This window comes from Bufo gargarizans, chromosome 2, assembly GCF_014858855.1.
Source record: "Bufo gargarizans isolate SCDJY-AF-19 chromosome 2, ASM1485885v1, whole genome shotgun sequence".
NCBI lineage: Eukaryota > Metazoa > Chordata > Amphibia > Anura > Bufonidae > Bufo > Bufo gargarizans.
Window position 1 is genome coordinate 523,037,685 of NC_058081.1, and position 72,089 is coordinate 523,109,773.

At 45.7% G+C, this 72,089-nt stretch overlaps 2 protein-coding genes across 5 annotated transcripts; both read right to left on the reverse strand.

The window, feature by feature from the left end:
• Positions 1–17,151: 17,151 nt before the first annotated feature.
• ERGIC2 (ERGIC and golgi 2) lies at positions 17,152–30,952 on the reverse strand. 2 transcript variants are annotated; one of them, XM_044281412.1, is made up of 14 exons: positions 30,797–30,952; positions 29,758–29,914; positions 27,779–27,887; positions 25,031–25,077; positions 24,882–24,952; positions 23,927–23,967; positions 23,744–23,845; positions 22,774–22,869; positions 22,549–22,604; positions 21,868–21,966; positions 21,229–21,326; positions 20,506–20,668; positions 20,331–20,410; positions 17,152–17,269 (listed from the first exon to the last, which is right to left on the reverse strand). In XM_044281412.1, the coding sequence occupies exons 2-14, from the start codon at positions 29,861–29,863 to the stop codon at positions 17,201–17,203; spliced, it is 1,137 nt and encodes a 378-aa protein (XP_044137347.1). In that variant the 5' UTR covers positions 29,864–29,914; positions 30,797–30,952; the 3' UTR covers positions 17,152–17,200. The 2 variants fall into 2 exon arrangements, with proteins under 2 accessions (XP_044137347.1, XP_044137348.1); XM_044281413.1 differs by lacking the exon at positions 30,797–30,952 and adding an exon at positions 30,629–30,732.
• Positions 30,953–35,118: 4,166 nt separating this feature from the next.
• On the reverse strand, positions 35,119–44,754 carry LOC122926592 (zinc finger MYM-type protein 1-like). Of its 3 annotated transcripts, XR_006387685.1 has the most exons (5): positions 44,655–44,754; positions 35,767–35,894; positions 35,557–35,684; positions 35,346–35,473; positions 35,119–35,250 (listed from the first exon to the last, which is right to left on the reverse strand). XR_006387685.1 is itself a non-coding variant. In XM_044278012.1 (4 exons), the coding sequence occupies exon 1, from the start codon at positions 37,473–37,475 to the stop codon at positions 36,231–36,233; it is 1,245 nt and encodes a 414-aa protein (XP_044133947.1). In that variant the 5' UTR covers positions 37,476–37,495; the 3' UTR covers positions 35,119–35,250; positions 35,346–35,473; positions 35,557–35,684; positions 35,767–36,230. The 3 variants fall into 3 exon arrangements, 2 of the variants coding, with proteins under 2 accessions (XP_044133947.1, XP_044133948.1); XM_044278012.1 differs by lacking the exon at positions 44,655–44,754 and having other exon boundaries at positions 35,767–37,495; XM_044278013.1 differs by lacking the exons at positions 35,557–35,684; positions 44,655–44,754 and having other exon boundaries at positions 35,767–37,495.
• Positions 44,755–72,089: the final 27,335 nt, after the last annotated feature.

The following is a 72,089-nucleotide window of genomic DNA, read 5'->3' on the forward strand; positions in this document are numbered from 1 at the left end:
AGGCAGCAGGGGGCAGTCATGTACACAATTTGTAGTATATTCTAACTAGAAGCGTCCCCATCACCATGGGAACGCCTCTGTGTTAGAATATACTGTCGGATATGAGTTTTCACAATGTAACTCAAATCCGATGGTATATTCTGACATAGAGGCGTTCCCATGGTGATGGGGACGCTTCAAGTTAAAATATATCATCGGATTGGAGAAAACTCCGATCCGATGGTATAAAAGGGACTCCTGACTTTACATTGAAAGTCAATGGGGGACGGATCCGTTTGCAATTGCACCATATTGTGTCAACGTCAAACGGATCCGTCCCCATTGACTTGCATTGTAATTCAGGACGGATCCGTTTGGCTCCGCACGGCCAGGCGGACACCAAAACGACTTTTTTTCATGTCCGTGGATCCTCCAAAAATCAAGGAAGACCCACGGACAAAACAACGGTCACGGATCACGGACCAACGGAACCCCGTTTTGCGGACCGTGAAAAAATACTGTCGTGTGCATGAGGCCTTATAGAGCAAGTAAACGTGACGCCAGCTGCAGTTTAGCAACAAGGACATGGAGTCCCCTTTATAGATGGTAATGTTGGTACCCAGGGTAGGATTGCCTACAATCTCTGTAGATGTTGTATCCTTGGAACCCAGACGTGATGTAGTCCGAAGCAAGTGCAAAAAGGATAGTTGAACTTGGATGATGAGGAAGTACAATAAATGGAGTCCAGACTTGTAGTAACGTTGAACACAGCTTTATTTGCTATAAACGGTAATCCAAACAGTTTTCAAACTTTATCTTGGTCATCGGCAGGAATTGACATAATCAATCAGGCAAACGTTTCTCTGCCGCAATCTCAGCTCTGCTATGCTAGCTGGAGTAAATAGGACGTTTCTCTTCTGCTGGAACTTAGTTTAGCTGTAGTCTGTCTCTTACTTTAATTCTAGGAACTTCTTGTCCTGGCTTTGGAGTACCTCAAGCTCTAGCTTCAACTTGGATGAAGGCAATGCAAGCCCAAGAGGGGACAAGCAACCGTGTAGATATCACAGGCAGGGCCTGCAGGCCTAGCAGAGCAGGCAGTGCTCTCCTAGCCAACACACAACCTCTCCCTAAGGAGGGTGGACTAGACACTGACTAACGAAACTCCTCCCTCTCTAAAGAGGGCTGGAAGGAACCTAGAAGGTTCCTCTCCAGAGAAACTAATAGGCTAGGTCTACACGACGACATAAGTCGCGTGACACATAGGGCACAACTACACTGTGACATTTTGTTGCACCAATGTCGCGCAACAATTTTTATAATGATAGTCTGTAGGGTTGCACTGCGACATGCTGCGACTGCGACTCGACAGTCGCAGAAAAATCCATTTCAAATGTCGCAGGTCGCAGTGCGACACCATAGACTATCATTATAAAAATTGTCGCGCAACATTGGTGTGAGTGGCGTGTAGACCTAGCCATACTCTGCCAATGTTGCGGCCACCCACTGGTGAACCAGGCACATTACATGTAACATTACATTATCAAAGGAATAAATACACACATTGCAGGAAATTACATTAAATATATATACAGGTCCTTCTAAAAAAATTAGCATATTGTGATAAAGTTCATTATTTTCTGTAATGTACTGATAAACATTAGACTTTCATATATTTTAGATTCATTACACACCAACTGAAGTAGTTCAAGCCTTTTATTGTTTTAATATTGATGATTTTGGCATACAGCTCATGAAAACCCAAAATTCCTATCTCAAAAAATTAGCATATCATGAAAAGGTTCTCTAAATGAGTTATTAACCTAATCATCTGAATCAACTAATTAACTCTAAACACCTGCAAAAGATTCCTGACTCTTTTAAAAACTCCCAGCCTGGTTCATTACTCAAAACCGCAATCATGGGTAAGACTGCCGACCTGACTGCTGTCCAGAAGGCCATCATTGACACCCTCAAGCAAGAGGGTAAGACACAGAAAGAAATTTCTGAACGAATAGGCTGTTCCCAGAGTGCTGTATCAAGGCACCTCAGTGGGAAGTCTGTGGGAAGGAAAAAGTGTGGCAGAAAACGCTGCACAACGAGAAGAGGTGACCGGACCCTGAGGAAGATTGTGGAGAAGGACCGATTCCAGACCTTGGGGGACCTGCGGAAGCAGTGGACTGAGCCTGGAGTAGAAACATCCAGAGCCACCGTGTACAGGCGTGTGCAGGAAATGGGCTACAGGTGCCGCATTCCCCAGGTCAAGCCACTTTTGAACCAGAAACAGCGGCAGAAGCGCTTGACCTGGGCTACAGAGAAGCAACACTGGACTGTTGCATGTCATTCGGAAATCAAGGTGCCAGAGTCTGGAGGAAGACTGGGGAGAAGGAAATGCAAAAATGCCTGAAGTCCAGTGTCAAGTACCCACAGTCAGTGATGGTCTGGGGTGCCATGTCAGCTGCTGGTGTTGGTCCACTGTGTTTTATCAAGGGCAGGGTCAATGCAGCTAGCTATCAGGAGATTTTGGAGCACTTCATGCTTCCATCTGCTAAAAAGCTTTATGGAGATGAAGATTTCATTTTTCAGCACGACCTGGCACCTGCTAACAGTGCCAAAACCACTGGTAAATGGTTTACTGACCATGGTATTACTGTGCTCAATTGGCCTGCCAACTCTCCTGACCCGAACCCCATAGAGAATCTGTGGGATATTGGGAAGAGAAAGTTGAGAGACGCAAGACCCAACACTCTGGATGAGCTTAAGGCCGCTATCGAAGCATCCTGGGCCTCCATAACACCTCAGCAGTGCCACAGGCTGATTGCCTCCATGCCACGCCGCATTGAAGCAGTCATTTCTGCAAAAGGATTCCCGACCAAGTATTGAGTGCATAACTGAACATAATTATTTGAAGGTTGACTTTTTTTGTATTAAAAACACTTTTCTTTTATTGGTTGGATGAAATATGCTAATTTTTTTAGATAGGAAATTTGGGCTTTCATGAGCTGTATGCCAAAATCATCAATATTAAAACAATAAAAGGCTTGAACTACTTCAGTTGTGTGTAATGAATCTAAAATATATGAAAGTCTAATGTTTATCAGTACATTACAGAAAATAATGAACTTTATCACAATATGCTAATTTTTTTAGAAGGACCTGTATACAGGGTGGGCCATTTATATGGATACACCTTAATAAAATGGGAATGGTTGGTGATATTAACTTCCTGTTTGTGGCACATTAGTATATGTGAGGGGGGAAATTTTTCAAGATGGGTGGTGACCATGGCGGCCATTTTGAATCCAACTTTTGTTTTTTCAATAGGAAGAGGATCATGTGACACATCAAACTTATTGGGAATTTCACAAGAAAAACAATGGTGTGCTTGGTTTTAACGTAACTTTATTCTTTCATGAGTTATTTACAAGTTTCTGACCACTTATAAAATGTGTTCAATGTGCGGCCCATTGTGTTGGATTGTCAATGCAACCCTCTTCTCCCACTCTTCACACACTGATAGCAACACCGCAGGAGAAATGCTAGCACAGGCTTCCAGTATCCGTAGCTTCAGGTGCTGCACATCTCGTATCTTCACAGCATATGCATATTTTGCGGATCCGCAATTTGCAGACTGCAGAACGGATATGGTTGTGTGCATGAGGCCTAATTAAGCAATAGAAGGTAGAAAAATGTGTGGTTTATATTCAGGTGAACCCCCAGCCCTTTCTCTGCCATCAAGTTCTGAGTAGTCAGGCAGATATGGTTGCTATGGACTCACTGTGGTTGTTAGGTGGTTCCTAGCAATCAACTAGGGCTGTCATCCTCAGCCATCACGTGAGAGGCAGCCTGACGTCCACTGCTTCTAAAGCCAATACTCCCTTTCAGAGGTTGATGACAAAAGATAGGTTAGATTTTGCATCTGTTTCTTGTGCATGCAAATTTCGATAATATCCATGCTCTTGTTGTGGCAGTCTATTTTACAACGATGCATTGGTAATAATTTTATCCATATTTATCAGTGATCTTCAGAGTACAAGGATATTTGTGGAATTTGTGTCAGGTTGCTTCCTCAGGGACTTAGTAGGGACGTAGGCAGGGAGTCAGCCATATTGTTTCCCTTGCCTATAGAGCCCTAATCAGAGGATCAATGAAGTCAGCTTCTTGTTGCACCTTGATGAGGTAAAAATCTAATGGACCCCTTCAACCCCCGATATTACACTTAAAGCAATCAATCCGATTCTAGCTTTCTTGCAACTTCTCCACAGTCCGTAATAGGGACTGTCAACCATAACTAATAAAAGCACAACTCCTTTATCTTGGTTACAAGCAGCAGATTATGAAGTGGAGGTAGCAACGTGGAGAGAACACAGTAGATGAACGTATATGTGCACAGGGCACCATTCTCCTGTCCCTGGAGTCCCCTGGGTATCTGAGGTGGAGGCAGCTGCTGACCACGTACCACAAGTGGTTATGAAGGAGAGAGGAAGAAATCCACAAGTATCCGCTGTTCTCACTAGAGCCTGAGAAACCCAAACACAGAGCGACCGCAGCAAGCGCCATTCACTAAGTGTGTGTGCAAAAGACACAGGCTGAGCCAGTGCAAGCGCTATCACACACATCACCAACAGGAGGTGCAGGGATCTCTCATATCATTAATGCGTCATTAAGGCACTTATTCACTAACCATTACTGATCATGGACTGAATCTTGAGAAAATATTAGGGAATGGCTTAAAGTGAAAGTTTGCATACATTTTCTAAATAAGTTAACGGGACACCTTATGGCATGTAACCATGCTAGGGCTAGCAATTTTGTCACATAGATCCTTCAAATTAAAGTTCCAAGGAGCTCTATACCAGAGGCAATAATAACTGCTGCTGCCTGTTACTGGGCTGTACAGCAGAACTTGCCATAACCACACCCCTTCTGTGACATCACTCAATGATCTGCACATCACTAGCTTCCAGCTTTACACTCCCTTCATACATGAAATGTAAAGTTCCCTGCTCCATTTTAGCTGCTTTATCCTGCATTTTGGACAAGAAATCTCATAAATAGCTGCATGAGTGGGCAGGAAGGCTGCAGCTTTAGCCAATAGCAGCAGAGTACAAGTGATGTCATAGAAGGGGTGTGGTTTTGGCATCTTCTGTTGCACAGCTCAGTTACACGCATTAGTAATTGTTATTACCTGGTTATATGTTATATGACCTGAAAATGTCTGTTTTATTAATTATGAAAAGCTGCATTCCTGTAGAGGATGGACAGCCATTTTGTGATTTCCATCAAATTACCAAATCTGCACAATTACTATGAAAGCTGAATTACTCATGGAAATTGTGCCCTCTAGCGCCAGTCAGGGTAGGCAGAAGTAAACCTCATCCACCTCACTACTTAGGGCACTTGTGTGACTGAGGGCTTGAAGGCAGTATCATATGACCCGCGAGACTTCAGTGCATTACTACTGTATTCATATCGGAGTATTTAAAAACATTTTAAAATAGGAATCCGAAGGAGGCTTTGATACCGAGGTACCAGCCAGTACCAAAGCCCACTTTGGATTCCTATTTTAAATTGTTTTTAAATATGCAGATATGAATACAGTAGTAATTTACCGAAGTCTTGGCCAACTTTGGAATAGACGAAGTTTGGCTCCACGGAGCCAATACATTTTAATGCTATACGGAAACAGTATTAAAAACTAAGTTTTTGAATGAATCAATTTCGGATCTATAATCTGAAGGTCGATTTGCTCAAGCCTAGTAGCCAAACACATCTTACCCTGAAGATGTCTTCAATGGAGCTGAGCTTTTTGTTATATATCTAGAGATTTTCTAGTCTCCAGGCCCCTCCTAGTCCCACCTTAAGGTCAGTACGCATGTACAGTTACTTCATTCTTCAGGAAGGAAGTCAGGTATCAGACATCACTAACCAACCACATTACAAGGAATTAAAGGGGAAGGACCACTTAAAATACTTTGTTATACAGGTGTGGGTAGTGGATCTGGCCATTGCTGAGTCTAGAGAGCTCTCTCCTGGAGTTAGCTAGTAGAGGATGAGTTAGGAAGCAACTCCATTTACTCCATTCTTCACAGGACTGGACTAAAGCTACAGAGAGTCATCGATCTGTGGATGATCTGCAGAAAGGAAGAAAGAGAGAAAGAAAAAAGAAGGTTCAGAAATCTGTATGGGTGAACATTGGAGTCAGAAAGGTATCCTGCACACAACATGGCCTCAGTTGCGAATTACAGGCCTAATTGCAAAAGTGATATTGCCAGCTATAGATTCTACGGGAAGAGGCAGGAGAAATAGAGGAAACGGTAAGATAATTTCCATCCTTGCTCAAATCCCTATAAAACTATCTGGGGAGATTTGCACTGTATATTGAGGAAACTGTCTTTTTGCTATTGTTGAATGTACTACAACTCCTATTTTGCACTACAGTTAAGAGAGACATTTGGCCTGGTCACTGACTCTTGCACCATATGCTGGGCATTCCATACTAAATGCTCTGTCTTTCACCTATACAAACAACATCACGGGCACCCAAACTACCATCAGGTAGGGGCACCAGAACCAGGGTGTGCTCCGGGAGAAGAATGGGTGCACCCTCCTTTCACTGCACGGCACTAGGGAGCAACTGTAACTGGAGCATTCCTTTCAGTTCCATTTTGTCCCAATTGACAATGAATGGGGACAAAACTAAAGCATTTTGGGGACTAAAACGCTAGTGTGAAAGTAGCCTAATGCTGTTGTTCTACACTGAGTGGCACTGCCACTCTGATGCTGTACTGCTGTCTTTGATGGGAGTAAGAGAAGGAAAGATAATGCCAGCTTCAATGTGTTGTCGCAACAGAGACACTACACAGTTTCATGGAGAGAGCAGTGCAAAGAAGATGGTGCAGGTCTGGAATGATGAGCGGTGATGTGGCTAAAGTGTCACCTGCTCATAGCGTACAATAGGTGGGCATCATGGTATCACTGTGGCCTTGGACTGCGTGGCAGGCATACACACACCCACACATTTCCCCATCCACCACTGTGGGTGAGTGACAGGCAAAGCTTGCTGCAGAAGCATGCACATCTCCCAGCCAGGAGTTTAATGAAGTTGTGACTAATGAGTACCTGAAGAGACCACAAATATGATCAATGGCACAAAAGTGTGAAAGGACAGCGAGTCTGCCTGCCCACAGGTCTGCCACCAAAGGTGTGAAGTCCTGCAGGAGATGACTGAAGACGAGATGACCTACTGGTGAGATGGCACAGCAGATGAAAGAAGAGGCGCCAACACAGTCAACTGGCGGAGCAGTAGGAGTAATGCCCTACGAGACCTCCGATCTTCGTAGTGGGCTGACGTGATTTAATGACATCACCGGCCCTGTGTGCCATAGACTACAGAGACCTAAAGTGTCTTGTAGCCTAGGAGACTGCCAGCTCCCAGCGCCGTCATTGGGGTTAATTGTATTTGCATCCTTTGGATGCAGATGAATGTGGTCCTTAGCGATGCCCCTAACCCACAGAAGTGGAAGCTCACTTAAACGGAATGTTTGCACCTGGGTAGTGATGCGCCTGTAATAGCAGCACATTGTCTGCGCTTCCATACTTGGCTCCCTGAGATGAGCAGGATGTGAATGTCATATTAAAAGGCCTTTAAAACCACTCGTGATCCTGTAAATCTCACTCAGTGTGTTTATGCAGGAGCAGGCGGCATGTATTGAACGAGTATCACGCACCAGCACAGGAAGCATTCAGCATAATCCAAAGCTTGTCATATCGAGGGAGGAAAAAGATAGATTTATGTCTGTAAAAAAACAATCTCCAGCCACACAGTCGATCCATGGCTGTCAGCCTCAGCTATGCCTTGGGTTGGAGCTGGCACATCTTGACATACTCCTTCAGATAGAGCTAAAGCTATACTAGACACCTGTAGCCACCCATGTGGAGAAGATCAAACAACTGTTGGAAAAAGTAACAAATCCTTCTGAGAAAAAAACACATGTTTTCAGTCTTGCAAGTGTCTTGGGTGTCCACCCATTGGAACTCTAGGTTTAGAGATACCTTCTAGAGACATGGATTGTAAGCAGCCTGTCCTGGTGTCTCATTCCTCATAAATGTCTGTGTGATGCCTCATACATATGTTGCATTGTATGTAGTACAAGTATATTACCCAGCATACGCAGCTGTTCCTGTAGCAAGAAGAAAGGACAGGGAGGGGGTTAACAAGTAGTACTAGGAAAACAGAAAACTCGGATTCCTTTGCAACAGTTGGAGTGCCATTTCCATTTAGATGATAACATTCTGGATGCCTGCAGTCACCACTAGAGGGAGCTTGGGTGTTTCCTGTAGTTTATGCAATTAACTCAATAAAAACACAATATGCAGTAAGCTCCCTCTACTGGTGGCAGCAGTCAGATAGAATTGTAATCATTTATCATTATGGTTATCCACAGTCATAGATTATCAAAGTTTTCTCACAAATTTAAAACTTTTTTGAGTTACTTACCCTGAGATCCTTCTTCCCTTTCTCTGAGTGGGGAGCAGCTTACATGGGATAATCAGAAACCTGCATCTCCCCAGATATACTGAAATCAGATCTTGTCAACCCCTTCTTGCCCTACATACAAAATATTCCATCACATATACCCCCAGAGATACATGTGGGAAATAATGCCCCCACAATTTCTGTCTCCGCTGTCTAGAGAAAGATATAGCTGGATATTTTTATGAAATTAGAAGTAGAGACGCATGAATGAAGGATGTCTGGACTGCTTCACCTGCTCTTCTATGAGATCATTATGGCAGTGCTGAAGGTAGGGGAATGGAACAGGGAGGCTAATGAGTGTGTTAGTACACCACTCCACTGAATGCAGGCGGTTGACCAGAAGGACAAACAGCAGGGGGCACTACCAGAGGAAAACATAAAAACAAAATATTTTTTATTGCATGTATATTGCTTTAATACGTCATTTGTAGTGCCCTATTAATTGCACAACAGGGCTATGTTCACATCACATTCTGGCAGAGAAAAGACTACCAGAGTTTTCCATAGCTGGACAAAGCCACACTGTCACGAACGTACAGAGACATACGGATGTTCCCGTGACAGGAGATCTGTGAGACTGGCAACACATGGTTTGATCTGACATGTTTTCCTTTTGGATCAAATGACGTCTGTGTTGCTTCTGGTGCTTGCCACTCCTTTATTCCCCAGGTGTGGCTAGTGTGGTCATTTAACCTTCTCTATTTATTGTTGTTTCTCCCATTATGCTATGCGGTTTATAGCTTCTGTTTGGTCCTCGGCTGAGTTCCTGGTGCTACCAAAGCTTCATTGAAGATAAGTGTTTCCTTTCTCGTGTGTGTGTGTGTGTGTGTATATATATATATATATATATATATATATATATATAGAGAAAGAAAGTGTGGGCAGCACCACTATCTGTAAGGTATATGCGGAGTGCCAGCGGCTGGGTAGGCGATCCACCTCCAAATGTATAAAAATAAGAAATTCCGCAGCACATCCAGGTTGTAAGAAAGTAAAAAAAGGCTTTATTCACCAAGCATGCGACGTTTCAATCCTCTCAATGGGATTTTCCTCAAGCAGTGACATAGTAGGCAGTGCAATGTGCATATTTAAACGCTTTCACATCATTAAACAATCAATAATCCAAGTACATCCATTTAAAGAAAATACATTTAAAAATAGTGATACAGACAGTATTATCAATATCCTGATACATTCACATTGTATCCCCGAATTAAATTCAATGATGCAGTGTTAATCATTCCCATAGCCAATTCGGCATATCATATACAACATAAAATATTTTAATTATGACAATTATCAATCCAGGTGCATGTCTTCCATGAAAATTAAATGTGCAGGTGTACCTTCAGAAGGGTGATGAGTCCGCTCACAGGAGTGTGCGATGGGGCCGATGCACATGGGTCCCGGCGTCCCGGGTATGCCACTGCGCATGTCGCAGGACCTTCCTAGGAGCTCCGATCACATGACCATCACAATGTGCTGATGGTTAAAGTGCGCATGTCCAAGGACCTTCCGACATGTGACCGCAGTCCGCACTAACCCCTCCGGTCACGTGATTAGATATATCACATGATATGGGCTAGATGATGTTGCTTAGGTGTATCACGTGATCGGAACTCCATGGTAAGGCAATACAAGAGTATGATAATGTTCAGGACACACAATGTAAATGTAATTGTGTCTTGAAAAATCTACATCTCAGAGATATGGCTATATCTAAATCATTATTTAAGTCCTAAAAGGCATTAAATAATCAAACAGTATAAAATAAACATACAGACATAGACATAAGCATGCGGCTGATCCACTACACGTACTATCACTGGTCCTAGTGGAGTCTTACTGTGTATCACATGATCACCTTCCACACATGTCAATATCGATGGGTCAGTGATCAATCAGAGGGGTAAAGGTGATTGTATATCGATGGGAGTACCATCATTATACAAAAAGAAATAATATGTGTTATGCGTAAATACCGCCGTTTCTCTTTTGAAGTACTGAAATCAGTATATTTCATTACAAGATAGTCCCCTAGTCTACTCGAGGAGTTCAGTGCAAGTGGCCCATGTTGTCACCATAGAGCCCCAAGCTGAGATGTCCCGCCTGTCAGATGGATACCATCCCTGGAAATCCAACATGTCAGGTTCGGGATCATCCTCTAGATTCCGGGGATAAGCCTGTACAATTCCATTTGTAATGTCACCAGTCCCCAATGAGATCGATGGCTCCAAAGATTAATTCATATGTTGGATCAGAACATGCAGATAGGACAATCAAGACATCCCAAGTGTCCAATAGCTTTATCGTGTGTGGTCATATTCATGCATAACGTAAAGTATTTAATAAGTATAGTTATTCGTGTGTCCATGAAAAAATCGTGAGAAAATTTTGCATTCCGTCATAATTTGGTAGATCGACCTCCCATCGCTCACTCCTAATGTGAACAAGTGTTCACCACAATCCTGAGGATAATAAAAACAAAACAAAATATAAGATCACCTTGTTATATAAACAAGGGGCACTACCACTTAAAACTCAACTAAAGAACAGGCGAGCAGAATCCTAGGCACAACAATCAGGACAATAACCAGGGTCTGTAATCCACATTTAGTCCCAGTGGTTTCAATGTATTTAGTTTAGCAATCCATTGCATCTCACATTTTTTCAGTAAAGTGTGTCTGTTACCACCCCTGCGTGGAGTGGGAATATGGTCAACCAGCATGCATTTAAGGTCCCTCTCCTTGTGGCCCATGTCAGTAAAATGTTTTGGGACTGGGAGGTCCATGCGTTTTTTGCGAATCGTATATCGATGTTGATTAATTCGACTTTTGAAATCACATGTAGTCTCACCAATATATAATAACTGACATGGGCACCAAAGGATATATATGACGAATGACGATTCACATGTTAAGAAATGCTTGATGTAATATTTTTTCTGTGTCAAAGGATGTAAGAAAAAACTACCCTTTTGCATATATCGGCAATTGATACAATTTAAGCATGGAAAACTTCCTAATTTAGGAGTATGCAAAAAAGTCTGGCCAGACTCTTTTTGTGTACCTATGTCCGTGTGGACTAATTTATCTTTGAGATTCCTGGCTCTCTTGTATGACATGAGGGGAGGAAGCAGAAACTCTTCAATCCCCCCATGTCCACTTTTCAAGACTGACCAGTGTTTCAAAACAATTTGTCGAATGTATGAGCTATCCTCTGTATACACAGTAACTAGAGGAATTCTCTTCATTTCTTTATTAGTATTCTCCTTCCTCTTAGTAAGAAGATCTCTTCGTGATTTTTCTTGAATAGTAGTAAGATGTTGATCCAATAGGGCTATGGGGTAATCTCTGTCTACAAAAGACTGTGTCATACGCTTTAGAGTCCCCTCCAATTCATCGTTATTGCTGACTATGCGTTTTGCACGGTAAAATTGGCTCAGGGGAAGGGATTTCACCATAGCCCTAGGATGTGCACTGTGGTAACTTAACAATGTGTTGCGATCGGTGGGCTTAGAATATAGGCCCGTCGATAGCTTGTGATTGTCCAAAGTCACCACAGTGTCCAAAAAATGTATTTGGTTACGTGAGTGTTCCAACGTGAATTTAATATCAGAGTCAATGGTGTTCAAAAATTGGAAGAACTCCATAAGCGTGTCCTCTGAGTCCACCCAAATCAAAAAAATATCATCTATGTATCGCCACCACCTCAGAACATGTCGGAAGTGGGGCGATACATAGATGTAATTCTCCTCGAGGAAGGAGACCGCCATGTTGGCATAAGTGGGGGCCACATTGGACCCCATGGCGGTCCCCTTCCTCTGGAGATAAAAATGATCTCCAAACAAAAAATAATTGCATGTCAGTACCAAATGTAACAGCTGTAAAATGAAGTCCTGACATTCAGCTGTATAAGTGGATTGAGACAAGGCCTTAGTTACCACCTCTATCCCAAAATCATGTCTAATTGAGGTGTATAGGCTAGCAATATCTAGCGATGCTAGAATTACATCACCTGATAAAGTAACTTCTTCTAGTTTATTTAAAAAATCTGAAGTATCCTGAATGTAGGACTGAGCTGACAATGCATACTGTCAAAATACTCTATCAAGAAAAATAGAAATATTGGACAATGTGAATGTATCAGGATATTGATAATACTGTCTGTATCACTATTTTTAAATGTATTTTCTTTAAATGGATGTACTTGGATTATTGATTGTTTAATGATGTGAAAGCGTTTAAATATGCACATTGCACTGCCTACTATGTCACTGCTTGAGGAAAATCCCATTGAGAGGATTGAAACGTCGCATGCTTGGTGAATAAAGCCTTTTTTTACTTTCTTACAACCTGGATGTGCTGCGGAATTTCTTATTTTTATATATATATATATATATATATATATATGTATATATGTATGTATATTTATTGTCATTAGGCCTGAGGGAGACTCCCGTTCGTCCTTCCCTTTGGAGGAACAAGTAGACTCAGTCCTGACATTAGTACCAGGGTCCTATAGGGGAGATAGGATTCTAGGTATCCGGTGTATGAACGTGCCTACCTTTGGGGCCTGTTCATACTGGTAGTCTGTCAGGACTGGAGTTAGGGTTTTCTCTAGGAGGTGTCCATCTTCCTTCCCTAGTTTCCAGGCCTTATTTCGGTATCCCCTTTCCCTCCAATGCTCGGTGTGGTGTTTTCCTCCCACACACGAGCGAGACACACACACCACGGGATGAACATTGGCATAAATGCCAACTCTCGGCTAGACAAAAAGTATTGCATGCAGGAAGTAAAGACTTTATTTCATCCAGTTAAACACCACAGCTAGTCATACAGATTACGCATTTCGGCTTGAAATCTAGCCCTTAATAATAGCAAAGTGTGAACAAGACCAACTCACATATGTACAGGCAGTCTAATCTAATTAGGCATACCCAAGTCATACTGTATGGTGCAGATCAGTACAGGTAAACCAAAAACCCAGCACTAACTCCACAGCGAGGACTAAAAGGTGTTACATTTAAAACAAATGAATAGACATGACTATACATGTATACACAATCACAAGATATAAAAAGATTAAATATGTCTCATGTAAATACATATGTTGAATGGGGAACTGCACCCCATATGAGAATAATATATAATGCTTCAGTAGTGCAGAATGAGGTCATACAGTATTTCTAATTCAGACCTTATCCAGGGAGAACATCCAAAGGGTTTCTCAATTTAATAATATATTTCTATGGTCACCGCCTCTTAAAGAGGCTGTGACTACTCTATGACTTGTAGCCTAAATGAACTTACGTCCCCAATGGGCAGGTGGCAAAATGGAGAGAAACCAGAGAGACATTTCTAGTGGCTGTATAAGGAACACCAGACAGATGCTTGTTGATACGTGTTTTTGCTAGAAAGCAGACAGATTTCCCCCCCCCCCCCCCCCTGGATCCCATTAAAGCCAATAGGGATCCGGTTTTGTGTGGCCATGTCCAGCTATGCCGGATACCGTAAAATCTAGTAGTCTGTTCTGTGACAGAACAGACGTAGATGTGAACGTATCCTTACTATACGAGTAAAATAAAGAGGGACATGTGAACATAGCCTAATACATTTCGTGAGAAGAGACCTGTGCCCAGTCCTCTGAGCATTGGGGTCATTTACAAAGACCGGCTTTGGGGGTTATTTACAAAGACAAGGTGTGCGCCTTGGCATAAATTAGGGGCACCTACCACAGTCCATGCACCTGGAGCAAAATTTACTCCAGCCCCTGAAAGAAGAAGTAGTGTTTACTCCTCTTTCGTGCCTTTTTTTCAGCTATAAGGGTATGGCTACACGGCGACACTGGTTGCGCAATATCGGTCACAGCCAGGATAGCAGAGTAGTGGTGATCCTATGGAAACTAGCCGTACCCTAAAAGATAGTAAACTTGCCAAAACCAAAGTCCCAGCTACTGCCTCTCTACTACCCCCCCTTCCCCCCAGAACCGTAAAATGCATCAGATTTTCACACAAGTCCCAAATGTAGATAAAGTTACCTAAATCAAAGGAGTCAACAATATTAAATACCTGGTCATTTATTGAGGAAAATGATCCTATACTACATGTCTGAGATGCAAAATTATGTGAATCTGTAGGATTAACAGATAATTTGAAGAGGAGCCAAGTTTTTGCAGTCAATGGGATGACAATCAGCTGAGTGGGCAACCTCTTTTATTCAAAGAACAGTGATCTATCAAAGTCTGATCTTCACTGCACTTCTGCGGAAGTGGATCATGCCACAAACAAATTTATGAGGACCTCAGAAGAAGAGTTGTTGATGCTTATGAGGCTGGAGGAAAAGGTTACAAAACCATCTCTAAAGATAGAATCCATAGTCACACAGACTGTGTACAAATGGAGGAAATTCAAGACCATTATCATCCTCACCAGAGTGGTCGACCCACAAAGATCACGACAAGAGCCAGGTGAATAATAATCCTCAGGGTCACAAATGAAACCAAAGGTAACCTCTAAGTAACTAAAAGCTTTATTACATTAGCGAATGTTAATGTTCAGGAGTACTCTGAACAATAATGGTGTGCATGGCAGGATTGCAAGGAGAAAGCAACTACCCAGCAAAAAAAAAAACATTTCGCCCATCTGCGGTTTGCTAAAGATCTCTTGGAATAATGTGTTGTGGGCGGATGAGACCCATATAAAACTTTTTGGTTTAAACGAGAAGTGTTCTGTTTGAAGTAAAACACTACATTCCGGAATAAAAACCTCATCCCATCTGTGAAACAGTGGTGGTTCTATTATGGTTTGGGCATGTTTGCTGCATCTAGGCCAGGATGGCTAACCATCATTATAAAACAATGAATTCCGAACAATACCAGCAAATTCGAGAGAAAATGGTCAAGGTGTCAAGAGAACGTGGGTCATGCAGCAAGCCAACCGCCCTAAACACCGGTTGTTCTACCAAAGAATTCTTAAAAGGGGTTATCAATGACACAAACTACTCCCATGTGCCGGGCCCCTCACAGGGAATATACTTACCCCACTCCGCGCACCGCTGCTTCTCCCCGTGCCCCGATGAAAACATCCGGTGTCGGGAGGAGCAGCCAATGGCAGACGGGGACGAGCCTCCCTACCATTACGGGTGACACTAAGGAGGCTTGTCCCTGTCTGGCACTGGCTGCCCCACCCCCACACGATGGGATATTTTCATCGGCAGACGGTGAGAAGCAGCGGCGGTGCGGGCACCAGGAGCTGCGCAAGTATATTACCTGTGAGGGGCCCGGCACATGGGGGGGCAGTTTATGGTATTGGATAACCCCTTTACAGAAATATAAAGTTAAAAGTTTGAAATGGTCGAATCACAGTCCTGACCTTAAGCTAATAGAAATGTTGTGGAAGGACCTGGAGTGAGCAGTTAATGGAAGGAAACCCAACATCACAGAGTTGAAGCCGTTTTGTATGGAGGAATGAGCTAACATTCCTAGAAGCCGATGTGCAAGATCAGTCAATTACAAAAAAATATTTAGTTGCAGTCATTGCTGCACAAAAGGGTCACACCAGATACTGAAACCAAAGGTTCACTTACCTTTGTGACTCTCAGACATGTGATATTGGATCATTGTCCTCATTAAATAAGTCTAATATTTTTTGACTCATTTGTTTGAGTTTGATATCTTTATCTACTTTTACGACTTCTGGTGTAGTTTTAGGCCAAATTCTGAAAGGTTCAAAAACTGTCAAGCACCACTGTATTTAAACTTGGCCCTTGTCTAAGTCACTCAAATCCACTTGCCCATTTTTCTGCCTTCAACACATTGACTTAAAAAAAAAAAACTGGCTATTTACTTGTTATCTAATATATCCCACCCCTTGACAGATGACACAGTTATTAGATAATGAAGGTTATTCACTTCACTTGTCTATAACGTACCCTTAAACAGCCATAACATTAACATCACTAAATGTTCCTAGAGTCGGTCTGGAGTGTAAATGTAGGTGAACACTGCCATCTAGTGCACAAAGGTTTTGTAGAGACACGAGGATAGTATTTTCATATAGTATTTTTAGTATTGTATTAAAAGGGTTGTGCAGAGATTTATATCGGATGACCCATTGTCAGGATACCCGGGACCCCCACCGATCAGCTACTTTATGAGAAGGCGGCGCTCCATGCGAGAATAGTCTCCTGCGTAGTGTCTGTGTAGTGTAATTACAAGTACTAGTTCCATTCAAGTAAATGGAGCAAGTACATGTATTACACTTCTGAGACGAAGTGCAGTGTAATGCAGAAGAAGCAGCGCTTGCATGGAGCACCGGGTCCTGCTAATACGATATTGATGATCTATCCTGACAATAGGTCATCAATATAAGTCAATGCACAACCCCTTCAAGACTCATGTCACACAGATTTCTATTATTACCCGGCTTTTCCAGTCTTTGGAATGTCATCTTCCCGTTTCCTATTGCTGTGTAAGAAAATACAATTTGTTGCTCAGGAAAACTAAATGAAAATCTATGTGGAGCTGTAATAGTATCCATATTGGTTGTCAACCAGCTTTCAGTAGCTCCAGATCGGCCACCTTAATGCAAAAAAATGCTAGAAGGAACCTCAAACACAAGACAACATAGGCCGATGTGTAAAACTAGGATGATACGTTTATTCTGATCATAAAAGTCTTGGTCACTCATATAGGGTCCGGGGGAGAAGTCTCTGTACTGTGATTGGAGGAGAGGAGGCTCTGTACGTGGTTCTCCTACAACAAAGGAAGAAACATTTAGGATGTTTAAAAGGGAATGACACCTTTAGCCAATTATTTAGAACAGTTCTGTAGCTCTCTCTCTCTCATATATATATATATATATATATATGCACATATCTATCTACACATTATAGGCACCTTGATGAGCTGTACCGACACTGGGTCGTTTCAATCATCACAGATTCCAAACTGGTCCCAAAAGGGGTTTTGGGAACCCGTGGCTCTCCAGCTGTTGTAAAACTACAACTCACACGGCAGTGTAATTTTACAACTGAAGAGTCAGACACACACTTTTTTTTTTTTTACCCGATCTAAAAAAATAAAATAAAAACTCAGCAAATGCTTTATTCTGATCCATTTCTGTCGCTCAGACTCACCTATTCAATGTAAGGCAGTGAGAAAAACATGGAACACACAAAGAAGCCCTCTGTGTGCTATCCTTTTTTCACTGATACATTTCTTTGCAGACAGAAAAATCTGACATTAATGTGTGAATAAGCCCTTAGACTAGGGATCAGCAACCTCTGACACTCCAGCTGTACTGAAACTACAACTCCCAGAATCCTCCTTTTACTTCTAAGGCTACTTTCACACTTGCGCTAGGTGCGGATCCGTCTGGTATCTGCACAGACGGATCCGCACCTATAAATGCAAACCATGGAATCCGTTCAGTGCGGATCCGTCTGCATAACAGCTTTTTCAGATCTGAGTTATCACGATCGTGAAAACTCAGATCCTGATCGGGTGCTGCCAGACCCCTCTCCTTCCCCAGTATTAAAAGCATTGGTGGCCAGTGAGGTCCCCCCTCCCTCATCATTGGTGGCAGCGGAGCGGCATTTCCGATCGGAGTCCCAGTTTAATCGCTGGGGCTCCGATCGGTTACCATGGCAGTCAGGACGCTACTGCAGTCCTGGCTGCCATGGTTACTTAGCTTATACTTACCTGCGCTGTCTGTGGCCGGCCTGCGCCCCTCCTACTGGTAAGTGAAGTGACAGGTATGTGCGATGCGCCGCAGACCTGTCACTTACCAGTAGGAGGAGCGCCGGCCGGCCACAGACAGCGCAGGTAAGTATAAGCTAAGTAACCATGGCAGCCAGGACTGCAGTAGCGTCCTGGCTGCCATGGTAACCGATCAGAGCCCCAGCGATTAAACTGGGACTCCGATCGGAAATGCCGCTCCACTGCCACCAATGATGGGGGGGGGTTGTTAGCCTGTGGCCACTGCCACCAATGCTTTTAATACTGGGGAGGGAGGGAGGGGCCGCACTGGCCACCAATGCTTTTAATACTGGGGAGGGATCTCACAAGCGGAACCCCAAACGCAAATGTGAAAGTAGCCTAAGAGAGTTACAAGAACTTCTCAGTAAGGGCTCTTTCACACGAGCGGATGCCATGCAGTTAAGCCGCTGCGTGAAAGAGACAAGCCGCGCTCTGGACAGCAGAGACATGGAGCAGTGACATGATTGATAATGCTCCGTGCCTCTCTGTGACCTTTAGATTACAAAATCGCAGCGAGATAAAGTTGTCACCGTGATTTTGTAGTAAAAAGATCACAGAGAGGCACGGAGCATTATCAATCATGTAAATGCTCAGTGTCTCTGCTGTCCGGAGCGGGGCTTGGCTCTCTTTCACGCAGCGTATTACTCGCACAGCATCCGCTCGTGTGAAAGAGCCCTAAGTGTGCATGATGGGAGTTGAAGTTTCACAGCAGCTGAATTGCCAAAGGTTGCGGATCCCTGCCTTAGGCCCCTTTCACACAAGCGAGTCCCACGCATCAGACTCCCAGCGTGTGTCAGGGAGAGCACGTCCTGAACTCCAGAGCCCTGCCAGGGTCGCATAGCATTATATTGATTTATGGTGCTATGTAACCCTTACAGTTCTGGAATGTATTGGATAATACTGACAGCCTTATGTCAGTGTTATCCAATACATTCCAGAACTGTAAGGGTTACATAGCATCATAAATCAATATAATGCTATGTGACCCCGTCCGTGCTGGGAGGTCACGACGGGAGCTGTGCTGCGAGTCTGGAGCGTGACACTCGCTCGTCTAAAAAGGGGCCTTAGACTCATTAGTTGTAAGAGGGCAGCAGGAGGAGGGAATATCATTAGTCTCTCTCACCAATAACACATGTCCTTAGGTGTTTGGGAGGGGGGGGGGGTGTCCTGCAGAGTAATGCGTTACAGTCACTTTTATATAACACTCAGGGTGATTATATTACAGTCTCCCCAGAATGCTGTGAGAGTGGAGGAGCAGAATCATATTACACAGTCCCCAGAATGCTATGAGAGTGGAGGAGCAGAATCATATTACAGTCTCCTCAGAATGCTATGAGAGTGGAGGAGCAGGATCATATTACAGTCTCCCCAGAATGCTGTGAGAGGGGAGGAGCAGGATCATATTACACACTGCCCTTAATGCTGTGAGAGGGGAGGAGCGGGATCATATTACAGTCTCTCCAAAAGGCTACGAGAGGAAAGGAGCAGGATCATATTACAGTCTCCCCAAAAGGCTATGAGAGGAGAGGAGCAGGCTCATATTACAGTCTCCCCAAAAGGCTACGAGAGGAAAGGAGCAGGATCATATTACAGTCTCTCCAAAAGGCTACGAGAGGAAAGGAGCAGGATCATATTACAGTCTCCCCAAAAGGCTATGAGAGGAGAGGAGCAGGCTCATATTACAGTCTCCCCAAAAGGCTACGAGAGGAAAGGAGCAGGATCATATTACAGTCTCTCCAAAAGGCTACGAGAGGAAAGGAGCAGGATCATATTACAGTCTCCCCAAAAGGCTATGAGAGGAGAGGAGCAGGCTCATATTACAGTCTCCCCAAAAGGCTACGAGAGGAAAGGAGCAGGATCATATTACAGTCTCCCCAAAAGGCTACGAGAGGAAAGGAGCAGGATCATATTACAGTTCCCCCACAATGCTGTGAGAGGGGAGAAGCAGGATCATATTACAGTCTCTATGAAAATTATAGTCCCACCCATCCTGTGTTTAATAATGTGCTGTGAGAGAAGAGCAATGGGTGCATGCAGGATCAGAGAACACACTCACTTCAGGATGTCTGTAAACTCCAAGCTTGAAACGGCAGCAAATAACATCCACAAAAACTTCTGCCAGTCCATGGATCATCCCTAAAATTGAAAAAAATATTACCACTAAAAACGGCAAATTCAAAACCTGAACAAGTAAAGTGAACCAGGCAAGGCAAAAAAAAAAAAACACTCACCGGTAGTGGTGAATATCCCCCCAATAATGCCACAGAGTCGCACAAGAAACTTCCACAGGGGCATGTGGTCCTCCGTCACGGTCACCATTAATGAACTGATGTCATATTTCATAAATATCCCCGACACTCCATGACTGCCGATTGCATGGTTTATCGCACGCTCCTATAACAGTACAATTAAGACTAAGTGGAGAGTTTATTAAAGGGCATCTGTCAGCAGATTCGTAACTATGAAACTGGCAGACCTAAGACATGTGCTTGGCAGCTGAAGGCATCTGTGTGGGTCCCATGTTCATATGTGCCGATATGGCTCGGAAAAGTATACAAATATATGTAAAAGTGCCTTTAGGGGCAATGGGGGCGTTGCTGTTACATCTAGATGCTCTGCTCTCTATGCAACTGCCAAACCATCTCCACTTTGATTGACAGGACCAGGTGTGATGACATTTTTACTGCATGGCCCTGTCAATAAAAAAGGAGAGGGCGTAATAAATCCAGAGAGAACAGAGCCACTAGGGGTAACGGCAACGCCCCCATTGCAGCTAGAGGCTAATTGGCATATATTAAAACATGATTTTTATCAGTAATGCGGGCACATAGGAACATGGCACCAACACAGATGCCTTCAACTGCCAATTGCACATCTCCAGTCAACCAGTTTCATGGATACAAATCTACCGACAGATGCCCTTTAAATGCTGTCATGTCAGTAAAGGATCTCACCCTCTCAGTCACTGAGAACTGGTGTGTGTCTCCATACACCTTGTGTGTGTTGAGTTTGGTTGGGACAATGGTGATAAAATACTGGTACATCTGATTACCTACAAAAAAAAAAAAAAAAAAGTTAAAGGTTTCATGAAGAGGCTGGCTGTATAATGGTCTCCTACAGTGACAAATAGCTGCAGCATACATATAAGCCAAAACTACGGGCAACTTCAAACCCCAAAATCCATAAACCTACAGCAATGACAACTACTGGAATACATGGTAAAGTTCTAAAAATCTACCACCATTTTGTGTCTACAGCTCTTATGCAGATGTATGTGTCTCCATGGTCAAGGACTACAAACAAACCATGAATTTTCTGATACTGCAATGATACGCTCTTCCATGTGTCCTCATGCATTTGGTAGATGGACATGGTGCAGCGAGAAAACAGAAGAGTATAACTGCAGAACCCGACTTCACAGCTTTTGTTTGTAGTCTGACCATAGAGACATATAGATCTGAATAGGAGCTATAGCCACAAAACAGCAGTGCTATACAGAATCTTTAGTGTACGAATGAGGCATAATAGGAGTTACAGTTCTGACACTAGCTGGTGAGCATCATATAACATACAGCACAGAGGGGAGCACTTACTTTCCTCCGCTATTTTTTCCGTTCCATCTAAGGGGTTGATAATCCCTGGTAATATCTCTCCAAAGGACAAGTGATCAATGCGATGAGAGAAATTATAGCCTGACAAACAAAAAATAATAATTGTGCACTGTAGCCAAAAGCTGTTGAGTATAGTTAATGTCTTGCCCTCTTCTATGAAGATACTAAAAATCATTCTTATTCATCGTTTTGCAAGTGTTTTGACAACCTATATGTACAGCACCACAGTTTCTTTGGGCTTTGCTAGTCCTGAACAGGTGTCTATGGTTAAAGGGGTTCTGCACTTTGTTTAAACTGATAATCTATCCTCTGGATAGATCATCAGCATCTGACCGGCGGGGGTCCGACACACGGGACCCCCGCCGATCAGCTCTTTGAGAAGGCAGCGGCGCTGCCTTCTCACTGTTTACCGACAGCCCAGTGACGTCACGACTAGTATCAACTGGCCTGGGCGGGGCTAAGCTCTGTTCATTTGAATGGAGCTTAGCCCCACTCAGACAAGTTGATACTAGTCGTGACGTCACTGGGCCGGTGGTAAACAGTGAGAAGGCCCCCCGCCGGTCAGATGCTGATGATCTATCCAGAGGATAGATTATCAGTTTAAACAAAGTGCAGAACCCCTTTAAGGTTTCCAGCTATAGGCATTTTAATGAATATACTCACTGTCGTGGCTCACAAGAGCTGCCAAATGTGCGTGGCCTCTGGGATGTGGAATGGCTCTAAAAAATAATAATAATAAAAAAAAATAATAGATATATAATTCATCAAAATCGTATAAAATGTGTCCTTAGAACCTCCAAACCACCATCATATGGAGGGCACTGAACCCGGTCAATACAGCTCTACAATACACTCCCCGTGAATCACACTCTTGACAGAACAACATACTTGCCCACAGTAATGTGGAAGTTTCCAGCCACTTTATTGATATCGAGATGACCGTGGATCCGGCAGGCGCTGGGTGGCTCAGAAGGGGAATCTTCCCTAAAAAGCAGAGACAACAAGAGTTAGGCATACTGCCCCCTTCCCATCATCTACACGACTTCACGTATATACAATGCAGCCATTATGTAACAGTGCCATAATGCTTCCCAAAATATAGCTCACAGGCTAGAGCCATAAGAAGCCTAAATAATCCCACTATACAGAGCACACACACAATGTTACTATACTGTAGACGCATGGTGGTGCCATAAGAAACCTAAATAATCCCACTATACAGAGCGCACACAATGTTACTATACTGTAAAGACATAGTGGCGCCATATGAAGCCTAAATGATCCTACTATACAGAGCACACCTAATGTTACTATACTGTAAACACATGGTGGCGCCATAGGAAGCCTATATGATCCCACTATACAGAGCACGCATAATGTCACTATACTATAAACACATTGTGGCGCCATATCAAACCTAAATAATCCCACTATACAGAGCACACACAATGTTACTATACTGTAAACACATGGTGGCGCCATAAGAAGCCTATATGATCCCACTATACAGAGCATGCATAATGTGACCATACTGTAAACACATGATAGTGCCATAAAAAGCCTAAATAATCCTACTATACAGTGCACACAGAATCCTGTCATACTGTAGACTTCTAATAGTGCCATCATTAGAATAAATAATCCCAATATACGGTGCCAAATAACAGTACTATAAAGTGTGGCGGGCAAGTGCCCCTTTCTACACAGAGGAGGTGCCAGTGCCATCTGTTGTATCCAATATGAGGCAGGACTCAATGCTTATCAGCGAGTAGCAGCACTGCAATACACCCAAAACAGCACTAAGACACCGTGAAGTTGACACCATCCAGTATCTATGAGGGGTATACAAGCTTTTTACCTGGGCGGCAAGGCAGTGACTGAACTCCGCAGCGCACTCTTGAACAGAAGGTCCTGTAAGGATGCCTCTTCCTGTAACCTGTTCTGAATCTGCTGCAGCATCCTACAACACAATGAAATGCTTATGAGACAGAACCTTGGGGACCCGGGACCAGCTGCTTCCCTCCACTGTCCACCGTCTCACCTCTGCCACTGCCTTTGCTGTGGAGACAACTCAAAAATAACCTGAAAGACATAAGACAGTCTTGTGTTTCACACTACAGTACACTACATGATGTCTTATTAGAATGGCACTGTCCAGAGGTATGCTATATGGCAGGGATGCCCAACCTGTGGGCCTCCAGCTGTTGTAAAATTACAACTCCCACCAAGCCCTGGCATAGGCTGTCTGGGCATGCTGGGAGCTGTAGTTTTGCAACAGCTGGAGGGACGCAGGTTGGGCATCCCTGCTATAAAGTAAAAGCTGTGGACAACTTTGGGGGCAATTTTTTTTATTTATTATTATTGCAGTGTACTCATTTTGAGCTAAATAATTTTTTTTAACTCGTCTTTATTAACAATGTTGAGCCCTTCACTCTGTACAGACTTGAGATTCTCTAGTAGCAGGCTCTGTATTTTTACCATTTCCAGTCAGGCAGCTCAACTGAAAGCTCCTGATCTGTGACCTCCTAAACACTCACCATAGCTCAATTCTTGTCTTACTGATAAGAATGTGGCTTAAATAAGAGTTTATGACCTTTTAATAAATTAGAAACAAGGTTTATTAGATGACCGGCACAAAGTAAAAAGTACGGTCCACAGCTAGTTAACCCTTTGAGACAGAACAGCTGAATATTTTCAATGAAGACCAATTGAAAAAAAATGTATTTTAGCCAAAATGAGTAAAATGCAATCATAAAATAAAAATAAATTTTAAAAAAATGACTCCAAAGTTGTACATTGCCTTTAAAGCTTAGCGGACCAAGCCTTCAGATATGAAGGAAGGGTTGGACTTCTAGCTCCGTAATAACTGCCCAGCCACAGGTTGGGGAACACTTGCTTTAAAAGGAACCAGTTCCTTTAAACATACAAATGTACTTTTTTTTTTTTTTTTACATCAAAGGTTTCCTATAATTTCAACAGATCGTGGTCCTGCTCACCGGCTCATATACCAGTCCTTCTGCAGATGTCACCATGGTCTCAGCCAGATCCAGGACATCGGCACCAATATCTGGAAAGCACACAATACATATGAGGCAAAGGCAGGAAAAACACAACATTGCCACCTGCTGCCCAAGATCATACTTACACTGGCATTTCATGGCCACAGTGATGTCGATGTTCAATCTTAATTTACTGAAATAGTAAAAGAAAAAAAAAATGGAAAAAATTATAATGAAAAAACTCCACCACATGTAGTGTTGTATCTACAAGGGTTGATTACTAACACAGCAGGCAATTACCAGGAACAACTATTCTCTCCCGATAATTGCCTGCTCAGTATGGTGACCCGTCTCCCCATAGAGAATCACTGCTTTTTCCTGATTACACAGCACAATCTGCTGCCCAGATGACATGCGGCACAATTAAACAGGGCAATTATAGCAGAAGAGCGTTCCTAGGTACACTGTCTCATGATAATTTCCCCGATCACTGGCCCTGGCATCTGTCAGCAGATTTGTACCTACGACACTGAATGACCTGTTACATGTGCGCTTGGCAGCTGAAGGCATCTGTGCTGGTCCCATGTTCATTTGTGCCCGCATTGCTGAGAATAATTATGTTTTAATATATGGAACTGAGCCTCTAGAAGCAACGGGGGCGTTACCATTACACCTAAACTATCTACTCTCTCTGCAACTTCCGCTCCCTCTGCATTTTGATAGACAGAGTGAGGTAGTGGAAACGTTATCACACCTGGCCCTGTCGAACAAAGTGCGGCGTAGGGTTGTCACAATACCAAAATTTTGATTCGATTTCGATACCATAAAAAAGTATTGCGATACTCGACACCACGCGAAAAAATAGAACACCAAAAAGCAGCGTGCATTTTTTGAAACGTCCGGCCCATAATCGAACAGTCCTATCCTATTTTTTGGGGAGATAAGACGACTAAATAAAAATGGCAAATCGAGCGTTTTTTTTATGTTACAGCATTCACCGCATAGGAGATTTTTTTTATATTTTAATAGTTTGGACTTTTCGGACATGGCGATATGCAATATGTTTGTTTATTGTTTACATATTTTATATGTAAAATTGGGAAAGGGGGTGATTTATACTTAATATTTTGGTGTTTTTTAATTATTTTTTTTAACTTTTTATTTAATAACCATTTCCCCTTAGGGGCTAGAACCTGGGATCTTTTAATCCCTTATTCTATTCACCCTGATAGAGCTCTATTAGGGTGACTAGGACTTTACACTCTCCCTGCTGTCCCGGGCTTTGTGCACACAGCAGCAGGGAGATTACCATGGCAGCCAGGGCTTCAGTAATGTCCTGGCTGCCATGGTAACCTACCGGAGCCCCAGGATTACACTGCTGGGACTCCGATCACAACTGCCGCTGCACCATCAATGAGGAGGAGAGGAGGGGACCCTGTGGCCACTGCCACCAATGATTTAATAATGGGGGGTTTGTGGGGGGAAGGGGGTGCAAGCTGCACTGCCTCACCAATGTTTTTAAACCATTAATACAAATACTATGTGATTCTGCCGCCGGCACCCGCCTCCTTTATTTGTATTAATGGTTTAAAAACATTGGTGGCGCAGTGCAGCTTGCCCCCCCAACCCCCCAGTATTAAATCATTGGTGGCAGTGGCCACTGGGTTCCCTCCCCTCCTTCTCATTGGCAGTTGTGATCGTAGCCCCCAACGGAATATGAGGGGTTTAACTACTGCTGATTGCAGCTCCCTGTCATAGAGGTCGAGTGTCGGCTATGCGATTCTGCCGCCGGCACCTGCCTCCTGTCTTTGTATTAATGGATTACTTATCATTGGTGGCGCAGTGGCCACAGTCCCTCCCCTCCTTCGCCCCTCTCTCTCCTCTTTAATGGCAGCAGCACAGGGGGAGGGAGAGACTGCTTTCTTCTCCCCTGTGCTGCTGAGGGAACATGAGCGCGCTGACAGCAGCACGCTCATGTTCTGTGATACTAGGCTGCGCAGTAGCGGAGCCTAATATCGGTAAATGGCAAATCCCGGTATCAAATCGATACCGGTACAAAAGTATGGTTTGGGTATCGATAATTCGATACCCGCTGCAACCCTAGTGAGGCGCAGCAGTTTCAGACAGAGCACAGCCTCTAGGTGTAACGGTAACGCCCCTGTTGCACCTAGAGACTCATCTGCATATATTACAACATCATTTTTCTCAGCAATGCAGGCACATATGAAGATAAGACCAACACAGATGTCTTCAGCTGCCAAGCGCACATATGACACTGGCTGACCTGTTACAGGTACAAATCTGCCGACAGATGCCCTTTATGGGAGAGTTTACATTACGTTTAAATACTAGGCTTGACATATACTCTGGTAATATATCAGAGGGTCCATTGACCCCATTACACCAGACTGTAAGCCTCAGCATATCATTATTCACTCAATGGAAAAAAAAAATAAAAATGTAGTATATAGTTCAAAAAAGTATGCTGGTTGGTACCTATGGCCGATATATAGAGTCTTCTGTCAGAGGTATGACGGGAAATACTGACTGCTATATACTGTACCTCAGACCTAGACAGGCCTGTATTTCCTGAGTGGTGGCTTAAAGGGAGCCTACTATGGAGACACATGAGACAGAATAGTAAGTACAGTCTGGTGACATCTGCACTGTAGTTTCTGGTTTGCAGGATCCCATACACACCAGCCTCCAACAAACCCCACCGACATAATAGTGCCCCCTACTTTTGCCATAAAAACAATATGTGATGTAGTTTCACAACGGACGTTGCCGATCTCTGCTCTAGAACATGGCCTGTACCCCTAGGGTACACGTACCACAGGTTGAAAACCTAGGTTCTATAGGGACATCATCCAGTGACAAGGACTGACAATAACCTGGTGAAATCCTTGTCCACTTCGTAATCGTATCTCATCCACGTGTCACGATAGACCAGGAACTCCAGGACTGTGAGGATGGCCATGACGGAGAACGCCAGCAGGGACACTAGGGAGACACACAGAACCCAGGATGAAATGAATACTCGAGTATTATGGGGGTGCTGGTAGGGAAGATGCCTTCAAAGAGTTAGGAAAAAGAGGTGTAAGAAAGCTGTTACGGCGTATACTGTAGTCCAGAAACAGTCAGCAAGCCTGTTCTCTGACAGAGGGCTATGTGATACAAAACATGACTCCTACTGAAAATAGACGGTACAAAGTAAAAATCCTCAATATATAGACTATTCCTGTGGGTTCCTATACAATGATTAACCATTTACCCTCCCTAGGGTGACGACCTGTAGCTCGGCCTCCTCTGGCTGGTCCAGCACGTTGTATAGCTCCTACAGGAGGAACTAATGTGAGAGGCTCGGCAGTGAGGGAACACAACACGAGGTGCACAAGAGGAGCGAGCAGTCATGGGAAATGTAGTCTACAGTATGTCACACATGGGCGGCTGCACCGATGAGGAGCACATGGGGAACAGCCGGGTGACAAAAAGGTAATTATACATGAGATAGCATTACTGTGTAATGACCCTGAAACCTGCCTTTGTGTTTCTCCTCCACACACTGGAACAGCCCTTTAAAGGGGTTGTCCGGGTTCAGAGCTGAACCCGGACATATCCATATTTCCACCCAGACAGCCCCTCTCATATCATGTTCCTATGTGCTCCCTTGTCCTGCGTTAGATTGCGCAGGGCAAGGGCTTTTTATTTACAATAACACACTGCCGAGTGGAGGCTTCCGCCCAGCAGTGTGTTCGGTGACATCACCGACTCTGATGGGCAGTGCTAAAGCCCGCCCATCAGTGCCGGCGACGTCACCGGTCCCACTGCTGGGCTGAAGCCTCCGCCTGGCAGCCCTAAGGAGAGCCCAGTACATCACTGGATCTCCTGAAAATGCTTTTGCTCTGCACGATTCAGCACAGGGCAAAGGAGAGCATCGGAGCTTCAGCCCAGAAATGCTTCAATGCCTGGGTAAAAATATGGGCTCTGAACCCGGACAACCCCTTTAAGGATCGGCCTGTCTCCTCTCCTGTAGGTCTGTTGTAGTAACTACTTGCATTCCCCATGTAATAACAATTCTGGAGCCTCTATTCTTATGACTATGTTGTGCTGTTCCTTTTGTTATTCCTGTGAGCAGTTATTAATGAATTACTAGCATTTTGCAATGAAGGTCCAGATGGGTGTGACCAGTTTGGAAGTGAAGGGGGGGGGGGGGGGGGTGCCCCTGCACAATATGACACTGACAACACTGATTGGATAATGACACTGTTCAGGGACGCACCCTCAACTGGTAACACCCAACTAGAGCTTTATTGCAAAATGCTGTAATTCATTAATAACTTCTAGAAGGAATAACAGAGGAATGGTACAACATAGAGTCATAAGAACTGATGCTCCAGAATGCCTATTACATGAAGAATACAAGTACTAACTACAACAGACATGTCAGGAGCGGTGACAGGTCCTCTTTACCTGAGCTCCTATAATGCAGATTGTTATACTGAGCCTGGTATAAAGAGAACACTACCCAGAATGCAAATCACCAGCTGGAACTCTGTGCAGACACTGAACAAGAAGGGAATGCTGGGAGATTTCAGCGTAGAAGCTTGCAGTGAATTACTTCCTGCCTGTAGAAGCTGACTGTTGTGTACCTCAGTGAAATAAGTGACATGAGATGCAGTAACCCCCCCATCAACACCACTTTATGTTGCACATCTCCAGTGCAGAGACCCTCTAGAGACATTTACATTGTATATGGGATATCAGCCGCTTCCTATTATAAGTTGCGATCTTTAAGGTAACTGGCCCTTTAAATCTATCTCCACAGGCAAAGATTGGAAAAGCCTCCAGTGAAGCAGAGTCCCTCACGTACCAGTCCCCCTGCTTGCTGATGTTTCCACGTAGCTGTCAGGTACTTTGGGGAAAGCATCGAGCTCCTTCACTAGGTTCAGGGTCTTCCTGCGGTTCAGCCGCCTCATCCTTAAGCTTCAACCCGCAGAACGGATGCCAGGTGCCCACCGATGATGAACCTGCAGAACAGCACCAACCAGAGCCCAACACTGTGAAATCTAGACTAGAACTTAATCGTAGGTCGTACAAGGGTCGGGGGCGGTAGTGTCAGGAGGGCACGGTGGTCCAGGGGGGCGGTAGTGTCAGGAGGGCACGGTGGTCCAGGGGGGCGGTAGTGTCAGGAGGGCACGGTGGTCCAGGGGGGCGGTAGTGTCAGGAGGGCACGGTGGTCCAGGGGGGCGGTAGTGTCAGGAGGGCACGGTGGTCCAGGGGGGCGGTAGTGTCAGGAGGGCACGGTGGTCCAGGGGGGCGGTAGTGTCAGGAGGGCACGGTGGTCCAGGGGGGCGGTAGTGTCAGGAGGGCACGGTGGTCCAGGGGGGCGGTAGTGTCAGGAGGGCACGGTGGTCCAGGGGGGCGGTAGTGTCAGGAGGGCACGGTGGTCCAGGGGGAAGTAGTGTCAGGAGAGCACGGTGGTACAGGGGGGGGTAGTGTCAGGAGGGCACGGTACAGGTGGGGGTAGTGTCAGGAGGGCACGGTACAGGTGGGGGTAGTGTCAGGAGGGCACGGTGGTACAGGGGGGGTAGTGTCAGGAGGGCACGGTACAGGTGGGGGTAGTGTCAGGAGGGCACGGTACAGGGGGGGTAGTGTCAGGAGGGCACGGTACAGGGGGGGGTAGTGTCAGGAGGGCACGGTACAGATATAACACAGATATTAGTGATAACCAATATCACCACCATTACTGCCCATAGGAACTCTCATTCATCTTCCCCAGGCTCTTGAACAGTGGCTGTCCAGGGACTGAGCTCAGTGTATTCAAAAGCGGCACATCACGTGCTCTCTCTCACACCGACACAGCCCTGCTGTCTACACCAGTTTCACGTACATAGAGGCGCGACACTCACCGGCTACAGGGGACAGAGGATCCAGCACTCTCGTCCTGGCTCATCACAAGAACAAGTGCATCATCGTCACTTCCGTCCTCGTCAGCGCTGTTTATTCCCAGCTTAAAATCGTCCCTTTCTCTAGTCGCATTATAGCAGCTGACGGTATAAACATAAAAGCCGTATGGTCTACAACAAAATGGCGGCCGCTGAGAATCGTCTCACCGCGTCATGTGACTGGTAAAAAGTTCATTGGTCAAGCGACAAGCTTCGGACCCCATGATTAGTAAGGGCAAATACATGTATTCCGGACAATTGCTTTGCCCATTCCTGTATCATGTATTTGGTTTAGTTTCAGTACAAGATGCTCCTCACAGTATCAGTATGTTGTTAACCACTTCCTGACCAAGCCTAATTTTGTGAATCTGGCATGTCATTATGCAGTAATAACTTTGAAAAAAAATAAAAATTGTGTGACACATTGTACCTTATGTTAATGGTAAATTTAAATCACTATGTTTTACCTTTATTTATTTATTTATAAAAAAAATCTAAAATTTACCCAAAATTTGAACAAAATTATATTTTCTAAATTTTAATCTCTTTTTAAGATGGATAGTGATTCCTCATAAACATTTTAACTCCTTAAAGAGAACCTTTCACCAGAAAAAAGTATCTATAGTTAGGCTCCACCCAGGGGAACCTGCCGGCGTCTCTTTCTCCTATGCTGTAGCGCTGGCCAATCGCAGCGCTCAGCTCATAGCCTGGCTATGAGCTGAGCGCTGCGATTGGCCAGCGCTACAGCATAGGAGAAGGAGACTGCGGCAGGTTCCCCTGGGTGGAGCCTAACTATGAACATACCGGAGGCTATACCGGGAGAACGGAGCGGCGCCCGGGGATAACAGTAGGTGCAGGGGGATCCCTGGGCGCCGCTCTACACGTCTGTATAGTCAGTTTAGATACTTAATTCTGGTGAAAGGTCCTCTTTAAGGACAAAGCCCTATTTCACCTTAAGGACCAGGCCATTTTTTGCAAATCTGACTAGAGTGACTTTAAGTGGTGATAACTTTAAAACGATTTGGCTTATCCAGGCCATTCTGAGACTGTTTTTTTTTTTTGTAACATATTGTACTTCATGACACTGGTAAAATGAAGTAAAAAAAAAAATTATAATAATTTTTATTTATAAAAAAAATACCAATTTACCAAAATTTGGGAAAAATTAGCAAATTTCCAAGTTTCAATATCTCTACTTCTATAATACATAGTAATACCTCCAAAAATAGTTATTACTTTACATTCCCCATATGTCTACTTCATGTTTGGATCATTTTGGGAATCACACTTTAGTTTTTGGGGATGTTACAAGACTTAGAAGTTTTTTTCAGAAATTTTCAAAAACCCAATTTTTAGAAACCAGTTCAGGTCTGAAGTCACTTTGTGAGGCTTGCATAATAGAAACCACCCAAAAATGACCCTATTCTTGAAACTACACCCCTCAAGGTATTCAAAACTGATTTTACAAACGTCTTTAACCCTTTAGGTGTTCCACAAGAGTTAATGGCAAATGGAGATAACATTTCAGAATGTAGATTTTTCGGCAATATTTCCATTTTAATCAATTTTTTTCAGTAACAAAGCAAGGGTTAGCAGCCAAAGAAAATGCTATATTTATTGTCCTGATTCTGTAGTTTGCAGAAACACCCCATATGTGTCCGTAAACTACTGTACGGCCACACAGCGGGGCGTAGAGGGAAAGGTGTGCCGTGTGGTTTTTGGAAGGCAGATTTTGCTGGACTGTTTTATTTACACCATGTCCCATTTGAAGCCCCCTGATGCACCCCTAGAGTAGAAACTCCATAAAAGTGACCCCATCTAAGAAACTACACCCCTCAAGGTATTCAAATCTGATTTTACAAACTTTGTTAACCCTTTAGGTATTGCACAAGAGTTATTGGCAAATGGAGATGAAATTTGAGAATTTAAATTTTTTGGCAAACTTTCCATTTGAATCCATTTTTTCCAGTAACAAAGCAAGGGTTAACAGCCAAACAAAACTCTATATTTATTGCCCAGATTCTGTAGTTTGCAGAAACACCCCATATGTAGTCGTACACTACTGTACAGGCACACGGTAGGGCGTAGAGGGAAAGGTGCGCTGTTTGGTTTTTGGAAGGCAGATGTTGCTGGACTGGTTTATTCAAATTCAAATTACTGCAGCGCTCCTCTCCTCCTCCTTTTGTGTCCGGGAGCCGAGGTGAGAGGAGCACTGCAGTCATTTGAATGGCCCGCCCGCCCAGCCGACCAATGAGAGCCAATCCTGAGAGGTGATGTCACCATCACCTCTCAGGATCGCAGGATGGTGATTGGTGGTGAATTATCACACCACCGATCACCATCCTGTTCCAGGTTATCGGGTCCCCAGAGCAGGGCTGCCATCAGAAATTTTGGGGCCCCTTACACAGCTCAAGGCCTGGCTTGGCGAAAGCTAATTTTGCCGCCCCCCTTGACTCAGCCCATTGACCACACCCTTTAACATGCCCCTTTTTGTCGGCCACCTATTTAATGATTGTTTCATGCAACATTTTACTTGACCAGCTAATTTTAGATATTCTTGGTGGTCACCTGTGCCATTTTGACCTGAAAACATTACATGACCCCCTACACTACATTACATTATTGACAACTGTAAGTTTTTACCTTGACTGGTGGTGGCCTAGGTGTGTTTATCAGCAGGTCTGCTCCAGTCACTGTTATGGGGGGATCTGTGGATGGCACTGTTATGGGGGGGGATCTGTGGATGACACTGTTATGGGGGATCTGTAGATGACACTGTTATGGGGGATCTGTGGATGACACACTGTTATGGGGGATCTGTGGATGACACTGTTATGGGGATCTGTGGATGACACACTGTTATGGGGGATCTGTCGATGACACTGTTATGAGGATCTGTGGATGACACACTGTTATGGGGATCTGTGGATGACACACTGTTATGGGGGATCTGTGGATGACACACTGTTATGGGGGATCTGTGGATGACACTGTTATGGGGGATATGTGGATGGCACTGTTATGGGGGATCTGTGGATGAGACTGTTATGAAGGGGGATCTGTGGATGGCACTGTTATGGAGGGGGATCTGTGGATGGCACCGTTATGGAGGGGGATCTGTGGATGGCACTGTTATGGAGGGGGATCTGTGGATGGCACCGTTATGGAGGGGGATCTGTGGATGGCACTGTTATGGAGGGGGATCTGTGGATGGCACCGTTATGGAGGGGGATCTGTGGATGGCACTGTTATGGAGGGGGATCTGTGGATGATACATACCGTATATAGCATCTTATACTATATGTGTCATCCACAGATCCACCCCACGACAATGGCATCCACAGATCCCCCTACATAACAGTGTTCTGTGGATGACACTATTATGGGGGATAGCGTGACCACGTGTCCCGGTTTGCCCGGGATCGTCCCGTAATTTACGTTTTTGTCCCGTGTCCCGGGAGCCTTCAAACCGGGACAATAGAGAGTCCCGGAATCAACTGCCTGCCTGCCAGTCTGCACTCTGCAACATTCACTGCCGCTGCCTGCCGGCCCGGGGCCCGCCGCCCAGTGTTGCGTTTCTGCGCTGCGCTTCAGTGCCAGCCAGGCCAGCCCTACCCTCCATTAAGTCTCCTCCCCCTGAGTCTCCTCCCCGGGCGGCCGCACCGAACATGAGGTTTCCCTAGGCTGCGCAGGCGCACAACTACGCCGAGACGCAGCAGGGAGAAGGCGCCAGAAAAGATTTGTAGGAGCGCGAGCGCTGCGCGAAGAAGCCGATGCCGGAAGAAGATAAGATTTGTAAAAAAAAAAAAGGTCTTCATAATAGCTCACCATAATTGGTGAGTAAGTTCAGAACTTCAGAGTAGACTCAGAGTAGGGTCTGATGGGGGCTGGCTAGTGGCTCTATCTCTGCTATATTTCTGTAGCCTGGTGCCTGGAACCTCTGACTGCCCAGTTAGTTGAGCTGAAACTACTACACCCAACATGTTCTGGCAGTAATAGTAAATGGATATTGGTGCAATTCTGAGCTACTAGTCTATATAATACATAGACTAGTAGCTCAGAATTGCACCAATATCCATTTACTATTACTGCCAGAACATGTTGGGTGTAGTAGTTTCAGCCAGTGGCGTAACTAGAGTTCTATGGGCCCCAGGGCAAACTTTAAATTGGGGCCCCCCCACCAAGACTCCACCCCCGCCAAGACTCCACCCCCGCCAAGACTCCACCCCCGCCAAGACTCCACCCCCTCCCGGTTTGAAAGTGTTGTAGTTGAATATTAAATAGAAGGAGATAGGGGTTTTAATTTTTTTTTTTTAATGTTACCATATAAAATATAGAAAAAAATGTTAAAAGCGTTCCAGAACAAAGATTCTCCACATAAGGCATAAAGCTTCTTGACCCATATCTTGGTAAATCACCTACAATTAAAAAATATAATAATCACAGAATATTGGCTGTCAGTTTGGTGCCTAATTAGATAAGAATTTCAAATATAATACATTTTTTTACTTACTGAAATTTGATTGTGAATAAGTACGAGTTGTGCTTCTTAACAAGAACAGAAATCCAAATAAAACATCAAAATTAACCAGCCAGGTCCAACGAGGAGGCATCAAGTAGAAAGGAACCAATTTGTTCTCACTGTAAGAAAGGAGATGGTAGCATTTATTAAGTGACATAATTAGATATGTTAAATATAAAATTATATACATTTTTTTACTTACCAAAATTTGAATGTGAAAAGGAACGAGTCATGCTTCTTAACCAGAACAGAAATCCAAATGAAACATCAAAATTAACCAGCCAGGTCCAACGAGGAGGCATCAAGTAGAAAGGAACCAATTTGTTCTCACTGTAGGAAAGGAGATGGTAGCATTTATTAAGTTGCATAATTAGATATGTTAAATATAAAATTATATAAATTTTTTACTTACCAAAATTTGATTGTGAATAAGCACGAGTTGTGCTTCTCAACCAGAACAGAAATCCAAATGAAACATCAAAATTAACCAGCCAGGTCCAACGAGGAGGCATCAAGTAGAAAGGAACCAATTTGTTCTCACTGTAGGAAAGGAGATGGTAGCATTTAGTAATTATGTTAAGTATTTTTGATGTTGGTAACATCTGCCTTCTTTTTGATATTAAGCTTTTGTTGTGCAGAAACCAGTGCTGTATTCAAATAGTTCAAAGGCGGTCGTTGTGTTTTAGAGTGTAACAACATCAGAATTGTTTATTAATCTGCATCATTGTTACCAAAAAGAAGGCAGCTAAAATAGAACCAAACTAGTTAACTGTTTAGTACAACCAAAGTTGAATAAATTGAACTGGGTTAGTATGAACTTTGATAATATAACTCCCTGTACCCAACAAACTGCTCACTTACGCAAAATACATATTACTAGAAGTTGCGCCGTCTCGCTTTAGACTCAGCAAATTTGTCAACAATAGCTGGAATGTCCAGTTTTCTTGCTCTTTCATTCTCAATGCTTAGAAGGGCAAGGCCAGAAAGCCGTTGTTGTGACATGCTGTTTCTCAAGTAATTTTTAATCAGAGATAATTTGGAAAATGATCTTTCTGCAGATGCCACCGTCACTGGTAATGTGAGGAAAAGTATTAAAGCTGTACATACATCCGGTAGGGTAGATGACAAAGCAGCATTGTCAATTATAAGCAGGTGTGCCAAATCTTTAACTGTGTGGAGCTCAGAGATCTCATTTTGCAGTGCGCTCCGAAAACTAACCAATTGCCCTGCGAAATCGGAAGATATGTCATCTTGGTAATAATGCTGAAATTGCAGTGCAGCTTGAAACAAGTTATCCTCTGATTCAGTCGCCAGCACACGTGGCTGAATGATCCGAAATCTTTCAACTACAGTGTTCATGCTACCAAATCTGCTTGATAACTGGGATGTTATTACATCTAAAGTAGCATAAAAAATAGTAGTTTTAAATCTCTTCTCTGGGTCTTGCAGTCTTTCGTCCAAACATAGCTCCCCACTATGGCGCTTTACTTTGGGCACTCTTTTAATTACAAACATTGCAGGAATTCCCCACTTCTCAGCAAGTTTGATAGCTGTTGTTTTAGCATCTTCAAATTGCTTCCTGTAGCTGCTAAGAGCTTCAATGGCATTATGAATTAAATGGGCTGCATTGCACAGATCCATATGTTCTGACTGCAGAACCTTTGATATTGCATTTATATGCTCCAGAACTTTACTCTGTAGAACAAGTAGGAAGACAAACTCAAAAGATTCAATTTTATTCCTAAGGACCCTGGCCTCTTCCCTCTCTTTACTTTTGGTCGAAGTCAATATTAATTTAGACAGTGCTTTAAGGACATCAACAAACCGAAAGCGTAGGGCAAGCAGCGAGTCATAACGGGATGACCATCGTGTTGGGCACAGTCTTTTTAGGGTCACAGAGGATTCAGTGGTTAGTGACTGAAGAACAGACCATCGGGTGATACTTTCTCCAAAAAAAACATACAAACTCTGTATCACCTCAAAAAATCTTGACACCTCAGGTACGTGGCTCACGGCATCTTGTAGAACTAAATTAAGGTTGTGGGCTGCACAGTGAATGTACAAGGCATTTCTTTCTTTCTTTTGAATGCGAGTTTGAACACCCGAGTATACTCCACTCATGGTGGCAGCACCATCATAACCCTGCCCCCGACATTTTGATAGCTGTAAACCTCTACTTTCTATACATTTTATAATGTCATTTTCAAGTCCTGCAGCACTAGGGTCTTCTACGACATGAAAACCTAAAAATGCTTCTTGTATAGCTATAGCAGTTGCCCTTTGGGTTTTGTCTCTGCTTACAGTCACATATCGGAATATTTGACTTAATTGGTCAACTTTAGAAACATCTTGTGTTGTGTCCATAATTATTGAATAAAAATTGGAGGCTTTAATTTCACTCACAATGCCTTCTTCTACTTTTTTTGAAAGGATATCTATTATTTCATTTTGTATTTTGGGGCTTAGGTATTTAGCTGTCCCCTGCGGTAACTGGAGTAGCTCCTTCAAAACATGGTCATATTCTGCGAGCAGCTCTACAATAGAGAGAAAGTTGCCATTATTACTCTCGCCTATTTTTTCGACATGACCACGGAAAGCTAGATTAGACATTGCCATGGTTAAGGTCACATTGGTTATTCGATGAAGGACTTGTCGCCAAAAGTTTTTCTCTTTTAAAATTTGTCTTTCAGTCTCTGCATCTATGTTTTTTTTTCTCCTCCATTGATCATACACAATACAAGCGTCCATGTGAGCTTGGGAAGCTTCATGAATCTGTATTTTTGCTGAGAGCCTTTGCCATTTTTTTATTCCTTTAGCCCATGCAGGTTCAAAGCCTAATCTTTTACGATCACCAAATAACCAGCATGGCTCGCAATAAGCAACGTTTAGCTTTGGAGAGTAGCATAACCACATGACAGGAATCTTATGGCCTGCTTTTGTAATTCTGTCATAGTACTTCTCAGAGAAACACCTGTTATCGTTATCTCTGGGAAATGGCCCGTTAGGTCTGCAGGGGCCATTAGAAAGAATAAATTTTTTTATGTTGGGGTCTTTTATTGTAATGGGAAAATGTCCCCTATCTGTAACATACTTTTCTCCAAGTAAAGTACGTTCTATACAGACAGTGCCAGCATCTTCACTTTCTAAACTTTCTTGTACTTCAGATATACTGGCACTTGTATGCGGCTCCACTTCTTCAATGCTAGGACTGAAGCTACATGTTTCACTGTGGATACTATCCTCCTCCATCAACGATTGAGAGCTTTCAATAACTGTACTAGTAGAAGGTCTCTCACTTATGTCCTCACACTGACCAGTTATGGTCTCAGTAGTTGCAGAACCACCAGAAGCACCAGCAGCCTGTGAAAAATAGCTGCTTATTTTTGGGAGTTTCTGAGTTTTTTTCTCATCTTCCCTTTTTCTTTTGCGTTTTTGTGAGCCACTCATATGATGGTAAGACGACATTATGGTGGATTAGGTTAGTTGCTGCGACACAAATTTATTTAATCTGCAAATTAAATATGAAAATTGCCTGAGTTTTAAAGACTTTGAGATTGAAAAAACGGCAACAATGGCATAAAACAGTTCTTTTCCAACTGAAATACAGAACTCACTAGTGAGGCACACCCCAATTGTTGGGGAGACACTACTCCATTATTGGTACAGAAGAACGAAAAGGACAGATTTGTTACAAACCTGAGCCGAACTGAGCCTACAGACCCGTCACATGCCGGAGACCTAAGCGCACCTTTGTGACATCAGGCATAAAGAAAACAGGCGAAATGGATCAAGGGCCAGGGAATTTTAATACAAGGTAACAGACGTACAAGACAATAACAGGAGTGCCTCAGTTACTGTTACAGATCAGCGGGTGTGGACCCACTGCGCCACTGACTGGCTATACTCTGGAGGGGCGTGACTAAGCAACTACCTGGTCTTCACTAGAGCCTCTGATGGTGAGGATAGGCTTGGCTGCAGGTAGTTGCCAGGTGCCACTCCAGAGCAGTCCCCGAGTCAGTGGCAGCATTCATACAGTATAACGTGTCTCCTTGTGGCCTCAAGTGTCAAAATACCCATTTCTTTTAAATGGGTATTTTTCATGATATACAGTGGGTACGGATAATATTCAGACCCCTTAAAATTTTCACTCTGTTATATTGCAGCCATTTGCTAAAATCATTTAAGTTCATTTTTTTTCCTCATTAATGTACACACAGCGCCCCATATTGTACACACAGCGCCCCATATTGTAGACACAGCACCCCATATTGTAGACACAGCACCCCATATTGACAGAAAAACACAGAATTGTTGACATTTTTGCAGATTGATTAAAAAAGAAAAACTGAAATATCACATGGTCCTAAGTATTCAGACCTTTTGCTCAGTATTTAGTAGAAGCACCTTTTGATCTAATACAGCCATGAGTCTTTTTGGGAAAGAAGCAACAAGTTTTTCACCCCTGGATTTTGGGATCCTCTGCCATTCCTCCTGGCAGATCCTCTCCAGTTCTGTCAGGTTGGATGGTAAACGTTGGTGGACAGCCATTTTTAGGTCTCTCCAGAGATGCTCAATTGGGTTTAAGTCAGGGCTCTGGCCGGGCCATTCCAGAACAGTCATGGAGTTGTTGTGAAGCCACTCCTTCGTTATTTTAGCTGTGTGCTTAGGGTCATTGTCTTGTGGGAAGGTAAACCTTCGGCCCAGTCTGAGGTCCTGAGCACTCTGGAGAAGGTTTTCCTCCAGGATATCCCTGTACTTGACTGCATTCATCTTTACCTTGATTGCAACCAGTCGTCCTGTCCCTGCAGCTGAACCCCCCCCCCCCCCCCCCACAGCATGATGCTGCCACCACCATGCTTCACTGTTGGGACTGTATTAGACAGGTGATGAGCAGTGCCTGGTTCTCTCCACACATACCGCTTAGAATTAAGGCCAAAAAGTTATTGGTCTCATCAGACCAGAGAATCTTATTTCTCACCATCTTGGAGTCCTTCAGGTGTTTTTAGCAAACTCCATGCGGGCTTTCATGTGTCTTGCACTGAGGAGAGGCTTCAGTCGGGCCACACTGCCATAAAGCCCCAACTGGTGGAGGGCTGCAGTGATGGTTGACTTTCTACAACTTTCTCCCATCTCCCGACTGCATCTCTGGAGCTCAGCCACAGTGATCTTTGGCTTCTTCTTTACCTCTCTCACCAAGGCTCTTCTCCCCCGATAGCTCAGTTTGGCCGGACAGTTCTAGGAAGGGTTCTGGTCGTCCCAAACGTCTTCCATTTAAAGATTATGGAGGCCACTGTGCTCTTAAGAACTTTAAGTGCAGCAGAAATCTTTTTGTAACCTTGGCCAGATCTGTGCCTTGCCACAATTCTGTCTCTGAGCTCTTCAGGCAGTTCCTTTGACCTCATGATTCTCATTTGCTCTGACATGCAGTGTGAGCTGTAGGGTCTTATATAGACAGGTGTGTGGCTTTCCTAATCAAGTCCAAACAGTATAATCAAACACAGCTGGACTCAAATGAAGGCGTAGAACCATCTCAAGGATGATCTGAAGAAAGGGACCGCACCTGAGTTACATATATGAGTGTCACAGCAAAGGGTCTGAATACTTAGGACCATGTGATATTTCAGTTTTTCTTTTTTAATAAATCTGCAAATATGTCAACAATTTTGTATTTTTCTGTCAATATGGGGGGGGGGGGTGCTGTGTGTACATTAATGAGGAAAAAAATGAACTTAAATGATTTTAGCAAATGGCTGCAATATAACAAAAAGTAAAAAATTTAAGGGGGTCTGAATACTTCCGTACCCACTGTACATCATTATTGCTATGAACTTCTTAATAAAGTTATCGTGGGAATACCCTAGTTTAGAGCACTGCTAGGCGACTCACTACAGGACAGGAACAGGACAAATATACAGAACCAGGAGGCACCACACCGAGGTGTAGATGGCAGGACCCCTAGGGTCAGCAGCAGGGGGCTATGCATAGCAAGGCAAAACATAGGCGGACTGACAGAGCAGAAGGGTGAACCACCCAGCAAGACATAAGACAGGCCGACCTCAGAAAAGACCGGATGTAGGATGAAATACCTTAGGTGCCTAACAAGCGCACCTGAATGGATACAACCAGGAACAGAAAAGGGAGATTAACCGTATCAGGCCAGGAGTAACAAACCCCAGGATACAAAGCAAAAGCACCGGACGTTGCCCATGGCAGCCAACACGGAAACAAACCGAAAACATGAACAGGTAGAGAAAAACCATACACAAGCTGTTCACAATGGATACCGCATCCAGTGCGCAGCCTCAAACAGCCTGCCTACGTGGCAACCCAATCACAGTGAAGCACACAGTGACAGGACCGTCACGACCCCATAAACTATAAAGCATTCCGTTAGGTTTCCTACATGAAGGACTTTTGTCTCAGCTTAAAAAAACCTTAGGGGAAACCTAACACCCGTAGGCTCTGTTCGGCTCAGTTAAGTTTAAAAAAAAAAAAAAAAAAAATCAGTTGCAGGTTTTTTGTGTATCCATGGACTACCTCCAGTGATACCAATTTTTTTTTTCCAGACATTATTAACGTCCACTGATGAGCCATCCATCTGCCCCACCCCCACCCTGATTGCAGACAATGGCAATAATAATGTCTGAATTCAGGGGGTGGGGCGGATGGATGGATGATCAGTGGGTGGTAATAATGTCTAAAATCAGGATGCGGGTGGGGCGGATCATGGATGGATCATGAGTGAACAGCAATAATTTATTACCGCCCACTGATGATCCATCCATCGGCCCCACTCCGGCCCTGATTTCAGACATTACTACCGTCCGTCCACTGATGTTCCATCCATCGGCCCCACCCCGGCCCTGATTTGAGACAATAATAATGTCTGAATTCAGGGGGTGGGGCGGATGGATGGATGATCAGTGGACGGTAATGATGTCTGAAATCAGGGTGTGGGTGGGGCGGATGGATGGATGATCAGTGGGTGGTAATAATGTCTAAAATCAGGATGCGGGTGGGGCGGATCATGGATGGATCATGAGTGAACAGCAATAATTTATTACCGCCCACTGATGATCCATCCATCGGCCCCACTCCGGCTCTGATTTCAGACATTACTACCGTCCGTCCACTGATGTTCCATCCATCGGCCCCACCCCGGCCCTGATTTGAGACAATAATAATGTCTGAATTCAGGGGGTGGGGCGGATGGATGGATGATCAGTGGACGGTAATGATGTCTGAAATCAGGGTGTGGGTGGGGCGGATGGATGGATGATCAGTGGGTGGTAATAATGTCTAAAATCAGGATGCGGGTGGGGCGGATCATGGATGGATCATGAGTGAACAGCAATAATTTATTACCGCCCACTGATGATCCATCCATCGGCCCCACTCCAGGCCCTGATTTCAGACATTACTACCGTCCGTCCACTGATGTTCCATCCATCGGCCCCACCCCGGCCCTGATTTGAGACAATAATAATGTCTGAATTCAGGGGGTGGGGCGGATGGATGGATGATCTGTGGGCGGTAATAATAATGTCTGAAATCAGGATGCGGGTGGGGCGGATCATGGATGGATCATGAGTGAACAGCAATAATTTATTACCATCCACTGATGATCCATCCATCGGCCCCACCCCGGCCCTGATTTCAGACATTACTACCGTCCGTCCACTGATGATCCATCCATCGGCCCCACTCCGGCCCTGATTTGAGACAATAATAATGTCTGAATTCAGGGGGTGGGGCGGATGGATGGATGATCTGTGGGCGGTAATAATAATGTCTGAAATCAGGATGCGGGTGGGGCGGATCATGGATGGATCATGAGTGAACAGCAATAATTTATTACCATCCACTGATGATCCATCCATCGGCCCCACCCCGGCCCTGATTTCAGACATTACTACCGTCCGGCCACTGATGATCCATCCATGGGGCGGATGGATGATCAGTGGACGGTAATGATGTCTGAAATCAGGGTGTGGGTGGGACGGATGGATGGATGATCAGTGGGTGGTAATAATGTCTAAAATCAGGATGCGGGTGGGGCGGATCATGGATGGATCATGAGTGAACAGCAATAATTTATTACCGCCCACTGATGATCCATCCATCGGCCCCACTCCGGCTCTGATTTCAGACATTACTACCGTCCGTCCACTGATGTTCCATCCATCGGCCCCACCCCGGCCCTGATTTGAGACAATAATAATGTCTGAATTCAGGGGGTGGGGCGGATGGATGGATGATCTGTGGGCGGTAATAATAATGTCTGAAATCAGGATGCGGGTGGGGCGGATCATGGATGGATCATGAGTGAACAGCAATAATTTATTACCATCCACTGATGATCCATCCATCGGCCCCACCCCGGCCCTGATTTCAGACATTACTACCGTCCGTCCACTGATGATCCATCCATCGGCCCCACTCCGGCCCTGATTTGAGACAATAATAATGTCTGAATTCAGGGGGTGGGGCGGATGGATGGATGATCTGTGGGCGGTAATAATAATGTCTGAAATCAGGATGCGGGTGGGGCGGATCATGGATGGATCATGAGTGAACAGCAATAATTTATTACCATCCACTGATGATCCATCCATCGGCCCCACCCCGGCCCTGATTTCAGACATTACTACCGTCCGGCCACTGATGATCCATCCATGGGGCGGATGGATGATCAGTGGACGGTAATGATGTCTGAAATCAGGGTGTGGGTGGGACGGATGGATAGATGGATGATCAGTGGGCGCCTGGGCGGTAATAATAATGTCTGAAATCAGGATGCGGGTGGGGCGGATCATGGATGGATCATGAGTGAACAGCACTAATTTATTACCGCCCACTGATGATCCATCCATCGGCCCCACTCCGGCCCTGATTTCAGACATTACTACCGTCCATCCACTGATGATCCATCCATCGGCTCCACCCCGGCCCTGATTTCAGACAATAATAATGTCTGAATTCAGGGGGTGGGGCGGATATGGATGGATGATCAGTGGACGGTAATGATGTCTGAAATCAGGGCGTGGGTGGGGCGGATGGATGGATGATCAGTGGGTGGTAATAATGTCTAAAATCAGGATGCGGGTGGGGCGGATCATGGATGGATCATGATGAGTGAACAGCAATAATTTATTACCGTCCACTGATGATCCATCCATCGGCCCCACTCCAGCCCTGATTTCAGACGATAATAATGTCTGAATTCAGGGGGTGTGGCGGATGTGGATGGATGATCAGGGGACAACATGGATGAATCATTGCATTACTAATACTACCTACCAGTCTATAGACCAGTCCAGCAGGCAGTGAGGCAGGAGAAGATGGTCCTGGAGTGCAGTACTTCTGCTGCAATGCCCAGCGCTCGCCCTTGGTGTCTGTCTGTCGGTCGGTTGGTCCTCTTCTTTCTTCCTCGGAGAATCGTGCCCTGAGCCCTCTAATCTGTGCTGGCACAGGCACACACTGCTGGGGGGCGGGGCTCTGCCTCTTTTAAATCTGCTCTCTGGCGGGCTTTTGCTGCGCCTGTGCGCCTAGAGTCTACTCTCCTGTCCTGACGTCAGTAGACTCTCATCTCGCGTGAGCGGAGGGACGGGTCACGCGGCCGTGGTCATGTGGGTGTATTGTGGGCGTGTGTAGCTTGAGGGAGGGCCCGGCGGAGGAGCGGCAGCACCAGCTGAGTGAGGGAGGACGGTACACACAGGCAGCGTGAGCGCAGGTGAATCAAGCAGTGAGCACAGATTAGTTTCGCAGGGCCCGCCTGCCGCCGCAAGCACTTGCTGGCCTGCAGCGGGCCCCCCTCCCGCCGGGCCCGGTCGCAGTCGCACTCTCTGCGACCGCGATCGTTACGCCCCTGGTTTCAGCCCAACTGTGCAGTCAGAGGTTTCAGGCTACAGAAATATAGCAGAGTTAATAGGCTACTTTCATACCTGCGTTAGGTGCAGATCCGTCTGCATTACTATGTAAAAAAAAAGTCTAAGTGTAAGTCGGACGGATCCGTTTGCATTATTCTTTTTTAAAAAAATTCTAAGTCAAAACGGATCCGTCCTGACTTACATTGAAAATCAATAGGGTACGGATCAGTTTTCACTTGCACCATATTGTGTCAGTGAAAACTGACCCGTCCCCATTGACTTACATTGTAAGTCAGGACGGATCCGTTTGGTGTCCGCATCCAGAGCAGAATGGAGGTGGAACGGAGGCAAACTGATGCATTCTGAACGGATCCTTATCCATTCAGAATGCATTGGGGCTGAACTGATCCGTTTTGAACCGTTTGTGAGATCCCTGAAACGGATCTCATAAACGGAATTCAAAACGCCAATGTGAAAGTAGCCTTAGTTATAAAGCCGTTGATAGGCCAATGAAGTATTTTACCATATGAAGGCAAAATAAATGCATGACAAAACCAGCTCTAGTACATAATGTAGCAGAGCTGGTTTTACGTGGGAAATGCATTGCTGGTACCTGATGCTGACACCTGCAGTTCTGGGTAAAAGTACATAGTTATGGTTGAGGCAATTTGTTAACTCTGCTCTGCTACATCTGCTTATAAAGGGATGAACAGACTGCGCACATTGGGGTATACCTTCTTGTTCTTGCATTAGTCTTCAGCCTGTGGCTCTCTAGACCTGGTGGAAATACAAATTTAGGCATGCTGCTGTCTGGTGATGCTGGGAGTTGTAGTTGGGGCGTACATACAGGGGTCGCAGTTGCGCGCACTTACGTAACATCACAATGTTATCAGCGCTGCAGGTCCGCAGGAAGTTGGGAACAGAGGAGCGTGGGAGCCACTGCTAGTCTGCCACTGCCCACTTGCCTAGTAGTCTGACTCTATACTAGTCACTCACCCCACCTTGTTCTCTCTCTCTCTGCCAGCCTGAGCCAGGCCCCAGAGCAGCGCTCATTCAGCCAGCCAGAGCCCACACTGAGCCCAGCCAGCATTCAGCCTTGCCAGTTGCCGCAGACTTTCAGCAGGTCCATTCAGCAGCTTTCAGCCTGAGCCAGGTCAGGTAAGAGTTACTATCTGGCCTTGGTATGTTCTGTATATTATTATATGTGAGCTGGCCTGGTATAAGTTATACATCTTCTGGTATATTAAGATGTATAACTTATACCAGCTGTACATATATACCCATAAAAGGAGATACCTAGGTTATATCATCAGCGTGGTCCACTATATCGCTATATACAAGAAGATGTTATACCAAATATCATCCTCTTGTATATAGTATTATACAGTATATAATATATATATATATATATATAAAGCGAAGAAGTAGGACTGCACTCCAAAATGTAGTAAAATAGCAGTGATTTATTCACCCATAATATGGCAAGTCTTGCGACGTTTCGGCTCACAAGAGCCTTCCTCAAGCATAGTAACAGTGAAAGTCAGAACATATAAAGGCATTTACAAAGTGTCCAACCCACAAAGGTGTGGTCACAATCAATTACAATTACATACATCTGGTTGAGATCAATAAAGTGCAAATATATAAAGTGACAAGTGCTAAATAATGTACAACTCTAGGGATGCCTTACCCTCAGCGAGAGCCAAAATGTGTACAATACTTTGTATAGGTAGATTCACAATTAAATAAGTGACTTATTGAATGGGGATCACAGAAACACGGCCTTCAGTGGCGATGGGGCCCACATATACCATCGCGTTCGTTGCGGATCTTCAACTCATCAATGCGCATGTTCGCACTGACCTCATGGTGTGCGTCATAGTGTAAAGTTCGCGCGCATGCGCATGAGCGCAAATACGCGCGCACGCGTCTGCGCGCAAATTCGCGCGCACGCGTTCGCGCGCAAATTCGCACGCATGCGTATCATGCGATCGGCGCAAAGGCACCATTTTACTTAAGGGAATCCACCCTACAATTCTATTTGTATTATATGTGACTGTTATATAAGTAGGAACGTTATATAAACATGCGACCGCTGTAGGGATCTCCTACAAAAGCCAGCTTCTGGACCGGGATCCCGACCTTACGAGCGAGACACCTGACCAGGGGGCCGTGAATGCCAGGGGAGCGCATTTCCATGATCTCTGCCGGCAGTCTAGGCCCATTGCTGGTAATTAAAGCAGTCATGAAGAGATACTCACTCCCAAATAAACAGTCATATCATATAAATATAAAGGTACAGATGTATATCTGAAGTGACGCATGGATGTAAAGACGCAAAGACGCAGATGTCCACGCTGGGCCGCATCGTCCACAAAGGCAAAAAATTCCAGGATCCACATCCAATAGTGTGAAAATATATAAAACCTAAAAACAAAGAGAGAGGAATAAATATTTCCAAATATAGTACAGATATATATTGATCTTTTCACGGTTATCTTACACCAATATACCGATATAAGGAGGACAGGAACACATATATGCGATTGGACTAAGAACGACCCGCAGATCCACAACACTGTCACCTGAACTCGATGTTGAGACCCTTAGGGTGCAAGCTGTCAAGATCATAAATCCAGCGTAATTCTCTTTTTTTCAAGAGAGTTAAGCGATCACCACCTCTTCTAGGGAGCCTAACCTGATCGATGATCCAACATCTTAGATCCCGCTCGCAGTGTCCTAGGGATCCAAAATGTCTGGATACTGGTAGATCAGTGCGTTTCTTCCTTATTGAGTTCCTATGGTTATTCAACCTAACTTTTAATTCTGTAGAAGTTTCCCCAACATATAATAAGTTACAGGGGCAGGCCAACACATATATCACATATGACGATGAACAGTTTAAATGGAACTTAATGGGGTATTCTTTATTTGTGAACGGATGTACAAAGGACTTAGCTTTGCAAATATGTCGACAATTGACGCAACCGAGACACGGAAAACATCCGAGGCCCGGCTGCGCCAATGTCCGCTGCACACTGATCTTCTTCGGACCTATATCAGCCCTGACCAATTGATCTTTAAGGTTTTTATTTTTACGGTACGATAGAAGAGGAGGGAATTTAAATTCCGGAACATCTACAATGGACCTGCTTAAGATACTCCAATTATTTTTGAGGATACGACCTATCTCCAAAGAACACTCAGAGTAGGTAGACCTGAATGGTATTCTCTGAGTTTCCTTGGGGGTAGTTGATATTATTTCAGTATTCGTATCTAGAATTTTATTCTTGTGTGTATCTAATAATTTACGGGGATAGCCCCGGTCCCTGAATTTACAAGCCATCGTTTCCAATGTGTCTAACAGTTCAGTATGGTCAGAGACAATGCGTTTCGTACGTAAAAATTGTGAGTAAGGGAGGTGTTTCACTAAACTGCGTGGGTGATTACTTTCGTATCGCAAAATAGTGTTCCTATCGGTCGGCTTAACATACAATCCTGTACCAATTATACCATCGACCAATTTCACATTGGTATCCAAGAATGATAATTGTGTCTTGGAGTATGATACAGTGTATTGAAGATCCGGGTCTATATTATTAAGGTATGCATGGAACTCACTCAATTGTGATTCCGTACCAGACCACAGGAGGAAGACGTCATCTATGTATCTCCACCACCTAATCACATGTTCAAAGTGGTGGGACACATAGATAAAGTCTTCCTCCATGTGTCGCATGTAGATATTTGCGTACGTTGGGGCCACATTGGACCCCATCGCCACGCCACGTTTCTGATTATAGAAAATGTCTTGAAACAAGAAGTAATTGTTTTCAAGAATTAGTCTCAGTAGAGTATTTATAAAACATTTCGCATTCTGTGTTACGGGCGAGTCATCCAGATATTTGTTGACCGCACTAATGCCCTTCTCATGCCCTATTGATGTGTATAAAGACACAACATCAAAGGATACGAGAATCACAGTCTGCATGTCACTGATGTCCACAGCCCTCAGTTGTTCTAGAAAATCGCCTGTATCCTTTATATAAGACTTTCCAGCCATTGAAAATTCTCTGAGTAACCTGTCTAGAAAAATGGATATCCTACTGAAGACAGAATCAGAGCCAGACACGATGGGGCGGCCGGGGGGGTCCACCAAGCTCTTATGGACCTTAGGTAATATATATATGACGGGAGTAATGGGAGTAGTGATCGTCAGATACTCCCTTAATCCCTCATCTATAATACCCCCGGCCACCGCATCGGATAGGCTCTTGTTGATAATGGCCATAATGCGAAATTTAGGGTCACCTTGCAATACACCATACACATTTATATCACTCAGTTGACGTTCGATTTCCTTAATATACTTTTGTGTATCAAGGACAACTACCCCACCACCCTTATCGGCCGGTTTAATAGTTAACTGGGGGTTGTTCTTGAGTTGGGATAGGGCCTCTATTTCAGCAGTGGTCAGATTGGGGTTGCTTACTCTAGCTGTATCCCCATGTAGGGATTTTAGCATACTGACATCTCGTTGAACTGCCGAAATATAGGCCTCTATCGCAGGTTCGTCTATATTAGGAAAAAAGGCGCTTTTATTAAACAGGTTTAATCCCCTAAGTGAAAATTCGCTAGAGCATGTTTGTAAATTTACATTACGTCCCTTAAAGAATATTTTAAGTCTAAGGGAACGAAAAAAATCAGTTAAATCCATCTCTAAGTCAAACCAATTTACCTTTGTACTTGGGCAAAAGGTGAGACCCTTGGACAGGACACTCAGTTGGGCTTCAGTCAATTCAACTGAGGATAAATTAAAGACTATTGTCTCTTTCTCTGAGATGGCGCTTTGGTTGATTGCAGTCTGGTTCTGTTCTGTCGCTGTTTTCCCTTGTCTTCTATACCGGCGACCTCCCCTCCTGGTTCTTGTTCTTTTCCTTTCTTTATCTCTGGATCCACCCCTAAAAAAGCTTTATCTTCATCTGTGGGCAATGGAGTATACTTTTTCTTTCTCCTATTATCACGATTGGAGCTCATTGATGGCTGGTCAGTTTGCCAGGTGTATATATCACCTCGTTTGTAGTCGTCCACATCACGTGACCACTTGCTCCTTTTCCCTTCCTCCAATTCCATCTGAAACTTATCAAGTTGAATTTTAATTTCCTCTTTGTATAAAGTAAGATCGTCGGCAGGTAATTGTGTCTGCAATGTCCGTTCAACCTCTGTCAGTTCCTCCGAAAGTGAGGCCACTTCTATTTGCAAAAAATCGATGTTTAGCAAAATATAATCAAGTGAATACCTGTTTGATAACATCTCGAAGCGTTTACAAAATAATTCATTATTAGGAAAAAGATTCGGCCGCAGATTTGAACGCATTCCTCTCGGAATTTTCTTTTCTTTATAATACTGTCCCAAAGTGGCCATATGTAATCTCATTGCAATGAGGCGCCTGGATAAAGCGACATACTTGCGTTTGAGTTCCTTTACGGTTGGAGCTTGTAGAAATGAGGCATCACTCTCAATTCCCCGCATAATGCGATCCACCTCCTCAGCAGTATAGGTGCCGCCGTAGGGTGTTTCCGTATTTGACATGGTAAATACTTCAAGTGTGCTCACCCACGGTGCCAGTAATAGTAGATGAAAAAAGTCCAGTGGGAGCACCACCAGAGTACGGGTGCAAAGTCCAACACAGGGCAGTGGCAAACCCCAAAATTGTATAAAGCGAAGAAGTAGGACTGCACTCCAAAATGTAGTAAAATAGCAGTGATTTATTCACCCATAATATGGCAAGTCTTGCGACGTTTCGGCTCACAAGAGCCTTCCTCAAGCATAGTAACAGTGAAAGTCAGAACATATAAAGGCATTTACAAAGGACTTAGCTTTGCAAATATGTCGACAATTTGGAGATAGGTCGTATCCTCAAAAATAATTGGAGTATCTTAAGCAGGTCCATTGTAGATGTTCCGGAATTTAAATTCCCTCCTCTTCTATCGTACCGTAAAAATAAAAACCTTAAAGATCAATTGGTCAGGGCTGATATAGGTCCGAAGAAGATCAGTGTGCAGCGGACATTGGCGCAGCCGGGCCTCGGATGTTTTCCGTGTCTCGGTTGCGTCAATTGTCGACATATTTGCAAAGCTAAGTCCTTTGTACATCCGTTCACAAATAAAGAATACCCCATTAAGTTCCATTTAAACTGTTCATCGTCATATGTGATATATGTGTTGGCCTGCCCCTGTAACTTATTATATGTTGGGGAAACTTCTACAGAATTAAAAGTTAGGTTGAATAACCATAGGAACTCAATAAGGAAGAAACGCACTGATCTACCAGTATCCAGACATTTTGGATCCCTAGGACACTGCGAGCGGGATCTAAGATGTTGGATCATCGATCAGGTTAGGCTCCCTAGAAGAGGTGGTGATCGCTTAACTCTCTTGAAAAAAAGAGAATTACGCTGGATTTATGATCTTGACAGCTTGCACCCTAAGGGTCTCAACATCGAGTTCAGGTGACAGTGTTGTGGATCTGCGGGTCGTTCTTAGTCCAATCGCATATATGTGTTCCTGTCCTCCTTATATCGGTATATTGGTGTAAGATAACCGTGAAAAGATCAATATATATCTGTACTATATTTGGAAATATTTATTCCTCTCTCTTTGTTTTTAGGTTTTATATATTTTCACACTATTGGATGTGGATCCTGGAATTTTTTGCCTTTGTGGACGATGCGGCCCAGCGTGGACATCTGCGTCTTTGCGTCTTTACATCCATGCGTCACTTCAGATATACATCTGTACCTTTATATTTATATGATATGACTGTTTATTTGGGAGTGAGTATCTCTTCATGACTGCTTTAATTACCAGCAATGGGCCTAGACTGCCGGCAGAGATCATGGAAATGCGCTCCCCTGGCATTCACGGCCCCCTGGTCAGGTGTCTCGCTCGTAAGGTCGGGATCCCGGTCCAGAAGCTGGCTTTTGTAGGAGATCCCTACAGCGGTCGCATGTTTATATAACGTTCCTACTTATATAACAGTCACATATAATACAAATAGAATTGTAGGGTGGATTCCCTTAAGTAAAATGGTGCCTTTGCGCCGATCGCATGATACGCATGCGTGCGAATTTGCGCGCGAACGCGTGCGCGCGAATTTGCGCGCAGACGCGTGCGCGCGTATTTGCGCTCATGCGCATGCGCGCGAACTTTACACTATGACGCACACCATGAGGTCAGTGCGAACATGCGCATTGATGAGTTGAAGATCCGCAACGAACGCGATGGTATATGTGGGCCCCATCGCCACTGAAGGCCGTGTTTCTGTGATCCCCATTCAATAAGTCACTTATTTAATTGTGAATCTACCTATACAAAGTATTGTACACATTTTGGCTCTCGCTGAGGGTAAGGCATCCCTAGAGTTGTACATTATTTAGCACTTGTCACTTTATATATTTGCACTTTATTGATCTGAACCAGATGTATGTAATTGTAATTGATTGTGACCACACCTTTGTGGGTTGGACACTTTGTAAATGCCTTTATATGTTCTGACTTTCACTGTTACTATGCTTGAGGAAGGCTCTTGTGAGCCGAAACGTCGCAAGACTTGCCATATTATGGGTGAATAAATCACTGCTATTTTACTACATTTTGGAGTGCAGTCCTACTTCTTCGCTTTATACAATTTTGGGGTTTGCCACTGCCCTGTGTTGGACTTTGCACCCGTACTCTGGTGGTGCTCCCACTGGACTTTTTTCATCTATATATATATATATATACACACACACACATAGATTTGCATGCGGCGGGGGCGGCGGCAGGTTGGGGGGGGGGCGTCAACGGGGAGGGGCCCCATGGATCAGTTTCGCACCGGGGCCCCATGGATTGTGTGTACGCCACTGGCTGCCGCAGTGCTGTTGTAAATAATTCATCCTAAATCACTGGTTGCTACGGCTGCCCCGCTTGGGGGAGATCTGTGGATGACACTTTTGGGGGAGATCTGTGTATGACACTTATGGGGGGATCTGTGGATGACACTTATGGGGGGGATCTGTGGATGGCACTGTTATGGAGGGGATCTGGGAATAGCACTGTTATGGAGGGGATCTGTGGATGGGACTGTTATGGGGGATCTGTGGATGGCACTGTTATGGGGGATCTGTGGATGGCACTGTTATGGAGGGGGATCTGTGGATGACACATACCGTATATATAGCATCTTATGCTATGTGTCATCCACAGATCCCCTTCATAACACTGTCATTCACAGATCCCCCTCCATAACAGTGTCATCCACAGATCCCCCCTATAAGTGTCATCCACAGATCCCCCTCCCCATAACAGTGCACAGATCCCCCTCCATAACAGTGTCATCCACAGATCCCCCTCATAAGTGTCATTCACAGACCCCCCCATAACAGTTTCATCCACGGATCCCCCTCCCTATAACAGTGCCATCCACGGATCCCCCTCCCTATAACAGTGCCGTCATCCATAGATCCCCCTCCCCGCTGCTCACAGTAGTATACATTTATAAACTGTAATCGGTATCCTGCAGACAGTAACTTTAAATCAGCGCTCATCTCTTTACTACCTTACATTCAGCTTCCTCCAGTAACAGCCAGTGTGGGCGGCAGCGCTCACTCACTTGACGTCATGCGCCTGCGCCGCCTAGTGGGAGGAGCAGGTGCGTGATGTCAGTGAGTGAGCGCCGCCCGCACTGCCTGTTACCGGAGTCAGTGTAAGGTAGTAAAAAGATGAGCGCTGATTTTCTAATTAACACACTGACACAAAAAAAATAATATATGGCTCGGGACCGGCTGGGCCCCTTACTGGGGTATCGGCTTTACCCCCCTGATGGCGGCCCTGCCCCAGAGACCCGAAAAACCAGGAAATGCATCGAACCGCAGGTCTGGATTGATCTGCGGTTTGTTGCGATCGCCGACACGGGGGATCACAGGACCCCCCTGGTCATTGATCCAAGGTGCCTGCTCAATGATTTGAGCAGGCACCCAGTTCTGATCACTGGCCACCGGGCGGCGGTGATCGGAACTATAGATGACGTACAGGTACGTCATGTGTCCGGAACAGGTTAAAAGCAATTTTTTACATTTTCAAGAAAATCCCCAAAATCAACTTTTTTAAGGACCAATTCATTTCTGAAGTCACTTTGTAAAGCTTAAATTCTGTTAACCTTTTAGGTGCTCCACAGGAATGAAAGCAAAATGGAGGTGAAATTTAAAAATTTCACTTTTTTGCAGATTTTCTATTTCAATCCATTTTTCCTGTAACACAGCAAGGGTTAAATGCAAAACAAACCTCTAGATATTACCCTGATTCTGCAGTTTTCAGAAACACCCCATGTGTGGTCTTACATCTTTTCATGGGCCCACAGCAGGGCTCAGAAGGGAAGGAACTGCATCTGGATTTTCTAAAATGGAATTTGCTGAAATGGTTTTGTTGACTTTGCTGTATCAGGGTTTATTTTTTGCAGGACAAGCTGTAGTTTTTATTGGCACCATTTGGGGTACATTTGGCTTTCTGATCGCTTTTTATCAAATTTTTGGGCGTTGAGGTGGGGAAAAATGTAAATTGTGTCAGTGTTTTTTATTATTTTTTATGAGGTTCACCATGTGGCATATATGATATGATAACTTCATTCTGCAGGTTGATACGATTATGGCAATACCAAATTCATATAGTTTTTTAATGTTTTACTACTTTTGCACAATAAAATCACTTTTTGTTAAAATCTTTTTATTGGTACCAGTTTGGGGTACATGAGAATTTTTGATGACTTGATATTATGTTTTTTGGAAGATCAGGTGACAAAAAAAAGTTGTTTTGGCATAATTGTTATTTATTTTTTATGGTGTTCACCTGATGTGGTAGATCATGTGATATTTTTATAAAGCCACCGACACCAAATATGTTGTTTTTTTTTTTTTAGTTTTACATTTTTGAAAAAGGATCATGTTTTTGTGTTGCCATTTTCTTAGGCCGGGTTCACATCACCGTTTAGCTTTCTGTTCTTCTGATCCGTCAGATCATGTAAAAAAACGGATCCTGTTGCATCAGTTGTCATCCGTTTGAGCCATTTCCATCTGAGATCCGTTTTTTAGACGGGAAAAAAAGCCACAGGATCCGTTTTTTACTGGATTCTTTAAAAAAAAAAAAAAAAACAGATCCTATGCATAAGGGCTCATGCACACTAACGGATTTTCTTTCCATGTCCGTTCCGGTTTTTTTGCGGACTGTATGCGGAACCATTAATTTTAGTGGGTCCGCAAAAAAAGGAAGGTACTCCGCATGCATTCCGTTTCCATATGTCAGTATTTCTGTTCCGCCAAAAAATAGAACATCTCCTATTATTGTCCGTATTACAGACAAGGATAGGACTGTTCTATTAGGGGCCAGCTGTTCCCTTCCGCAAAATAGGAAGTATATACAGACGTCATGCATATTTTTGGTGGGTCCGTTTTTTGAGGACCGCAAAATACTCACGGTCATGTGAATAAGCCTTAAGAGCTCATGCACACAAACGTATTTTCTTTCTGTGTCCGTTCAATTTTTTTTTCAGACCGTATGCAGAACCATTTATTTCAATGGGTCCGCAAACAAAAAACTAAAGTTTCTTCATGTGCATTCAGTTTTCGTATGTCCGTATTTCCGTTCCGCAAAAAAATAGAACATGTCCTATTATTGTCTGCATCACGGACAAGGATAGGACTATAGCCATATATTTTTAATTTTTTTTTCTTTATTTTATGCACTAATATTGATGATGGTCTTGTGTGTGGGCTCATTTTTTGCATCCCCATAAGGTCATTCAAGACCTCTGGGGGAGATTTAACATCACATTTTTTTTTTTACTATTGATTTCTCCTGTAACTGGGACTGAGGTCCCCAGTTACAGAGGGATACACCCCCAGAGAGTCTGCACAGCATGATATAGAGCTGTACAGCCCAACTGCGGGGCTGATCGAGGTCTAAAGAAGACCCGGCAGCTCCTTCAGTCTCCCACTCCCAGGCCGGCAGTCACATGATCACTGGGGCCGGAATGGGAAGCAGCATAGCGCTTCCTCAGCTGTTAACTCAGCGCTCAGATTTGGTTTAGGGCTGAAGGCTCACTCCCGGAGAAGTTTTGCATGATCCTTCTCTTCCCTGACATATGTTTTCCATGCTGTTTTTTTCCCATTGACATCTGATCACTGACAGCTGCAGGGGAATCAGTCTGAACCTGTGGACATGGTGGAGGCCCCTACCTTCTCTGCAGTGGCGGAGGCTAGAGTTGAGCGAACACCTGGATGTTCGGGTTCGAGAAGTTCGGCCGAACTAACCGGAAATGTTCGGGTTCGGGTTCGGGATCCGAACCCGATCCGAACTTCATCCTGAACCCGAACCCCATTGAAGTCAATGGGGACCCGAACTTTTCGGTACTAAAAAGGCTGTAAAACAGCCCAGGAAAGGGCTGGAGGGCTGCAAAAGGCAGCAACATGTAGGTAAATCCCCTGCAAACAAATGTGGATGGGGAAATGAATTAAAATAAAAATTAAATAAATAAAAATTAACCAAAATCAATTGGAGAGAGGTCCCATAGCAGAGAATCTGGCTTCACGTCACCGACCACTGGAGCAGTCCATTCTCAGATATTTAGGCCCCGGCACCCAGGCAGAGGAGAGAGGTCCCGTAACAGAGAATCTGTCTTCATGTCAGCAGAGAATCAGTCTGCATGTCACAGCAGAGAATCAGGCTTCACGTCAGCCACCACTGCAACAGTCCATTGTCATAAATTTAGGCCAAGCACCCAGGCAGAGGAGAGAGGTCCCGTAACAGACAATCTGGCTTCATGTCAGCAGAGAATCAGTCTTCATATCATAGCAGAGAATCAGGCTTCATGTCACCCACCACTGCAACAGTCCATTTTCATAAATTTAGGCCCAGCACCCAGGCAGAGGAGAGAGGTCCCGTAACAGACAGACAATCTGGCTTCATGTCAGCAGAGAATCAGTCTTCATGTCATAGCAGAGAATCAGGCTTCACGTCAGCCACCACTGCAACAGTCCATTGTCATAAATTTAGGCCCAGCACCCAGGCAGAGGAGAGAGGTCCCGTAACAGACAATCTGGCTTCATGTCAGCAGAGAATCAGTCTTCATATCATAGCAGAGAATGAGACTTCACGTCACCCACCACTGTAACAGTCCATTTTCATAAATTTAGGCCCAGCACCCAGGCAGAGGAGAGAGGTCCCGTAACAGATAATCTGGCTTCATGTCAGCAGAGAATCAGTCTTCATATCATAGCAGAGAATCAGGCTTCACGTCAGCCACCAATGCAACAGTCCATTGTCAGATATTTAGGCCCAGCACCCAGGCAGAGGAGAGAGGTCCCGTAACAGACAATCAGGCTTCACGTCAGCCACCAGTGCAACAGTCCATTGGCATATATTTAGGCCCAGCACCCAGGCAGAGGAGAGAGGTCCCGTAACAGACAATCTGGCTTCATGTCAGCAGAGAATCAGTCTTCATGTCATAGCAGAGAATCAGGCTTCACGTCACCCACCACTGTAGCAGTCCATTTTCATAAATTTAGGCCCAGCACCCAGGCAGAGGAGAGAGGTCCCGTAACAGACAATCTGGCTTCATGTCAGCAGAGAATCAGTCTTCATATCATAGCAGAGAATCAGGCTTCACGTCAGCCACCAATGCAACAGTCCATTGTCAGATATTTAGGCCCAGCACCCAGGCAGAGGAGAGAGGTCCCGTAACAGACAATCAGGCTTCACGTCAGCCACCAGTGCAACAGTCCATTGGCATATATTTAGGCCCAGCACCCAGGCAGAGGAGAGAGGTCCCGTAACAGAGAATCTGGCTTCATGTCAGCAGAGAATTAGTCTGCATGTCATAGCAGAGAATCAGGCTTCACGTCACCCACCACTGTAACAGTCCATTTTCATAAATTTAGGCCCAGCACCCAGGCAGAGGAGAGAGGTCCCGTAACAGACAATCAGGCTTCACGTCAGCCACCAGTGCAACAGTCCATTGGCATATATTTAGGCCCAGCACCCAGGCAGAGGAGAGAGGTCCCGTAACAGAGAATCTGGCTTCATGTCAGCAGAGAATTAGTCTGCATGTCATAGCAGAGAATCAGGCTTCACGTCACCCAACATTGGAACAGTCCATTGGCATATATTTAGGCCCCGCCACCCAGACAGAGGAGAGGTTCATTCAAATTTGGGTAGCCTCGCAATATAATGGTAAAATTAAAATAAAAATAGGATTGAATGAGGAAGTGCCCTGGAGTACAATAATATATGGTTATGGGGAGGTAGTTAATGTCTAATCTGGACAAGGGACGGACAGGTCCTGTGGGATCCATGCCTGGTTCATTTTTATGAACGTCAGCTTGTCCACATTGGCTGTAGACAGGCGGCTGCGTTTGTCTGTAATGACACCCCCTGCCGTGCTGAATACACGTTCAGACAAAACGCTGGCCGCCGGGCAGGCCAGCACCTCCAAGGCATAAAAGGCTAGCTCTGGCCACATGGACAATTTAGAGACCCAGTAGTTGAATGGGGCCGAACCATCAGTCAGTACGTGGAGGGGTGTGCACACGTACTGTTCCACCATGTTAGTGAAATGTTGCCTCCTGCTAACACATTACGTATCAGGTGGTGGTGCAGTTAGCTGTGGCGTGTTGACTAAACTTTTCCACATCTCTGCCATGCTAACCCTGCCCTCAGAGGAGCTGGCCGTGACACAGCTGCCTTGGCGACCTCTTGCTCCTCCTCTGCCTTGGCCTTGGGCTTCCACTTGTTCCCCTGTGACATTTGGGAATGCTCTCAGTAGCGCGTCTACCAACGTGCGCTTGTACTCGCGCATCTTCCTATCACGCTCCAGTGCAGGAAGTAAGGTGGGCACATTGTCTTTGTAGCGTGAATCCAGCAGGGTTGCAACCCAGTAGTCCGCACACGTTAAAATGTGGGCAACTCTGCTGTCGTTGCACAGGCACTGCAGCATGTAGTCGCTCATGTGTGCCAGGCTGCCCAGGGGTAAGGACAAGCTGTCCTCTGTGGGAGGCGTATCGTCATCGTCCTGCCTTTCCCCCCAGCCACGCACCAGTGATGGACCCGAGCTGCGTTGGGTGCCACCCCGCTGTGACCATGCTTCATCCTCATCCTCCTCCACCTCCTCCTCATCCTCGTCCTCCTCGTCCTCCAGTAGTGGGCCCTGGCTGGCCACATTTGTACCTGGCCTCTGCTGTTGCAAAAAACCTCCCTCTGAGTCACTTCGAAGAGACTGGCCTGAAAGTGCTAAAAATGACCCCTCTTCCTCCTCCTCCTCCTCCTCCTTCTGGGCCACCTCCTCTTCCATCATCGCCCTAAGTGTTTTCTCAAGGAGACATAGAAGTGGTATTGTAACGCTGATAACGGCGTCATCGCCACTGGCCATGTTGGTGGAGTACTCGAAACAGCGCAACAGGGCACACAGGTCTCGCATGGAGGCCCAGTCATTGGTGGTGAAGTGGTGCTGTTCTGTAGTGCGACTGACCCGTGCGTGCTGCAGCTGAAACTCCACTATGGCCTGCTGCTGCTCGCACAGTCTGTCCAGCATGTGCAAGGTGGAGTTCCACCTGGTGGGCACGTCGCATATGAGGCGGTGAGCGGGAAGGCCGAAGTTACGCTGTAGCGCAGACAGGCGAGCAGCAGCAGGATGTGAACGCCGGAAGCGCGAACAGACGGCCCGCACTTTATGCAGCAGCTCTGACATGTCGGGGTAGTTGTGAATGAACTTCTGCACCACCAAATTCAGCACATGCGCCAAGCAAGGGATGTGCGTCAAACTGGCTAGTCCCAGAGCTGCAACGAGATTTCGCCCATTATCACACACCACCAGGCCGGGCTTGAGGCTCACCGGCAGCAACCACTCGTCGGTCTGTTGTTCTATACCCTGCCACAACTCCTGTGCGGTGTGGGGCCTGTCCCCCAAACATATGAGTTTCAGAATGGCCTGCTGACGTTTACCCCGGACTGTGCTGAAGTTCGTGGTGAAGGTGTGTGGCTGACTAGATGAGCAGGTGGAAGAAGAGGAGGAGGAAGTCGAGTAGGAGGAGGTGGCAACAGGAGGCAAAGAATGTTGCCCTGCGATCCTTGACGGCGGAAGGACGTGCGCCAAACAGCTCTCCACCTGGGGCCCAGCTGCCACTACATTTACCCAGTGTGCAGTTAGGGAGATATAGCGTCCCTGGCCGTGCTTACTGGTCCACGTATCTGTGGTTAGGTGGACCTTGCCACAGATGGCGTTGCGCAGTGCACACTTGATTTTATCGGATACTTGGTTGTGCAGGGAAGGCACGGCTCTCTTGGAGAAGTAGTGGCGGCTGGGAACAACATACTGTGGGACAGCAAGCGACATGAGCTGTTTGAAGCTGTCTGTGTCCACCAGCCTAAATGACAGCATTTCATAGGCCAGTAGTTTAGAAATGCTGGCATTCAGGGCCAGGGATCGAGGGTGGCTAGGTGGGAATTTACGCTTTCTCTCAAATGTTTGTGAGATGGAGAGCTGAACGCTGCCGTGTGACATGGTTGAGATGCTTGGTGACGGAGGTGGTGGTGGTGTTGGTGGTACATCCCCTGTTTGCTGGGCGGCAGGTGCCAACGTTCCTCCAGAGGCGGAGGAAGAGGCCGAGGCGGCAGCAGCAGAAGAGGCCGAGGCGGCAGCAGCAGAAGAGGTAGCAGGGGGAGCCTGAGTGACTTCCTTGGTTTTAAGGTGTTTACTCCACTGCAGTTCATGCTTTGCATGCAGGTGCCTGGTCATGCAGGTTGTGCTCAGGTTCAGAACGTTAATGCCTCGCTTCAGGCTCTGATGGCACAGCGTGCAAACCACTCGGGTCTTGTCGTCAGCACATTGTTTGAAGAAGTGCCATGCCAGGGAACTCCTTGAAGCTGCCTTTGGGGTGCTCGGTCCCAGATGGCGGCGGTCAGTAGCAGGCGGAGTCTCTTGGCGGCGGGTGTTCTGCTTTTGCCCACTGCTCCCTCTTTTGCTACGCTGTTGGCTCGGTCTCACCACTGCCTCTTCCTCCGAACTGTGAAAGTCAGTGGCACGACCTTCATTCCATGTGGGGTCTAGGACCTCATCGCCCCCTGCATCGTCTTCCACCCAGTCTTGATCCCTGACCTCCTGTTCAGTCTGCACACTGCAGAAAGACGCAGCAGTTGGCACCTGTGTTTCGTCATCATCAGAGACATGCTGAGGTGGTATTCCCATGTCCTCATCATCAGGAAACATAAGTGGTTGTGCGTCAGTGCATTCTATGTCTTTCACCGCTGGGGAAGGGCTAGGTGGATGCCCTTGGGAAACCCTGCCAGCGGAGTCTTCAGACAGCATAAGAGACTGCTGCATAACTTGAGGCTCAGACAGTTTCCCTGGTATGCATGGGGGTGATGTGACAGACTGATGGGGTTGGTTTTCAGGCGCCATCTGTGCGCTTTCTGCAGAAGACTGGGTGGGAGATAATGTGAACGTGCTGGATCCACTGTCGGCCACCCAATTGACTAATGCCTGTACCTGCTCAGGCCTTACCATCCTTAGAACGGCATTGGGCCCCACCATATATCGCTGTAAATTCTGGCGGCTACTGGGACCTGAGGTAGTTGGTACACTAGGACGTGTGGATGTGGCAGAACGGCCACGTCCTCTCCCAGCACCAGAGGGTCCACTAACACTACCACGACCATGTCCACGTCCGCGTCCCTTACTAGATGTTTTCCTCATTGTTATCGTTCACCACAACAACAAAAATATTATTTGGCCCAATGTATTGTATTCAAATTCAGCTGAATTTAAATTTGAGGCCTAGTATTTAGGCGCTGGGTGACCGGTATGGATTTACTGACAGAATTAGACTTGGAAATGCACAGTAGCATGTGTGTGAAGTTATTCTGAATGACCCTATGTGCACCTTGAATATTATATACCCTTTTAGGGATAGATTTCAAATAGCTCTGATATAGCAGAAACCACTAAATTATGAAATTGCTAAATTGGGAATTGTATTTCAACCCAGAACAAAAAATGTGCTTTGACGGACACTAAATAACTTGCCCAGCCAGAACAGTACAGCGGTAAAGACAGATTTAGCGGGATATAAATTTGAGGCCTAGTATTTAGGCGCTGGGTGACCGGTATGGATTTACTGACAGAATTAGACTTGGAAATGCACAGTAGCGTGTGTGTGAAGTTATTCTGAATGACCCTATGTGCACCTTGAATATTATATACCCTTTTAGGGATAGATTTCAAATAGCTCTGATACAGCAGAAACCACTAAATTAGGAAATTGCTAAATTGGGAATTGTTTTTCAACCCAGAACAAAAAATGTGCTTTGACGGACACTAAATAACTTGCCCAGCCAGAACAGTACAGCGGTAACGACAGATTTAGCGGGATATAAATTTGAGGCCTAGTATTTAGGCGCTGGGTGACCGGTATGGATTTACTGACAGAATTAGACTTGGAAATGCACAGTAGCGTGTGTGTGAAGTTATTCTGAATGACCCTATGTGCACCTTGAATATTATATACCCTTTTAGGGATAGATTTCAAATAGCTCTGATACAGCAGAAACCACTAAATTAGGAAATTGCTAAATTGGGAATTGTTTTTCAACCCAGAACAAAAAATGTGCTTTGACGGACACTAAATAACTTGCCCAGCCAGAACAGTACAGCGGTAAAGACAGATTTAGCGGGATATAAATTTGAGGCCTAGTATTTAGGCGCTGGGTGACCGGTATGGATTTACTGACAGAATTAGACTGGGATATGGCCAAAAAATAACCACACTATTGCTGGTTAAATGCACTTGGTGTGACAGCTTGACCAACCACACTACTGAGGGTTAAATGCACTTGGTGACAGGCGCAGCTTGCCCCTGATGTAGTATATGGCCAAAAAATGAACAGACTATTGCTGGTTAAATGCACTTGGTGTGACAGCTTGACCAACCACACTACTGAGGGTTAAATGCACTTGGTGACGGGCTCAGCTTGCCTCTGATGTAGTATATGGCCAAAAAATGAACAGACTATTGTTGGTTAAATGCACTTGGTGTGACAGCTTGACCAACCACACTACTGAGGGTTAAATGCACTTGGTGACGGGCGCAGCTTGCCCCTGATGTAGTATATGGCCAAAAAATAAACAGACTATTGCTGGTTAAATGCACTTGGTGTGACAGCTTCACCCTGATGTAGGCTTTAGCCAAAAAACAACCACACCATTGAGGGTTAAATGCACTTGGTGACAGGCGCAGCTTGCCCCTGATGTAGTATATGGCCAAAAAATGAACAGACTATTGCTGGTTAAATGCACTTGGTGTGACAGCTTGACCAACCACACTACTGAAGGTTAAATGCACTTGGTGACGGGCGCAGCTTGCCCCTGATGTAGTATATGGCCAAAAAATAAACAGACTATTGCTGGTTAAATGCACTTGGTGTGACAGCTTCACCCTGATGTAGGCTTTAGCCAAAAAACAACCACACCATTGAGGGTTAAATGCACTTGGTGACAGCCGCAGCTTGCCCCTGATGTAGTATATGGCCAAAAAATAAACAGACTATTGCTGGTTAAATGCACTTGGTGTGACAGCTTCACCCTGATGTAGGCTTTAGCCAAAAAACAACCACACCATTGAGGGTTAAATGCACTTGGTCGCAGCTTGTGCTGGCGCACCACAAGACACAAAATGGCCGCCGATCACCCCAGAAAAAAGTGACTGACAAACGGTCTGGGCAGCCTAAAAACAGTGAGCAATTGAATTTCAGCAGCTCAATGATGCACAGCTGCAGATCGATCGGTTAATCAAGTCCTTTGGAGGAGTTAATCTGCCTAATCTCGCCCTACTGTCGCAGCCGCAACCTCTCCCTACGCTAATCAGAGCAGAGTGACGGGCGGCGCTATGTGACTCCAGCTTAAATAGAGGCTGGGTCACATGGTGCTCTGGCCAATCACAGCCATGCCAATAGTAGGCATGGCTGTGACGGCCTCTTGGGGCAAGTAGTATGACGCTTGTTGATTGGCTGCTTTGCAGCCTTTCAAAAAGCGCCAAGAAAGCGTCACAAAAGCGCCAAGAAAGCGACGAACACCGAACCCGAACCCAGACTTTTACGAAAATGTCCGGGTTCGGGTCCGTGTCACGGACACCCCAAAATTCGGTACGAACCCGAACTATACAGTTCGAGTTCGCTCATCCCTAGCGGAGGCCTTAGGGTGCATGCCGAGGTGCCCTCCCTTTAAGGCCCTCTTCACATGGCCATAGTGCTGCTGTGCTCGTGTCCCAGTGTCCGTTCCTCTGCTCCACAATAGATAGGACATGTCCTAGCTTTTGCCATGTCTTGCAGATCGCAGACCCATTGACGATGCAGGGTTCACATGGCTGGTGCCTGTGTTTTGTGGACCCATGGTTTACATAGTAACATAGTATATAAAGCCGAAAAAAGACATTTGTCCATCCAGTTCGGCCTGTCATCCTGCAAGTTGATCCAGAGGAAGGCAAAAAAAAACAACTGTGAGGTAGAAGCCAATTTTCTCCACTTAAAGGGGTTGTCCAAGTTATATTTATTGATGACCTATCCCCAGGATAGGTCATCAATATCAGATCGGCGGGGGTCCGACACCCGGCACCCCCTCCGATCAGCTGTTTGAAGAGAAGGAGTGCGCTGTGTCAGCGCTGCCTCCTCTTCACTGTTTACCTTCTAGCCGTTGCATCTGCAGTGGTGAGCAGGTGTAATTATGTAACGGTCAGCAGAGGAAGAGACCGTAGAGCAGGACTCAAGTACAGTGCAGCAGACAAGGAGGCTGAAGTAGAAACCGGCTTTATTAAAGGAGAACTCTAACTGCCGGAGAAGCAGATTTACAATATGAACAGCTTGAGAATTCACAACAAAGATAATGGAAATTTGCATAAAGAACACAAATGAATCACAAACACAAGTACAGACAATAGCAGGCTACTCTCTTCTAGGTAGTCCTATCTGTCCCCGCTACCCGGGGTGCACCTCTACGGTGCACTAAACTAAATCCTATTCCACTATGTCCTAGCTCCGGTTAACATCAGTGCACTCACAGTTCGGTGTCCGGCACATGCAGGCAGATACAGTCTGGGTCCCGATCTGGTTGCTTGCTTGCTTGCTTGCTTCAGCGTGGCTCAGCTCTGGCCTCTCTTTGTAGTCTCTGTAACTCTGGTTAGAGATAATCAGCAGCTCTGGACGTGTAATCAGGCAGGGCCTGGAATTCACTCACAAGCCCCTCTGGTAAGTGCCTCACACTGCAGCAGTCTCTCTTCTACACCAGGACACATCAGCTCAGTCAGAGAGCAAACACACTCTAATGTTCCAGATACCATGTCACAGCAGGTTGGCAGGGAGAAATCACTCTAATCTTCCCTGTGGATCTCCCTCTCAGTGCACAGCGTCCTTCTTCCTGTGTACTCAGACACCTTCAGCCCAGGCTCTCTGCTCAGCCCGGGAAAAACACTTAACTCCTTGTCCTCTGGAAACAACTCCTCTCACTGTCCTACTCAGCCACAGTGGCCTCTGGTGGCTGGAGGGAAACATGACAGTCTGCTATATATATATATGTGTTGGAAATGTTGCTGGATGATCAGGGCTGCCTCTTACATGCCTCCCCACTTAAAGGTGGCCGTCCTCGGCCTTGCTATATAGTCCATAGAAATAATGGTTAATGTAACTTTTTATACAGCAGTACAACATTGTCCACAATACATACAGGTGGACCAAATGAACTCATCAGCAGCGTACCTGTTTGGTGGAACCCCTGCAGTAAGCCTACTGGATCTCCGGAGGTCCTGGCTATCTGTTACGACCTGACTCTCTCCACTAGGAACTGCCAGTCTGGATTCATCCACCACAATAGGAGGTTCGGGTGTGTCCGAGGGCCCCTCTCCATTACGGGCTGGCAATGGTTCTGTGGCAGTGCCTTCATCACCTGTAACCTGGGAGGCTCCTTCAGTGTTGGGAGCAGTCCACCAGTCTTCACCATAATCTCCATCAGAGATAACAAGTTCTGAGTATGGGGCAGGAGGAGGTGTCCTCTGAACAGGTGCGGGATCTTTGGACCGGCATGGCCGTAACATATTCCTATGTAGAGTCCGTGAAGCAAATTCCTCATTCTCAACCTGCACTTTGTAGACCGGACCATTAGGGTACACTCTCTTGATCACTTTATACGGCTGTACTTCCCAACGCTCACTCAACTTGCCTCTGGGACGTTTCTCTCGTACCAGTACCCGATCCCCAGGCTGCAATGGAACCTCCTGAACTGGAGGACGGTCTGTATGAGCTCTCTCCTGTATCCGCTGACCTGCCAACCGGCGAATGGTCTGGAGACGCCGACGGTGTTCTTTCACCCATGAGGTGGTTGATCGCTCTATTAGGTCTTCTGGCTGTTCTAGGTTTAATTCCACGATCTCTCGACCAGCCCTACCGAACAGTAACATGTATGGGGTGTAACCGGTGGTGGTGTGAACACGATTATTGTAAGCCCAGACTAATTCTGGCAGGTAGTCAGGCCAGTGTGCCCTCTTGTCTTCCTCTAGCGTCCTCAGCATTTGCAGCAATGTGCGGTTAAAGCGCTCACAGGCTCCGTTTCCTTGGGGATGATAAGGAGTTGTCCTGGATTTTTCAATGCCGTACAGTCGATGTAGCTCTTCCATCACTTTTCCTTGAAAGCACGCCCCTTGATCTGAATGGATCCGCTTTGGACACCCATAGACCCGAATGAAGTCTTGACAAATGGCTCGTGCCGCGGACTCGGCCGTCTGGTCCCGAGTTGGGGTGACTACTGCAAACTTGGAGAAGTGGTCGATCATGACCAGGCAATACTGTGGACCTCTTGACGATTGTCCCACAAGAAGATAGTCTATCATCAACACTTCCAGCGGTTCTGTGGTCTGGATGGACTGTAGGGGTGCTCTCTGTTCTGTACTCTTCGTGAGTTCACACACTCGACACTGTCGGCAAACTTCTTCAACTGTGGCCTCCAGTCGCGGACAATACACATAACGCTGCAGCCACTGGTATGTCTTGACTGGCCCGAAGTGAGCTCCAAACTCATGAGCCTCTTTGGCTATCTCCCGTGCCATTCTTCTGGGTATCACTACCTGCCACCTCGCCTCTAGGTCGGCAGGCTGTTGCCACTTGCGGAACAAAACAGCTCCATGCACTTCCAGTCTGTCCCATTGATGTAGAACGGACTTCATCTCGGCATCCAGATCAGTCCTTTCTTCTTTGTTGGGTTTCCTGCACTGGGTTACCCAGCTTTTCATTTGCTGCAGTCCAATGTCTTCATCTTGCAATCTGCCCCATTCTTCATTAGTTCTCCCCAATGCTTTGGGTAGCTTACGGGCCTCCCCACTTGTCTGGGCCGCGACTGTTGGGGGAGCGAACTTGCGGAAGTCAGGAGTTTCATCTTCTTCCTTTTGTTCATCCATATCCCCTACTGGAGTTTCAAAAGTAACCCTCGAGAGACCATCAGCATTAGTGTTCTCTGTAGCGGAGCGGTAGCGAATTGAGAAGTCATACTTTGCGAGGCGAGCCGCCCAGCGTTGCTCCAGGGCTCCCAACTTGGCAGTACCCAGATGGGCCAGGGGATTGTTATCCGTCCGTACGAAGATCTTAGCTCCTGTCAGATATCCTGCAAATTTCTCCGTCATAGCCCACACCAGGGCAAGGAGTTCCAGCCGGAAGGAACTGTAGTTATGGGGGTTTCGCTCCGTATCTCGCAAGGATCTACTGGCATAAGCGATCACTCTCTCATGTCCATCTTGTACCTGCGACAGGACTGCCCCAAGTCCGTAGAGGCTGCCATCAGTAGCTAAGATGAATGGTTTATCAAAATCGGCATAAGCCAAGATGGGGGCCGATGTCAGGGCTTCTTTCAGGGCCTGGAAGGCCTCTTCCTGTTTCTGTCCCCAGGGGATACTTTGGCCCTTGGGTTGCCCAGCCGTTCCTCTCAACAACTCATTCAGAGGGCCCGCTATTTTTGCGTAGTCTTTGATGAACCGCCGGTAGTACCCAGTCAGTCCCAGGAAGGCCTTCAACTCACGTAGTGTTCTCGGCACTATCCATTGTCGTATTGCAGCCACTTTGTCTTGGGACGGTAGCACTCCGTCTTGGGACACCCTATGGCCCAGGTACTCGATCTCCCTCTTGAAGAGATGACACTTCTTTGGCTTTACCTTCAGGCCATGGGATCGCAGTCGCTCGAGTACCTGCCCTAGCCGATTCAAGTGTTCTTGAAAAGTAGCAGAGTATACGATGATATCGTCTAGGTATATCAGAGTGGCTTCAAAATTCAGGTCTCCCAGGCATCTCTCCATCAGCCGCTGGAAGGTTCCAGGGGCATTAGTCAGTCCGAATGGCATCCTGTTGAATTCAAATAACCCCATGGGGAGTATGAATGCTGTCTTTGCCTTGTCCTGCTCAGCCACTGGTACTTGCCAGTACCCACTTGCTAGATCCAGGGTGGAGAAGTATTTGGCTCGTCCTAGAGCCGTCAGAGACTCCTCGATGCGTGGCAGAGGATATGAGTCTCGCGCGGTGCAAGCATTCAACCGCCGGTAATCCACACAAAATCGAATAGTGCCGTCCTTCTTCTTGACAAGCACCACTGGGGCTGCCCAAGGGCTCTGGCTTCCCCGCACCACTCCGGAATCTATCATCTGTTTCAATAGCGTCTTCACTTCCTGGTACAACTTGGGCGGAATCTGTCGATATCTCTCCCGAATTGGTGGAGTGTCCCCCGTCGGTATATCATGTGTGATAGCATTCGTGCAGCCAAAGTCATCGGCGTGGCGGGCAAACGCAGCCTGATTCTCCCACAGCATGGTTTCAACTGCTCGCTGTTGGTCTAAACTGAGAGCCTTAACATCTATCTCCATTTGATCCAAGATGGTTCCCCCATTCCATTCTGGGGTCGGCGCCTCTTCTGCACTGGCAGTAACTGCCAGGGTCCAACCAGCATCCCCTACCGGAGCTTGAGTCACTTCTCTCTGACTCAGGATTTCTCCCTGATGTAGGTACACACGAGCCAGTTCCACCCCTGGCGTCAAGGGAACTTCTAGATATCCAACATTCACAGCTCTTATGGGTACTCGTCCATTCTGGACCACTCCCAGTGTCCGGGCCACCAGGACGTCCTGACCCAGCTCTCCTAGGCCTGTTGGTTCAACGAACACCTCCATGCCTTCAAGATTACGGAAAGTTCCCACGGGTAACGTCAGCACGGTCTCCCGACCAGGGGGAAGGGTGAAGGTAGCCTTTCCTGGCGCTCGGATCGTTCCCACCGCCTGGTGTGCTGGTACACTTTTCTGTGTTCCACAAAAACGGATTAGCCGTTGAAATGCTTTCTGGGTAGGTTTGTGCGGGGTGGCTTGTTTCCAGTAACCCGGCCCCCGTTTGGTGAACATGATCTGATCCAATTCTCGCAGGATATTCATGCCCATTATCACCGGCACATCTTCTTTGAACGTTTCGGGGACCAACAAGATACCTTTCCGCCCCACTTCCTGTCCACATAGCCGTACATTCATCCACACGACCCCTGTGACAGGAATCTGTTGTTGGTTAGCCGCTGTAACCCGGACCAGTGTCTCTCGTTCTGGCTTGGCCAGCGCTTGAAAGTAACGGTAGAAGAATGACTCGGGCATAGTTGTCACTTGAGACCCAGTATCCACTAAGCAGTCGACAGGAACACCTTCGAACTCAGCTCGTATAGTGGGGCACCCTGCGACCAGGTGTTCGGAGCTTTGCTGGGTAATTTGGCTCTCCACCTCCCCTGCAGTACGCCCCACTACTGCAGGGGTCGGTAGTTTAACGGCGGCTCTTGGCGTCCAGCTGGAATATTCCGACACTCTCTGGCGAAATGTCCTAGATCTCCACACCGCCAACACTGTGCCCCTTGACGGCCCACTTTTTGCCTGCGAGTGGGAGGTGCCCTCAGAGCTTGGCTGGATGGCCCCACTGAAGGGTAATGAGGGGCTTGATGGTATGGTAAACTAGCATAAGGGCATTCGGGTGTAGGAACCCACGGAGTCGCCTGATAGGTTTGTTGTCGGGCTGGATAGGCAGCCTCAGTAGTATGGCGCGACTCTATCCGTTTCTCCAGGTGTGTCAACTTTTCGTGCATGGCACTCAGGGAGCTCTGCAAGTCTTGTACCACTCTGACCAGGGCTTCCTCATTTCTTGTAACCCCGGGGGGTGTAACGGTCTGGGTCCGTATTACTCCAGAAGCATAGCCGTCTTCTTTGTTTCGCGTCACGGCCTCTGCCAAAATTTGTCGAAAGGTTAGGGTAGGGTCTACTCTGACTCGTTCCCGCAGAGCCTGTTTCAGGGGATTGCTGTAGAGCCCCAGAATAAATTGTTCCCGCAGTATCCGGTCTATGGGTCCCATGCCAGTAACCCCATCTGCCTCTTTTTTTTGTACCTCGGCCAACACTTCCTGTAGGGCTGTAGCGTACTGAGAGACACCTTCGTCTTCCCATTGAATCCGGTAAAAAAACTTCGCCCGGAGGTGCCCTGCACTGGCTGTTTCCCCATATATTTCTTCCAGGAATCTCACCATCTCTTGCAATGTATTGCGCGTGGCTTCTGGTTGTAGGAGAACATTTCTTCGGGCCTCACCCTCGAGAGCGGCCAAAGCAATTTCTACTTGTAGTTCTGGGCTGACATTGTAAATCCTAACAGCACTCTGTAACCTTGTCACCCAGTCTGACAGTGTCATGTTCTGGCCATCAAATTTGGGTAGCAAGTTGAACAACGTGCCAATAGGAAGGGCCCTTGCAAGGGTTCCACCATTGCCTGAGGTACTCACATTAACATCATGCACATTGCCTTCAGCCGCCTCCATCTCTGTGACTGTACCCTGCTCGCAGCGCCACTTGTAACGGTCAGCAGAGGAAGATACCGTAGAGCAGGACTCAAGTACAGTGCAGCAGACAAGGAGGCTGAAGTAGAAACCGGCTTTATTAAAGGAGAACTCTAACTGCCGGAGAAGCAGATTTACAATATGAACAGCTTGAGAATTCACAACAAAGATAATGGAAATTTGCATAAAGAACACAAATGAATCACAAACACAAGTACAGACAATAGCAGGCTACTCTCTTCTAGGTAGTCCTATCTGTCCCCGCTACCCGGGGTGCACCTCTACGGTGCACTAAACTAAATCCTATTCCACTATGTCCTAGCTCCGGTTAACATCAGTGCACTCACAGTTCGGTGTCCGGCACATGCAGGCAGATACAGTCTGGGTCCCGATCTGGTTGCTTGCTTGCTTGCTTGCTTCAGCGTGGCTCAGCTCTGGCCTCTCTTTGTAGTCTCTGTAACTCTGGTTAGAGATAATCAGCAGCTCTGGACGTGTAATCAGGCAGGGCCTGGAATTCACTCACAAGCCCCTCTGGTAAGTGCCTCACACTGCAGCAGTCTCTCTTCTACACCAGGACACATCAGCTCAGTCAGAGAGCAAACACACTCTAATGTTCCAGATACCATGTCACAGCAGGTTGGCAGGGAGAAATCACTCTAATCTTCCCTGTGGATCTCCCTCTCAGTGCACAGCGTCCTTCTTCCTGTGTACTCAGACACCTTCAGCCCAGGCTCTCTGCTCAGCCCGGGAAAAACACTTAACTCCTTGTCCTCTGGAAACAACTCCTCTCACTGTCCTACTCAGCCACAGTGGCCTCTGGTGGCTGGAGGGAAACATGACAGTCTGCTATATATATATGTGTTGGAAATGTTGCTGGATGATCAGGGCTGCCTCTTACAATTACACCCAAGCC

Excerpts from the sequence above, each read along its gene's own strand:
- LOC122926592 (XM_044278013.1), bottom strand. The coding sequence starts at position 37,475 with ATGAGTGGAGTATACTCGGGTGTTCAAACTCGCATTCAAAAGAAAGAA.
- ERGIC2 (XM_044281412.1), bottom strand. The coding sequence starts at position 29,863 with ATGAGGCGGCTGAACCGCAGGAAGACCCTGAACCTAGTGAAGGAGCTC. Across the intron at positions 24,953-25,030 it reads TGTGGCCATGAAATGCCAGT|ATATTGGTGCCGATGTCCTG; the intron begins GTAAGTATGATC and ends TGTGCTTTCCAG. Across the intron at positions 20,669-21,228 it reads AGTTCTCAGTGACTGAGAGG|GAGCGTGCGATAAACCATGC; the intron begins GTGAGATCCTTT and ends GTACTGTTATAG.